Genomic DNA, 71,199 nt, shown 5'->3' with positions numbered 1-71,199 from the left:
GAAAACATTTCTCATCATGAGTCGTGGCTAGAAAATGTTGAAAGCCATTAACCAAAGAGGTGAGCCGAAGAGAGTTGAGTGCTGAGCCCGGGGACCCTTTGACACGTGGAGTTCAGGAAGGAGATCCAGTAATGGAGACTTGAGGGAATGGCCAGTGATTTAGGAGGAACATTAAGACAGAAGCAGAAAGACGAAGGCATTTCAAATCCCAGAGGAACCAGGAGCCTTGATTGCCGCTAGAGGTTGAATAAAATGGGGAAGTGTTTGCCACTGAGCTTGGTGACATGGAAGCCAATGGTGACAATGATAAGAGCTCTTTTAGTGGCATATTGGGGGACAAAAGCCTGGTTAGGCTGGGTTTAAGAGAGAAGAGAAAAGCAGAGAGGAAATATTTCAAGAAATTTAAAAAAAATACTGTAGTTGTAGATGGACACAATACCTTTATTTGTATGCGGTGCTGAGGATTGAACCCACTGCCTAACAGATGCCAGGCAGGCGCTCTACCACTGAGCTACAACCCCAGCCCTCAAGAAAATTTGCTATAAAGAGGAGAAATGGGTCAGTGCCTAAGGGGTGGGTGTGAGCTCGGAAGTCAGTGGTTTCTATGGCCAGGAGAAAACCCAGCAAACTGTCCCGTGGAAAAGGTTCTCATGAAAGGAGTTAGTGGTCACAGGAGGGAGCAGAGCACTTGGGCATTGAGAGGGGAGGCATTCAGGGCATTTGCCAGGGGCATTCAGCCTGTATCCAGAGAGCAGAACACACATGTGGCCGCAACTCTGGAGAAACAGTATATTTGGAAAGATAGAAGGTCTCTCCTGAGGGCTTCCATTTTCTCAGCAAGACTAGAAAGTATCATCAGCTGGCAGTGGAGGTGGGGAGTTTGGTCTCTGCTTACCTGCTCTGCAAAAAGCAATAGGCTCTCCCAGGGCTGCAGCCTGGGCTGGACACGCCCTTCCTCATGACCTGCTGCAGAAGCTTGTCAGATGCCCACAGGCTCTAACTGGTCTTGATGGGCAGCCAAGCATGGTACCCGTGTGCCTGTCAATCTTCCTCTGGGGCCCTTGATCTGTCACAAGCTCATCCACACTAAAAAATGAGGTCACCAAAAAGGGTCATTGCGGCTCCCAGCACAGTAAAGTCAGCCTGGTTGGAAGTGGACTCAGGGCAACTCCAAGATACTCCATCACCATGAGCGTCATCTTCCACAGGATTTAGGAAAGATGGTCTCAGGCGCGTGGGAACACAGCTCTAGGGAAATACAAAAGAACTTGTATGTATGTAAAAATTTAAGAACCAAAGGAGCAGGGCACAGTCGCAATCCAACACTTAAAATCCCAGATACTCAAGAGGTTGAGGCAGGAGGATCACAAGTTCAAGGCCAGCCTTGGCAACTTAGTGAGACCTTGTCTCAAAATAAAAAATAACAAGGGCTGAGGCTGTAACTTAGTGATAGAGTGCTCCTGGATTTAATCCTCAGTAGGAAAAACCAAACCAAACCAAACATCAAAGGAAATGCATCTAATAGTGGCTTTTTGTTACTAGCTTACCCTCCTTTGATGGAAATTTTTACAATTTTCACAGTGACTAATTTACTTTAGTGATAGAAATCTTGTGCAAACGCTTTCCCCACAAACACCAGGATTGGATCAGATTTTCATCTGCATCTCTGGAATCTGCAGATTTGCAGTTCCTCACTCTTAGCATGCCCCCCACCACCACCAACACCTGCCCTAGGCTATCTCAGAAAGGGAGATGGGGAGGAGGGTCAGGCCCAGCAATTCTTGCTTTTATTTGTTTTTATCTGTTTGCATGGGGAGGAAAACCCAGCCAAACCATAGGACCAGATTTCTAAGACTTGTTCCAACCTAAACATTCTGTGCTTTTGTGTTCCCCATAAATCGTTGAGATGATGGTGGCACAGTGATTTTATCTGGGCAAAGGTTTTCACAGAATGATACACACGATGGTACCTTAAATTCCTGGACGAAAAGAGTTTTGCCAGGTTCCCCACAAGAAGTGAGAAAGGGTCCATACGTGCCTGGGAAAGAGGGGTCACTCTGCAAAGTTCTGGAACAAAGTAAAATTGATCACATTTGCAATAAAAGGAGAGAGTCTGACTTGTCCAGTGACCCTAAATTGGGAGGTCCACTTCCTGAAAGAAGCTGAAGTTGGCTGCCTGTTCCCATGAGTCACATTCAAGGATCCTACCCCCCGCAGATCAGAAAGAATGAAGTAACGGCAGGAGTCTTGCCACTTGGCCTTTCTCAGGGCTCATAAAGCCTCCAGCATGGTAGGGAAAAGATGTCAGTTTTATTGAGTTTCTTTAAGGTCAAAGAACTTGTATTGTTCTGTTCCCTGGCAGCTGGTCCCAGCTGCCACCCTCTGGACACTCCCTGCCCTGTGCCTCCAGGAATGGGGTAGAGAACGGTGGGGGGGGGGGGGGGGGGATTGGAAGGGTTGGGGTAGGAATGTGGCGCTGCCGGGACCCAGCAGGCCCTGGGGCCGTTCCTGCTGAGTGAGACGCAGTAGGTTCTGATTGAGGGGGGCTTGGCAAGAAGACAGGCTGAGCTGCTGAGGGCCACCGAGCCCTTCCTTCCTCAGTTGTCCACTTAGCCCTGCTGAGTCAGACACTCCTGGATTTGGGGGATCTCAGCAGAGATGAGGTGATCCCCGACTTGTAATGATTGGACTTAATGATCTTTCGACTCTGGTTGAGAAATCAATAGGCACTCAGTAGAAGCTGCACTTTGAGATTTTGAATTTTGATCTTTTCCTGGGTCAGTGATATGAAGACGATGGTCTCTTCAAGCTGCCCAGCAGCCGCAGAGAGCCATGGGTCTGGGTCTGACGTGTAACAGGAGGGAACACAGCTGCTGTTACCAGTCTGATGCTCAGTAGATTAGGGACATGAGATGCAGTTTTGACTTAGAGTATTCGTTTTCCTTTGTGGGGCTGGGGATGGGATCCTGGGCATCGTGCATAGCTCTGCCACTGAGCAATTTGCTCCCCACCCCCAGCCTGTCATTTCCAATACTTAAATTTGTGATAGGATTATCTGGATGTAACCCCATTGCAGGTTGAGGGGCATCTGTAGTCTCATCAAGAATTTAAACCCTGGAAGGATCTACCTGAATGGATGACGGGTGGAGGGAGCTAGCTGGCCAGTTCTGTGCTGCAGTTCGTTTGATATTTGGCTCTTATGGTTGCATTGTTTTTTCCAAAAAAGCTGAACTCCAGCTGGGCTTGGTGGGGTACACCAAGGAAATCCCACTAGGATATCTGAGGCAGGAGGATGGCAAGTTCAAGGCCAGCTTGGGCAACTTAGTAAAACCCTGCCTCAAACTAAAAGAGGGGGTGTGTGGCTCGGCCATGGAGTGACGGAATTCAATCCCCAATACTGGGGGTGGAGAGGTATTTGAACCCCACCTTTCTAAAATTACCTAAATGTCTTAAGTTTCTGGCTCTTGAAATGTGAGACAAGTAGTGACAGTGGCCCTCCTTCCCAGCAGCAATCAGCTGAAGCTTGTAGTGGCTGCCCTTTATAGGAGATCAGAGGGCAGTTTCTCTCCTCCTAGTCCTTCGCAGGGGCATGGAGACTGGCCCCAGTCATGTCCCCGCTCCAGGGAAGGGCCGCCCCGGCCCCGCCCTCCCGCATCCCCTCTGCTTCCATTGCTAGCAGTAAACGTTCACTGAGCAGCTGTGGAGAAGCAGACCCTGCGCTAGGCACAGGACAGGAGGCCGATGAGGCAGAGGGAGCTTCCTGGGGCAGGTGACCGCAGAGGGAGAGGAAAGGTGGGGCAGAGTGGGTCCACCTAGACCAGCGGTGCTCACACTTAGGCACACACCACAGTGGCCTGAAGACAGTCGTGGGGTGGACCCCAGCCCCGTGCCTCTGCTGCCTGACTAGGAAGGAGACCTCAGGAACTTCTTACTCTTAGGTTGAAGGGAACCATTGGGAACCATTGCCGCCGGCCCTGCCGGCTGGCCTGCACGTGCTTTGGTGCCTGGGAAAGCAAGGCCAACGTCTGTGGCCATATACACTGTCCAGTCCTACTGCTGGGCTACTGCCCAGGTGATTGACATGCAAGTTAGCCAGTAATCAAGCCAGCGTGCTTACTCCAGGGATATCTGAGCCACCCTGTGACAGTCTGTCCAGAGGCAGCCCCGAGCTGGGGCAGGGCAGAAAAAAAACCGAGAAAGCAGTCCACAGTAGAGAAAGAAGGTGTTTTCATAGAAAACCCCAGGTATCTCACCAGGTGGAAGATGATGACATCGGTAGACTTGGGGTCATAGCGGGCATGGAAACAGGGGCACTTGCATGGACCGAGAGCGATCGATTGCCTTGACTTGTGTGGTTGACTGCTCCTCTTGCCTCTCTCTGCACATGGCAGAAGCTCCGGAGCAACAGGCTCGAGTGTGAATCCCAGCTAGTTAGGGACGTGGTTAACACATGATCTGGATTTCTCATGGCTAGAATGGAAGGAGTTAATGGAGTCACTGTGAAGACAATGGGATAATAGGAGGAGCCAGAGTTAGTGCAGGAAGTGGAGGCTCCCACATAGGTAGGACCGAGCCCTACACTGAACGTTCATCAGCTCATGGTCTCCCTAGAGGGGATGCAAGAGGAACTGGTGATGATGAACTAGTTGCAGTGAAAGTAAGGAGGTCAGCAGAGGATGTCAAGGGAACATTTGCAACTTCTAGAAAGATCCACTCATTACTGCAGCCCCGATTCATTCAATGGATAATTATATCCGTTGCACTTACTACGTGTTAAGGATGTGCAGATGGTGTTTCAGGAAGGGTTCAAGAGCCAAAGGCTGGGGTCTGAGGTCCTGGCTCTGCCTTCAATTGTAACAGACTCATAACAAGGAATGTGGCGTGAAGATCTTTACTGAGCCCCTCCTGTGTACCAGGCATTATGGTAATGCTTAATATTCACTCCGACCTACCAAATAACTATAGAGTTCTGCAAACAGTGATATCAGGACTTCTTGGTTAAGACTCCGGCAAAGCATTGACATTCTCTTACTAGGACTAATAACCATCACGGTGATGGATCTGTGTGTTGAACTCCTGAGAGGTACTTTATCGTCAGCATTACCACTTGACAATTTCATAATGTGTGATTGTGTTCTATCTGTGGCTGTAACTCACTTGGGCGTATTTATTACTTGGCAACAGTTCAGTACCTGGCTGTTGCATCATTGAAGAATGGCAGCGTGACTATTTCTAAGGATTTTTTTTTTTTTAATATTTGGCTAGGGTTTTGATGTATTGCCTCGGCTGGCTTTGAACTTGTAGGCTTCAACGATTCTCAGCCTCCAGAGTAGCTGGGATCACAGACTTGTACCACTGCCTGGTTCTAAGGTTTCATGATTAATTCATATAACATAATCTTATTTGAGTACTCAAAACCACTGTTGGAAGTGAATTGAGAGGATTTCCCCTTGTTAGGAGATAAATGGAATGACTCAAGGTGGAGAACTCAGGATCAGTACCACTTTATTTTTTTATTTTATTTTTTTTTGAGGTTATCTATCAGATATTTTAATTTGCACAAGGTTGAAACTACATGCTCTCTGAGGATACAGCAGAATACTAAGATAAGCCACTTTTTGGATGTTCACAAAGTGCCAGGTACTTTAGTAACAAGTTATATACCTATTTTTCTTTTCTAATGTTAGCAACTTTTGAGGTGAAGATTGCAAGTTTGAGAGGTTAAGCATAGCTTGTTAGCAGCAATCAGGTGTATCCAAACCAAGATTACCTGGTTAAGAAAATGGACTTTCTTTCCCCTTCCTCCTTATCTTCCCTTCAGCATTCATAGGATTAAAAAATGCTCATGTGTGTGTGTATGTGTGTGTGTGTACACAAGAAAGAACATCTCAAAATTGATTGCCAAGTGTATATTTTTTAAACACCCTGCTCTTGTACTTTCATCAATATCCAGTACCATTTTTTAAAGGCCAATTGATGAGTGAAAATGGACACTCATTGCTATTTTAGTTTCTATTCTCCAGTACTACTGTGGTCTTGTGGTTCTTCATGGTTTTGGCTTTTTTTTTTTAGACTTTTCATTCTTTTTTTAAATTTTTATTGTAAACAAATGGGAGACATGTTTCTGTTTGTACATGGAGTAATGGCATACCATTTGTGTAATCATACATTTACATAGGGTAATGGTGTTTGATTCATTGTTATTTTTCCTTTCCCCCCCACCCCTCCCACCCCTCTTTTCCCTCTATATAGTCCCTCCTTCCTCATTCTTGCCCCCCTCCTACCGCCCCATTATGTGTCATCCACTTATCAGTGAGATCATTCATCCTTTGGATTTTTGAGATTGGCTTATCTCACTTAGCATATTTTCCAATTTCATCCATTTGCCTGCAAATGCCATAATTTTATTCTTTATAGCTGAGTAATATTCCATTGTATATATATATACCACAGTTTCTTTATCCATTCATTAATTGACGGACATCTAGGTTGGTTCCACAATCTGGCTACTGTGAATTGACCAGCTATGAACATTGATGTGGCTGTATCTCTGTAGTATGCTGATTTTAAGTCCTTTGGGTATAGGCCAAGGAGTGGGATAGCTGGGTCAAATGGTGGTTCCATTCCAAGTTTTCTAAGGAATCTCCACACTGCTTTCCAGAGTGGCTGCACTAATTTGCATCCCCACCAGCAATGTATGAGTGTACCTTTTTCCCCACATCCTCTCCAACCCCTATTGTTGCTTGTATTCTTGATAATTGCCATTCTAATTGGGGTGAGATGGAATCTTAGGGTAGTTCAGTACCACTTTAAAAGCATTTATTTAGCCTGTAATTCCAGCAACTCAGGCTGCTGAGGCAGGAGGACTGCAGGATTGAGGCCAGCCTCAGAAACTAAGTGAGGCCCTAAGCAACTTAGTGGGATCGTGTCACAAAGATTAAAGGACTAGGGCTATTGTTCCGTGGTAAAGTGCCCCTGTACCCCAAAACATTTATTTAAAATTCTGATTATAAAAAGGAAAATATACTCTCAATATAGAATTAAAGTTTTGAGCATCTAAATTGGTTTCTGCCGGATGGAAGCCATGAGTGTTTGGCTGGTGTTTTCTCTAGTTGGTGACTTCACTAAGCCAGTGCTTCATTGGTATTACATCGAAGCATAAGATTTGCTGTTTCTTTTTTCTTTTTTTTTTTCATAGCAGGAATTCATTTATTGATTTTTTTTTTTTTTTTTTTTTTTTAAGATTTGCGGTTTCTGACTTAGGGTAGCAGTTTCCTAAGCTTCCAGCTATCGTAGACCCTGCCTCTTTTCTGCCTTGGTATTTTTCTGACTTTTCAGCATTTCTTACATTTTTCTTTGCCTTTTCCTTCTCTCTTTTTTTCTGTCAGTTGTACTTTATTTGTAAGCTCCCTTAAATCCATTGGAGCAGCGTACAATAGGGACTAGCCACCTGTTCCCCAGAGACCACCACTGAGTACACTATGGATGGCTTTCTAGTAACTGCATTTGTATACGGACCTAAGCAAGATTGACAAGTAGCCCATAATTGTCAGTCTGTGTTCGGTCCCTTTTGAATTTCTTCATTTGAACCTGATCCCTTGAACTCGCACTTTCATTTGACATTCTTGATTTCTGGCTGAATCGGGGGGGCAGGTTCCCCGTCAGGGGCCTGATGAAGCAATCCGAAGATGATCCTCAGGGCCCTGGGGTCCCGAGGGAAGCCCCTGGGGAACGATACCGTCCGGAGGCTTTGCCCCCGGGTTTTGGAAGCTGCCGTCTGGGGCAATTTATCATCCAGGCTGTGTCCCTGTCTTACAGTGGCTGTGGCCATGGGTCGCCTGGCCTCGGGGTGGGAAGCGGAACATGCAGGCCGAGGTGCAGCTGTCCGCTCCCCAGCCCAGCCGGGAGGGCCAGGTGGCCAGCTGCGGACCTGCTGCCACCCTCTTTCTGGCTGCAGTAATTGTGGAGGGAGTTTGAATAAATCCCAAGCAAGGCTGGGGCTTTTCCCATCCTGCTGAACCCTGGGTTTTCCCGGCCCAGGTGACTCAGAGGGTGTGGCTCGGAGCCCAGGAAGAGAAAGGAGACCCGGGGCCCCTGGGTGTCTCTCTCACTGCACGGCCGTCGCCCAAGAAGAGCGCTGCCACTCTCCTGGTGGCATCTCTGCCACGTCCTCTTTGTAAAAGCAACGCAGCCCCAGCGGGCGGCTGCAAGTGGCGGAGGAAGCACCAGAGTACCCAGGGCAGAGCACACGTGTGGAGGGCAGGGGCCACGCACCCAGAGTCCAAGGATCGGCAGCACGGCACCCCGTGCGGGCACGCAGGCAGCATCTGCAGCTGGGCAGCAGTGGCCCTGCACAGCCGGTGCCCTCGCCAGCCCTGGGCTCAGCCTTCGCCCCCAGTGGCTAGAGGAAGTGCTTGCGGCCCTGGGCTCAGGCCACTCATCTGTTCCCCCTTTGGCTAAGCAGGACCTACTGAGGCTCCAAAAGCCAGCAGCACTGGTTACCAGTCTCCCGCTCTTGCCCGCTGCTGGGTGCCCGCTCTCTGGTGCCCGCTCCCTGTCACTGGGGCAAGTGGGAGGGCAGGGATGTTTAGGGAGGCCAAATCTTGGGTTGCTGGACTTTCAGGAAGTAATGGATTCTAAGAAAGCAGCGTGAGTGGGGAGGGCCTGGTTTTGAGTCCAGGATGGCAAAAAACAAAACCAAACCACAACAAAAGGCCTGAGAGGATGCCGTTTTCATGGTAGGAAGTCTGAAAAAGTTCCAGTAGGGGGTGGTGGTGCACATCTGTAATCCCAGTGGCTCAGGAGGTCGAGACAGGAGGATGGTGAATTCGAGGCCAGCCTTAGCAACTTAGTGAGGCCCTGACTCTAAATAAAAAATAAACGGAGTTGGGATGTGGCTTAGTGCAAAAGCAGAAAAGTGGTATGCGAAAAGTCTGAAAAGGCTTCTGTTAGCCGGTGAAGGTGGCGAAGGAGGGCTTGGTTGAGGGGAGGGAGGAATCCAGGAGGAGCAGCCTCATGCTGGCCCAGGGTACACTCCCCGTAGCCAGCCTACCTCATCCAATCCTGTGGGCATCAGTGCACTTGGGGAATATTCCTTCCAGAAGGTTTGGGGACATGGACTCCCCAGTGTTCCACAAATGAACATAGTATGTTTGCAGATAGTCTATCATATATTCATGGAGCTCTTTATAGTTACCGAGTCTTTCCCTGACATTATCTTCCAAAATTTTCATCTCCAATTTAAGTTAGATAAGGTGAATCTGAATAAATCCGCTGCCCCCATTCAACAGGTGAGAAAACTGAGGCTCAGAGTACTTGGTTTGTCTTTGCTAATAAGAACTAAATGAATGAGTGTGAAATTGTCTTTTTTGTTATTTTTTGAAAATGGGGATGGAATCCAGGACTGCTTTACTACTAAGCTACATACCCAGCCCTTTTTAATTTTGAGGCCAGTTCTTGCTAGTTTGCTGTATAGCCTTGCTTAGTTGCCCAGGCTGGCCTCTATCTTGCAATCCTCCTGCCTCAGCCTCCCAAGTTTCTGGGATTGCAGTTGCGCACCACCATGACTGGCTTACATAATTTTCAGTCTCCATTTCTGATTTCAATATCTGTATGTGTGGATAAAATAGTAAGTCTTCACCCTCCATTATCCATGTTCAGGTTGGCATGTATCTTCTAATCTTTTTCCATTTATGTAGAACCTCTAACTATTCTCTACTTCCAGAGATATTCTACTGTCCTGTGGGTGGTTTGGTATAGACATTGTTTCCAAAGTAAAGCGGGAAATGTATTATTAGTCTTCTTAGTCTATTTTTTGTTGCTGATTACATAATACCACAGATGTGACCGGTTATGAAGAAGGGGTTTATTTTGTTTCAGGGTTCTGCTTGTTGCTGGCAAGAGTCCAGGGGTGGCACAGGGCATGGTGTGATTTTACATGATGAGAGACAGGAAGTACAAGAGAGATTTGGCAAGCTGACTTTATTGACCTGGAGATAACCCATTAACCATTAATCCATTAACTGCATGAATGGATTAATTCATGAGAACAGAGCCACTGGTTACCTCTGTAAGGTCCTGTGTGGTCTCTTCCTTGTACTGGGGATTTAACCCAGGGTCCTTAAGCACTGCACACATCCTCAGTCCTTAGTGTTGTATTTTGAGACAGGTCTAAGTTGCTGAGGCTGGCCTTCAACTTGCAACCCTCCTGCCTCAGCCTCCAGAGCAGCTAGGATCACAGGCGTGTGCCACTGTGACCGGCAGTCCCACCACTTAATATCTCATGATGGAGATCAAATTTCAATTTAATGAGTTTTGAAGGGGACAGACTATTCAAACTAAGCATTTACATTACAGCATGATAGTTCAGTATGAATAAGGTCGTGGATTTGAAAATTATTACGCATTCAGGTTGTTTCTAAATGCTTGCCACCAAAAGTATTGCCTTTGGCAACATCTAAATACAAAATACTCTTGGAAGCTCTGAAGAGGTAAGGCAGAGTAGAAGACCATTTTGAACTGCATTGTGTGCTTAGATAAATACGTACAAATACAACTTTAAAAAATTTTTCATAGCTTCAGTCCCACTGAGTTATAACTTCTTGATATTTTCCTCCCTCCCACCAAACCATTCAACTTCAAAAACCTTTGCATAGTGAAATATTCATTGAAAAAACATAGAATTAGCACAACATGTGGATTTGCCACCAAGGAAAAATCGTACCAAGAAGTTGGGTCAGGGGTCAGGGTCTCTGACATCGTTAGGCCCCATGATTGTATTCCCTCTCCCGAAGTGTCTTCCGGAGTGAGGCCTTCCTTTCTTCATGTTACTATTGAGTCCTGGATTTCTGGATGTGAAAATTTAGTTTGAGCTCCTTTTGGAATTTTATATAAAGGGAATCAGTGTGAACTGATGTGAAACAGTGGTTTCTTTGACTTTGGAGATATAGTCATTTAGTTCTGGGGAGTAAATAATTGCTCATTTTCATTGCCATATCTTATCTAGTCACTTTAACTAAAAAAATGATTTCATGACAGTATTTCATGCATTGACTATTTTCCCAGTTAATGGTACATTATGTTGCTGGAAAGAGACACTTGAGCTTGTGGGGAGGCTGTGCCTTCCAGCCATCCTTTTGGTGAACATAATATATATGACCAGGAGTGGATGCTTATGTCCCCTACTCTGCTTTCTTACTCTTTTATGGTCAATACACCTTTTATCTTGTATACGAAGCCTTTTCCTACCCTGAGTTCATCACTATTTGGTTATACTGTCTTCTGTAAGTTCGATTGTTTTGTCTTTTACTTTTAGACACATTTGTGTGTGTGGTGTGAGGCAGGGGTTCGTATTTCATTAGGATATCCACTTATTACAGATTATCTTCAATATTTCTGCAGTGTCACTGTTGTAAATCATGTGTCCATTATGTTGGTGGTACAGCCTGGGTTTTCTGTCTCTGAATTTGGGAGCTCAGAAAGGAAGTTTGACACCATATCAGTATTACAGGGCTACATGGTCATCCTGAGAGTTACATAGGCTAGGACAAGACTCTCAGTTGCCTCTAATCTCAATTTTCACATTAGTGATATCATTTAATCTATTAAATTACACTTTGTAGGACAGCAATAGGTACCAAAAAATATGAGAGCCGCTGGTGGTGGAACATGCCTGTAATCCCAGGGATTTAGGAGGCTGAGGCAGGAGGTCACAAGTTTGAGGCCATCTTCTGCAACTTAGGAAGGCCCTATAAAACTTAGTGAGACTATTGCAAAACAAACAAAAAAAGTAACTAAAATAAGTCTGTTTTTTGATAAAGTATTTTAGAAGGTTGAATAAAAACCTTATGTTCAAGGTATTCAATAAGCTGGACCCAGTGGCACATGCCTGTAATTCCAGCAACTAGGAGGTTGAGACAGGAAGAGCTCAACTTGGAGAACGGACTGGGCAATATAGTGAGACCGTCTCAAAATAAAAGTTGGAGGTGTAGCTCAAGGATAGAGTGCCAATGTCTTCAACCTAGGAAAAAAAGTTAGAAGATAAGAAAATATTTAACACTATATTCTACTAAAGGGAGAGTTTTTTTCTTTTTCTTTTTTGTAATGGGAATTTAATCCAGGAGTGCTAAACAACTGGGCCACATCCCCCAGTCCTTTTTATATTTTATTTTGAGACAAGGTCTCACCAAGTTGCTTAGGGTTTTACTAAGTTGCTAAGGCTAACTTTGAACCTGTGATCCTCCTACATGATCCTTCTAAGTCCTTGGGATTACAGGCATGAGCTACCACATCAGGCTATAAAGGGAGAGATTTCAGAGCGATGTTACACATATGTGCACACTTACCTTTCCTCCAACAGCACAAGAAGTGGCAAAGACTACATCTAAAACTAGAATCTTATACTATCCCTGGTTTTATAACTTGATCTACATGGATTTAGAAAAAAATCCTGGATCAAACCTGTGTTTTGCCTATTTGATTGGAATGTAAAGGGAAGACCTCTCTTTGCAAGCGATTTGGAAATGTTGGTCTCTGCACATTAGCTCCTTGTTCAGTGATGGAGAAGCAATGGAAAGGCACTGAGTTGGGCCCCACATCAAAGACCATAAACACCAGGGGAGGCTCACAGAATGAATGGCCAATTAAGGCCTGCTCCTGTGAACCCTGGGTTGGTGTTTCTGAGGTCTGCTAGATCCGTGTCTAGAAGTAGAGCTGAGCTCAAGGAACACACGAGGGCAGATTTCTGTCACTGGTGCTGCTTTAGAAGTGTCTCATTGGAAAGGTGCTAGCTGACCACTGAGTCCACCCGCTAGCGTCACCTCTTTAACAGAGCCAGCAGGCTGATTAGAGTCTTCCAATGCCCACTCCCCATGCAACATCAGCACTCACTGACAGTACCTCAGGCTGCGGTGACTGATCCCAAACTTCCAGATGAGTGAGGCTTCCCACCCACCCTGTCCCAACACCAGAGGTTTCCGTGGAAACCAGCATGATTGACCCCTACTGAGTCCTAACTGCCAAGCATGTTCTATCTATGTATAAGTACTCTCAGTGGGACCACCATTCCCATTTAACTGGAGAGCAAATGGAAGCAGGGCAAACAAGGGACTGAAGGGGGAATTTATTTCAGGCAGTTTGGTCCAGAAGTTACACTTCACCACCTGCACTTCAGCGGAGAGAGCCCAGCATTGCAGGTTCCTGGAGGGCCACTTCCGAGAGCTCTTGGTTTTGGAATGAAATCAGCATGTTCCCAAGGGGGTGCTTTGGCTACTAGTTATGGGCAACTAGCACACTGGCTGGTTATGTCCTGGGTCATTCTGGGTCATGTCCCCTAACTTCTATCCTAGCAAGGAAGGGAACTTCTCATAGCCCCAGGGAAGGTTTTTGTGTGCACGTTGAAGACTCCTGCACAAGTAACCCGGTAGCTGATGTGACAAGCACCAGGATGGGCTTCCCCGGGACAGGTCTTTCACAGCCAGGGTGTAGAAAGATGTATGCACACAGGAGACGACACCGGGCAGAACAGGACAAAGCCAGGCAAACCCAGGGCAAGCTCCCAGAAGGAGCGGTGGGAGCAGCCTCTTCCCCTCCCGCCGGCTGGCCAACCCCGCCTCAGTGCAGACCCAGGGCAGCGCGAGCAAGTGCCCAGCTGCAGGGTGAGGCTGCGGCAGGGGCACCTCCAACAAGCCTGGCTTTGTGGTGTCGAATTGGTCCCTGAGTTTCCTATTGGCTTTTATCTGTGTCTCCGCGTCTCTGGTCTCTCCCGCCCCAGGAGCGAGACGGGAAGACTCGGGGGGCAGGGAGTGCGGCGGGCGGGCTCGCCGGGACCTCGTGCGGCCAGTGCCGGGCGGGGCGCGGCACGCGGGGCGCCGACGGGGCGCGGGCCGTTCGGGCCGTTCGCAGGCCGGACCGTCTGAGGTTTCTCCCCAGTCCGCAGCCCGCAGCAGGCCGGCCGCCTGTCCTCCCTCCGCTCAGCGGGCGAGGTCACGATGGGCTCATTAAGCCGGCAGGTAGGCAGTGCCCCGGCGGCTGCAGGCGGTCCTGGAATGTGCGAGGGGCGTGATGACAGCGACTGCCGCCGGCCTCTTTGCGCAACACCTTCGCTATATATACCCGGCGCGCCGCTGCGCTCCACCTGGCTGCCTCCGTCAGTCCCTTACCTGCAAAGCCAGCGCTGGTGAGTACCGCCGGAGCCAGGGCGCCGGTTCCCTCCTCTCCCTTGCAAGAACCGTACTTAATTTCTTTAGGAAGCCCTTGGTGCTGACCTCGAGGAACGTGGCTGGCTTTGGGCTGCAGAAGAGAATGATCTTTAGGTATTTTCAAGCTTTTTCTTAGAAGTTTTCAAGTTTTTTCTTAGTGTACTGCTATTACGACAACTCCGATTGCTACACCTCACTATAGACGGTGTTAATCAGCTACACCAGGGAATTCAAAAAAGGTTCCGTGTCTGAAATCTTAGGAAGAACCAGGTAACTACCTTAGTGGGATGGCTGTGCTCACTTTTGGCTGGGTCTGTAACTAGCTGTGTGACTCAACAGATTCCTGTGAGCTCTTGGGGTGAAGTTTCCTTCCCTTCACAGGAAAATGGGACCATCTCCGGTTGCAATGTTTACGAATTTAGCCCTTTTAATCCCTGCATCTGAGTTTCCAGCCCTGAAAATTCTAGGATTGTGGTGGCTGCCGGGTGAAGGGATGCCCCAGGCTTGACTTCCTCGTGCTACAGTGCTTATTTGCAGAGTTAACTTATCTAAGGGGACGGAAGTCAGACCTAGTTTGTGTCCATTAGTAAAGGGCCTGTTCTTCAGCGTCTTGGGAGAACAGGGTCCACAATTAGTTTTAGAGACAGGAGGAGAGTTCGGGATGACTGACAGATGTGTACAGGGATGGTTGAGTTGGAGGAGAAGAGCATCTTCAAATCAGAAAGAAGGGCACCAGTTATGGAGTTAATTTCGGTTGCTGGCCAGATGCCTACCACAGGTAGCTGGCACTGTATGAGGACAGCTGGAATCTCTCCTTTCCCTTGGTGAGGTGCAAATGTCCCAAACATGTTTTTCTTGGAGGCAGCTTGTGGATGGTTGTCCCTGATTGCTTTGGGCCATGTTTGTCTTTTCTCCTCCTTCCCCTCCCATTCTGGCAGTTCTTTAACTTGTTCTGTGTTGGGTAGTCTTAAAAGTTGGGTCTCAGCATGGTCATTGTTTCAGATTGTTAAGTGGCTGTTTGAATCTTTTGTTTCATGCCAGCTGATAATAATCTTTTTTCTCTAGTTACTGTTGTCTTGTAAATGGGAAGCAAGAAGGGTACCTTTGTAAAAGTTTTGGATGCTCAACAAATTGCCTTCCCCTAAGCCCTTGCCAAATCATTCAACCATCTCATTGAAACTAGGGTGTCTGGATTACTAGATACAAAGTGGACATAAGAATAGGCGAAGTTCAATTTGTGAAGAAAACCGTCTCTCAGGATCAGAGTGACTTGGATTTCAGTACTGCTGTGAGCCATCTTCCACTGGGTTGTCCTCACTCCTGTCCCCATGTCCATTTTGGGGACAGGATGCGGATAGCAGCAGGGAACAGGACATACCAAGGAATGTTTTATCTCAGTGATTCAAAAATTCAAAAGTGCAAAAAGATTGTAATGTTTACAAATTTAGCCCTTTTAATCCTCCTAATACAAAGCAAAGTAATTGATATAGTTCCAGGTTAATTATACGATCTTACTAAACTATAAATATGAGCAGAATGTGCACTGTGAGGATATGGTTTGGTAACTGGGCCCACGTTTAAAGTGATAGAATAAATGTCTTCAAAGGAATCTGATTAGTGCCATTCGACAACAGTTTAAACTAAAATCACTATTCACCTGAGGCCATGAACACACATTGCTTCTTGACTCAGTGTCAAACATACCCTCCATTGCATGATCACCCTGTCCTTGGATTATTTTTTCCTTGTGATGACTAAGGGAAAGTAGCCATTATCCTCTTGCATTTTTGAAGTCTTGGTCATTCTTTTGAAGTATAAGAATTTCTGGGGTGTACTGAGAATGTGAACTACACGAATTTGAATTGCTTCTGAAGGTAGTATTTAAGCAATGAATTTCCCCGGGCTCAGTCTCCCCCTCTGTAGAGTAGTGGGAAAGATGGTGCTAAAGGGTAAATATTTATGTAAGGTGCGTGCGAGAGTGAGTGAGGTCATATTTGTGCATGGAACCCACAACACTAAACATTTGGCTGGTAACATTCTACCATGTCATCTTCCCTGTGCTTGTGGAGACCTTTGCCTAGTGGGAGAATGCGAGTCTGTCCTGGGCTCTGCAGGACCACTGTCCCTGGCTCCTTTCCCCAGTTCAGGTAGCCTTGGCTGCTGCTACTTGGAGCACAGGTGGCCCCAGACCGAGTCCTGGTTGGAAGGGCACAGACAATGCAAAGTGCGGGGTTGGGTGACTGCCAGGTGCCCTACATTTCCCTGCAAGTCCCAGAAGAACCCAGAAGTTGGCTCTGGTTGGCTTGTGAGAAAGAATCAGTTCTTCTTGGCATTGAGTATAAGTGTGGATCCAGGAAGGGGAACCAAGAGGGTTAGACAGTGGGGTAGGTGGGGCAGGGAGGCATGTGTGATCGCTGGGGACTGAGGCCCCCATTGCCCCCTCTTTCCTAGGCATCGCTAGCACCACGCTACCCAAATGGAGGGGGTTTCCCTTCCTCCTCTGCCACCCTAGATGGCAGGAATGTGCTGGAGTGTGGCTTTGGGAATGCAGGGAGGTGGCAGCTGCCTACAAGATGGGGATAGGCTAAGCGTTCAGAGGGGGCCAAGGGCTGCAGGGACCTCTGATAGTGCTAGAGCCTTCATGCCCAGCCAGCAGGGTCAGTGTCATGTCCCTGGGAATAGTGACCTCAGCTTCCTGCTGCATCCTCCGTCTGCCCCATTCACTACCACCTCTGTTTGGCCGAGACGCCCAGAAGACTTGGGATTTGCTGAGTCCAGGTCTCCGGTATGCCTGAGGCCTTTGTGGGACTGAGCAGCCTGTCATTATAGCATTCTTGGCTGGCATTTCTGCTGTCTGCATGACTGTGCAGGAGTGACCCCTTCAGATTCAGCCAGCTCTCCCAGAAACATGAGTCCTTGCTGAGCTGGTCCTGAGGTTCCTTGTGCCCTGGTGCTTGGCAGGGGCTGGAGGGCTCTTTCTCCCTTTGTCTCTAACTTTGGGGTCTATGGAAAGGTTGGCTTTGGATCCAACAGTCCTGGGTTCAGATCCTGACACCACCCCCAGGCAGCTGTGAGGCTTCAGGCACGTCGCTTAATTCTTTGTCCTTCCGTTTCATTGTCTGTACCCAGAAAGAACCCTTGTTAAGATTTCATGAGGTCACAAGCCACCTGAGGTACTCCCCCATCACAAGACAAAGGTTGGCACCTTCCTCACATGCTCTGGGTTCATTTATTGAGTAATGTTTACTGTGAGTTCACTACCGGGCTGAGCCTGGGAAAGGATGAACGGCAGAGTAGCACCCAGTAGAACTGAGATGATTCTCATTCATGATGGAGATCCGGGCCGTCACTGCCAGGATCTGCTCAGGCCTCACACTTGTTAATCAGTGGTCTCACTACAGCGCTGTGAGGGAGATGGTCATCCTATTACTGAGACAAAGAAACTGAGGTCTAGAAAGTCTCAGGGTACAGTGAGGGGCAGCCTCTGCAGAGCCAGTCCTCTTCCTCCCGGGTGCTTGTCTTTCTCTTATCGCTGCATGTCCAACACAATGGTCTCTACAGAGGTGGCAACTCCAGGGCCGCCAGGATCCCGGGATGATTGCCTGGTCCGGGCCCATTGCTCCAGGACCTCCCTCTGCTGCAGAGCCCTCGCCGCAGCCTCCACAGGCTGACTGCCTTGCTGCAGACACAGTGGGGCTCTGCTGACATGCAGGGCCAGGTGTTTGGGGCCTGTGTGGCTGAGCTGCAGCCGGGGGTGTCCTGCTGGCTAGCTGTTAGGTGTCCTTATGTCTCCGCTTCCTGGGTGCCGTGTGAGCTGTGGGGGTGCAGAGGGCCAGGAGGGAGGGGCCAGCAGTCCTGAGAGCTGGGCTCGGTCAGATGGATTCCTGGACATCTATCCCAGGGGAGGGTGCCAGGTGGGTGGACCTGCGACTCCTTCAGGGGGTAACCGTGTCTGGCATCGCGATCACCCAGAAAGTGATGGTGTGGGAGCCAGGGTCCAGAAGCTGAAGTACCGAGGGAGGGGTGTCGCTACTTCATCAGTGAAGTGTGTGGACAGGAAACCTGTAACAAACAGCTGGACTCAGAATGGGGAAGACGACTTCCAAGAAGGAGTGGAGACATTCAGCAGAAACGTGGCTTTGCTCTTTGCTGGCACTAAGAGTAAACCAGGCTCGGGAGGGGAACGAGGCCAACCTCGTGCGGGGATCCTGAGAACACTCCAGCTGGCTGGGTCATAGGCCATCCTGTCTTGTTTCCTTCTGCAAAGTGTGAGTTCCAGTGGGTGACTGTCCATGGCCTGTGTTAATATAGTAAATTATGTGGACGTCGGACCCTGGACATGGCTTTCTGTATTCACTAGAAACCTTTTTGTTCAGGCCTTCAAAGAAAATGATTCTGAACAGTCATGGAAGTCCAGTAACAAAACACAGTGTAGGCAAATAGACACCCTTCCTAGCCGACTTGACTGCTGGCAAGGATTGCCCCAGTGGGGTTGGTTGCTGCCACATCTGGGTTGCAGTCTCTTGAGTTGCTTCATCCACCAACTCTTGGCCAACCTAACTTGCACATGGTGATGAGGGACAACCACCTGTCGGTAGGATTCAGGCTGGAGGTGCTTCGTAGCCCTGGTCACCATGGGTTAAGTGCGATCCTCAGTGAACCTTGTAAGTTGACGCCTCCATTCAAAATCAACTGTCTGCTGTGTCCCTTCTACTTTGCCCTGGAACCTAAAGCATAAAAGATGGTTCCTGTCCTCTGAGGACTTTAACTGGGAAGCCAGTGTAAATGTGAATAAGGTGAGAAAAATGACTCTGGAGTTGAAGATGGTTAGAGGTGGAAACCAGTTGTGGTGGTGCACACCTGTAATCCCAGCAACTCAGGAGGCGGAGGCAGGAGCATGGCAGTTTGAGCCTAGCAGGGCAATTTTGTTTCCCCACATTTTTAATTGGTGCATTAGCTGTACATGGTGCTGGCATTAGTTTATATATTCACCGATGCACAGAGTGTAACAATATAGTTTGCCAATGTCATTCCCCAGTACCCCTCCACCAGCCCCACCTCCCATCCCCTGGTCCCTTTTCTCTACTGATCTCCCTTGGATTTTCATGAGCTCCCTCACCTCTTTCCGTTTTCCACTCTAGCCTCCACATATGAGAGAAAGCATAAGGCCCTGGACTTTCTTGCTTAACATAATGGTCTCTAGTTCCTTCCATTGTGCTGCAAAAATGACATACTTTTATTTTTCGTTATGCCTAGATGAAATTCCATGGTGTCTATATACCACATTTTCTTTATGCATTCATCTCTTGATGGACTCCTAGGCTGGGTCCCTAGTTGGCTACTGTGAACTCTGCTGCTATAACTTGGATATTCATAAGTATGGGCAGTTTAGTAAGACCCTCAGCAAGCTAGCGAGACCCTGTCTTAAAATAACAAAATAAAAATGGTGGGGAATGTAGCTCTGGGGTAAAGCACCCCTGAGCTCAATCCCCAGTATTTAAAAAAAGAAAAAAAAAAAAAGTAGAAGGTCACAGTAATTTTCAAATTTTATTCTTAGAGCCTCCAGGAGTACAGAGTCAGACCTCCAGGTCTGTGGGTAGCCCTGAAGAGCTTATTGCAAACATGGAGCATTAAGTTTCGTGTCCCATTTGCTAAGCTTTTAATTTATGTAAATCTTACGTTCTATGCCATACTTACAATATATCCATACTTAAGATAAATGATAAGCACACCAAGTTTATAATGTGTCAGACTCTGTCCTGGGGAATTAATCATCACAGGAATCCTTGACAAATATTTTCCTTGTCTAACATGTGTAGAAGCAGAGGCAAGGCTGACTATCTCAAGATGACACAGCAAAGCTTGCACTTGAACCCAGGGAATTGGGATCTCAGTCCAGTTTCTGAAACTCTGGAGCAATAGTTCTCAGTCCCTTTGGGGTATTTGACAATGTCTGGGGACATTTTTGGTTGTCTGAGGATAAGGGTTCTTCCTGATGTTTCATCAGTGAAGGGCCCTGATACATAGCCCTGATAAAATATCCCTCAGTTTCCTGGACATCTCCCCCATAAGAACTATCTGGCCCCAATTGTCAGTCCTGTCAAGATTAGGAAATAGCTTGCACCATATAGACATCATCTCAAATGCAAATCATCTACCAGTTAAACCCACTCACCATTCCCTTTCCCCAATTCCATGAGTGGAATCAGAGCCATAGGAAGACAAGTCATGCCAATGCGATGGCCCAGGGTGTTGTGGGCAGGGCCTGGCCTCACTGACAGCTGTGTTTAAGGACTGGCTCTCTCTCACCTGCTGGACAACTTGGTATGAGTTGCTTTTCTCTGGGCTCCTTTTGCAATGGTGTGATCTAGATGAAGATAATATGGCAGGCACCAGCATGGCACCTGGCAGTTCTTTGGAGCTCATTAAATGCTACTAGAAGTCAATTAAAAGATGTCACAGTGGTATGCGATGGAGTGCCAGATGAGTCACTTGGTAGCATGTGCTAGGAGCATGGAGAAGGCCAGATCTGGCTGGAGAGAGGAGGGAGGACCTGGCCTGAGTCCAAGTGGGTGGTTAGAGTTTCAGGGGGCCTTGAATGGCCTATCGCAGGCAGCAGGGCAGTGGCGGGATTCTTAGTGTTCAGGGTCCCACTTTTAAGAGAAATATGACTGGAGAAGGATTACTTGGAAGTGGTAAGCAACAGAATGTAGAGTCAGATTGACCCACATCATAGCTATGTGTTAGGGAGCCTCAGCTGTGGAGAGATCTGGGGCCCAAACCAGTCAACACGGGGACTTGCGAGGCCTGACCAGGGGTGTGATACCAGAACCAATATGGTACCAGACTGAGTGCTAGGAGGTGCTCCAGCGAGAACCCATAGGTCCTGGTGTTGGTGGGATTCAGGGTGGTTGGAGGTGACTGAGAATCTGGGAGGTTGAAGGCCGGAATCACAGACTCCAAAGTTCTGGGTGGGGACATGTGCAGGTCACCTGGGGGAGAGCTAGATTTAAGTGATGGCCACAGCCCATGCCCCACGAAGCCTGGAGGCCTCAGGTAGAAGGCAGGCCGAGCGCATGTGCGCAGTGTCTCAGGTGGGAGGTGCTGCTTGGAGATCGTGATGGCGGGCCCCTCTTGCCTCCCCGCTTCAGTCACAGTAAGTGGGACATTGATTCCTCCCGTGGAAGCATCTCCCCACCGGCCTCGTGTTGGGCCTTTGATCAGAACATCTCACACTCTGTTATTAACTCCTGAGGCACTCCTTCCTGCCATTCATCCACGTAGGTGTTTCCACATGATCCATGTCAGGCTGGGTCATGTAGTAATTGGAGGTAAACACTCTGGAGCCAGGAAAACTGAATCCGGGCAGTGACCTTGAGCCAAGCGGCCGCACTCCTGGGATCCGCAGTTTTTTCATCTCTACAAAGGAAATAATCCTAACCCCTCACAAGGTTGCTAAGGGGCGTGGCAAAGCAGTTCATTTAACACACACTGTTCTACGCCCTTTGTAGAATTACTCATTTAAAGCTTCCTAATGACCCAGTGTGGTAGGCGTTGTTATAAACCTCATTTACTTGTGGGAAACCGAGTCATAGGATGGTCAAGTGACTTGTCACAGGTGACAATGTCAAGGGAAGAACTGGAATTGGTTCTGGACCCTTGTGGCATAAAAAGTACCCAGCTTAGCACATGTTGGAAGTGGAGAATTTCAAAATTGCTAGTTTCTTCCCCAAAGGATCTATGGTTTTTTGTTGTTGTTGTTGTTGTTGTTGTTTTAAGTGCTGGGGATTGAACCTAGGGCTCATGCATGCTAGATAAGGACTTGACCACTGAGCTACCCCACAAACCCCAGAGTCAGCTGTCTCTGAAAAACAAGCAATATAGGTGTTGTAGAGCTGTGGCTTTTAAAAGACTTTGGAAATTTCTGGAAACTTAAATCATCACAATTCTACCACGTACTCCGAACTCCATGGAACATTTTTGGATCTCATTTACTTTGTGGAGATCATGCTGAAAATGGGACAAAAATGCCTTTCCCCCCACAATATGAAGCATTTTTCATTGTAACATTTTTTTTAATGACATGCTGTTACACTGAATGGATGTGCTGTAATTAGTACAATAATTTCCCTATTTTATTTTACAAACCCATAAAAGACAGAATGGTAAATGTCTTTTTGGTCTTTGTTGCATTCATCCTTTCATAAATTTTTTTGGCATTGTCCACCTGCCAGGTGGACCTCAGGCCCTGCAGACAGGTGAAGAACAAGACAAAAGCCCCTTCTGGGTAGTGCTTGGCACCCTGGTAGGCAGGAAATGTCCTGATTTAAGAAGAGGAAAAGAGACAGACCCAGGTTCTGGGAAGTCTTCTTGAAAGAAGTGATCAGAACAAGGCAGTTATTTCTAATTTTTCTGAGAGCAACGATTCCTTCGTCCTCAATTCCTAGAAGTGAAATGACGGGGTCAAAGATGCATGACGAGTGTGTGAGGCTCTAGAAACGTTTTACCAACTCCTCAGTGATTATCTCACAGTGTCTTCTCCAGCATAGTGTGTTATACCTGCAAAAGAACTTGTCCCTTAGTTGTCACTTTTTTTTTTTTTTTGCCTTGTTGGGGATTGAACCCAGGGCCTTGTGCTTGACAGGCAAGCACTCTACCAACTGAGCTATATCCCCAGCCAGTTGTCACTTTTAATTTGGTTTCTTGAGAAACCTAATGAGACTGGACTCTTTGTTTTCAGCAAGAATTGTAGCCATTTGTAGGTGCTTTCCTGTGAATTTTCCATTTCAGTTCTTGGGATTGTGTTGTCTAACGGGTTTCAAAGGACAAGACTACAAGGAATAGATGAATAGATTGCCAGACGTTTCCAGAGGCATGTAGCTGCAGGCATGAGGGAGGAAGTGGGTTCTGAGGAAGCCTCCACCCAAGGATAGGAAGTGTGGTTCTGAGGAAGGGGCCTTACCCAAGCAGCATGGCAGAGTGGTCATTGCTATGAAGAGGAACAGGTGCCATTAATCAGAAGGCGACTTGATGCCAGGCACTTTCCAAATCCTTATTCTCAGTAATGTCATATTACCATTAGCCTCATAAGTGTGTAAAGTTTTAAGATTTATCCCCATTTTACAGATGGGAAACTAATGCTATGGTCAGGGGCACAATCGGGCTTACCTAAACGCACACTTACTAGTGAGTAGCACGGTGGTAATTTAAGCCAGATCCGTGTGTTCCATGTGACAGAAGACCCAGGTAGAGGGAAAGCAGGTGGCGGTGTGTGTGGGGGTACTGACAATGCAGGCACATGAAGTCGTACGTGTTCGCTAAGTCCACTGGATGAGGTCATGTGCTCTCTTGTGGTCCCACTTGCCTCGATGCATGTGGCAGATGGGTGTCCATCTGACAGTCACCAGGATTCGGCATCTCAGGAGATGATGGTGGATGGATTGACTTTCCGCTTGTGATCAGTGCAAGAATCAACACCGGCTGTGACAAAGAAATTCAAGGGAGCAAAAGAAGCACAACTAATGGTCTAGATTTGAGGCTAAAATGGACATACTGTAGGAACTTGATGTAGTGACAGCATGGAGCATGGTGGAGAGAGGATATGGGGTTTAGAACAATCAGACATCTTTCCCTTCCCAGTAGAGGCTTCGACACTGACGGTTCTCCTTTCTCTGCCAGCTGCATGCGGCCTCTTTTCAATGGCTGCTCTTAAAGCTCTGTCTTCTGTCCCACAGACCATGGCTCCTTGGCCTGAGTTGGAAAATGCCCAGCCCAACCCCAATAAATACATCGAAGGGGCCTCAACTCATCAGTCCAAAGGCAAGGAGACGGGCAAAAGTAAGTGACCTCATCTGCCGCAGGTGGGCCCTTGCCAGGCCCTGAGAGCTGCGAGTCTGATGCTCATGGCCTCTGCTTCTTTGGGCAGATGACAGCACAGGTCCTGCACCCAAGATTGAACTTCTGCCCTCGTACTCCACTGCGACTCTGATAGAGGAGCCCACTGAGGTGGAAGACCCCTGGGACCTACCTGCACTCCAGGACACTGGGATCAAGTGGTCAGGTAAACAGGAGGCAGCAGAGGCTGGCAGGAGGAGACCTGCCTGTTCAGTGTTACCTCCTTCAAATCGCTCTTCCTCTTCATTGTTCCAATGCTCTTAGAACCAGGATCCTAAGGGCTGGAGATGTAACTCAGTGGGAGAGCACGTACCCAGCATGTGCAAGACCCTGAGTTTCCTTCCCAGCACTGGAAAAGAAATAAGTCAGAAAAACTGGAGTCCTGGCAGGGGAAGCCACCCTCATTTTGGAGATTAATGTCAAGGCACAATTGCTGATGATCTCTTACTTATTCTTTCAACCCGTGTGCCAGGCAGTAGGGCTATAACTAAGACAGATTGCTGTGCTCCTTATACTCCATCGTGTGCTCCCAGGTTCTGGGTGTGATTGGAGGTGTTATGGGTACAGGTGCTATGGATGGAGCCCCTCAGAGGGGTCCCTCACCTAAGCGGGGGCGTCAGGAAAAGCTTCCAGAAGACAGGAAGGGGACAGCTAGGACAGCTGGGGTGCAAGTAAATACCCCATTTCCAAGGTCAGGGTGTGAGGTCAGGCAGCCAGGGTGGGTGGAGAGGGAGGAGGGGAACGGTTGGGAGGAGGCAAGAACCAATTTGAGCACAGGAAACAGTGGTGAAGGATGCAGCATCCCTGGATATAGGGGCCCAAGCCCTCCTCAGATGGAGGCTGTGATTGCTCCCGAGCCGTCTCATTCTAGGAAATATTCTGTGGTGTTCTGAAGGTACTTTGGAGGGCCCTTATCTCTGACCCTGCACTTAGCAGGTGAGGAGTGCTCTTACTGCCTCCCCTGGACCCTGTGGTTCAGCTGCGTGGAGCCTGCTCTGGCTGGCTGTGCTCTAGGCCACTCAGTGAACCCTTCATCCACCCAGATGCAAATCCTTTAGAGACATGGTATTGGGGGGCGGGGGCAATGACATGTACCTCAGTGGGGACTGCTCAGAAAACTGCAGCAGCCTGCACACCCACTCCAGGCCTTGCAAGACAGAAGAGCCTGGCCGGAGGGGAGGTGGGAGCCGTGAGCCCCAGGGCTGCAGACACTGAAAGCTTTGTGCCTTCTTTCCCCTCCCGCTGCAGAGAGAGACACCAAAGGGAAGATCCTTTGCGTCTTCCAAGGGATTGGGAAATTCATTTTGCTCCTGGGATTCCTCTACTTGTTTGTGTGCTCCTTGGATGTCCTCAGCAGTGCCTTCCAGCTGGTTGGAGGTATGGATGAAAGGCGCAGGGCACTGAATTGGGTTTGGACAGTCACAGTTGAAGCTTCTCTAGCTGCAGCCTAGAGATGGCCAGGACTCGAACCGTCTCAGATCATCTTGGGAAGTCTATGCCTCCCATTGTATAGAGGAGAAAACTGAGGCCTTCACAGAGCTCGCACCTGGCCCAGGCAACTCCGGCCAGAAACCAGGATAACCAACCTATCACCCTCACCTTTGTTCACTAACCCCAGGCAGGAAGCTGTTTGACCTCAGGACTTATCTGAGGGATTCCCTGCTGTCTCTTGGCCTCTCTGCCCAGAGATTACAGAATAAGAAAGAATGCTCTTAGCCCAAAGCAACTACAAAAAAAATCCAAGCTGGGAAGGTTAGAGGGTCAGAGGTCCCCTGGCTGGGGGATCTGTAGCCACACACACGGCCGCACATCTCCCAGGCAAGTGGCCACGCAGCATGCGAGGAACCCGGAAATAAGGTCAAGAGGTGCTTGGCTACCTTTGCAATGAAGACCTGGTCTCCACGTTCCTTCTCAAAGCCCTTCCCGTTTAGAGGAGAGGATGGAGGCTCAGATCACTGACTGACTCTCAGGATCCGAGAGTCAGAGCCTGTAATTACCCCACTGGGACTCAGCCTCAGATCATCATGGTGGCACTAAGAACTATGAGATCCTGCACCTCTCAGTGTCCCTTTCAAGAGTCCATCTTAGTGGCTTGGGAAACTTGGCAGGGGGCTCTCATGGGGAAGCAGAAGGGGCAGACAGCCTACTGGGCTATTCTAGTCCCCCTGATCTGTGGCAGCTGTGACTTGGAGATAATCAGAAAGCAAGAAAGCTGATACTGTGAGGGGCTCCGTTCCTGCTTCCGATCGTCTCCAAGTCACATCCACTCTGTGGCCTGGGTCTTCATTATAAAATGGGTCAGGGAAGGGATGGAGGGTGGCAGAGCCACGCCCTCAAGGATGACTGCCAGCATTCCGTCGACCCCTGGAGCTGAGGCTGAGGCTGAGGCTGAGGCTGGAGCTGGGGGCTGGGCAGAGGAGGCCCACTGGGCCTGGCACACCATTGAGGTCAGGCTCATGATCAGAAGGTGAGGGAGCAAAAGGCCTGTTCAAGGAGCAGTTGAAGGGTGGGAGCCTGCAGAGACGGGGACATGGAACGAGGAGCTGATGGCAGATGGAGCGAGGTCAGAGGGGTGGAGGGAAGCACACAGACCGCCAGTGCCAGGTTTCCCACCCACCAGGGCGGTGCAGGGAAGAAGCAAGATCCCAAAGGGCCTGTGTTGGACGCTGGGCCCTCATGTGTTCATTGTGTCTTTCAGGAAAAGTGGCCGGGCAGTTCTTCAACAACAATTCTATCATGTCCAACCCTCTGGCGGGGCTGATGATCGGGGTGCTTGTGACCGTCATGGTGCAGAGTTCCAGCACCTCCTCCTCCATCATCGTCAGCATGGTGGCCTCCTCACGTGAGTCCCGACACCCTGTCCATCTGGAATTTACACTGAATATGTCTGAGCCCTGTCACCATTATCTCTCCAACCACGGTGTGTCGCACCTTGATCCCAGCAACTTTCTGTTTCCATGTGGATGGCTGGGTCCAAAAATAGACCTGATGCTTGGTCTCTGGTCTGAATTTTCTAGACATACAGTGTCCACTCCAGATACCATGTGTCTAATTTCATTTAACCTTAGTGGATTTAAAATATGAAATTCGATTGCTCTGTTCTGGTCACATCTCACGTACCCAGTGGCTGATGTTTCCGGCACCTACCATATTGAACATTTCCATCAATTGAGAAAGTTCCTTTGCACTGGGCCACTCAGTAGTAACCATGAAGGCATCTAATTACATTGGCTTTGGGACAACTGGACTTAGAGACCTTGTTCCAAACTTGCCGTGCTTGATATTTGCTCTGAAGTTGGGATTGACCTTCGGGCAGGTTGTGGGGGTGGGGTCACTTGGAAGTGTTTTTATTTTTTCAGCTCAAACCCGCATTTTAACCAAAATGAACCAGGATTTTTTTGTGGGGCATTTTAGAGGAAGATAACTGGGTCTCCAAGTGTTACGTTTTTCTATGTCAGAAGAGAGTGGTCCTATACTGACTTTGTTAGAGGAAGTGATCCTTCCAGGATTTGCCTGGTCAATACAGAGGAGTTTGATGTCCAGTGTGTGTCTGACTCCTTCTTAAATGAAAGCCCTAATGCCCTGTAAAACCGAGTCCATCCCCATGAGTCCTGGACTCATTTGCTCACTCTTCTATGTTCCTAACAGCTGAGTCACATCTGTGATAGTGAGGAGAAAAGACACCTTTGACTTGAGTCCATAGGAGGGTTTTGCCCTCTCTGTGGATGACCCAGGGTTAGGTGCAGGCATTTCGTTCAGATGTCTCTGGTGATCCGTCCTGGTTTTCATCAGAGGCACGGTCGTATGCGCGACTCCCAGAGGCTGAACAGCTGCTTTAGGAGACACCAGCATGAGTGAGCTCAGAACGCGGCCAGGCTGCCTTCTGAAACGCTAACGACTCCTTCCAACCTCCAGTGCTGACCGTGCGGGCGGCCATCCCCATCATCATGGGGGCCAACATCGGGACCTCCATTACCAACACCATCGTGGCGCTCATGCAGGCCGGAGACCGCAGTGAGTTCAGGAGGTAAGGGGCTCAACCAGCCTTGGCCATCAGGCCTGTCGTGCACCACGCCATAGGACCCACCCAGAGCCAGGAGTGCATGCCCGTCAGGCTCCTGCAGGTAGCCCGGGGAGTCCAGCGTGGGCTGAGGTCACATGCTCCCCAGTTGATCACACTTTGCTCCCTAGTCTGCATACCAGGACAATAATGGCATCTCTCCCCACCTGCTTATCTCAAGGATTAAACACAGCCATGCTGGCGAGTGTTGGGCAAGGTGCCCTGCACATGGCCAGGGCTCAGTCAACGCTAGCTCTCGCTGGAAGGCTGCTGCTGGGTGGGGAAGCTGAAAAGCAGCCAGTCAGGGTAGAATTTACTGTCTCACTTAGTCATAGATAATTACAACTTCCTAAAACTTCCATTTTTGGCCAGCTAGGCTGGGGCCACGTTTTCCCATTGTTCACTAGCATGTCAATCAAAGGCAAAATGTCATTTTTGTGGATGTGTAAGATCTGAAAATAGAGCAGGTTGAATACATAGGCAAAGGGAACCCTTTTCTTCCAAAAAGATTAATGTGAAAATTAAGTACATTTCCTGGCTTCACTTCCACCTGGCTATAGGCTTTACCAGAGCTCATTAAAATAGAGACACGGTTGCCTGTGTGTCTATGTGATTACCTTGTGGTCAAGCAGGTGACGTTACTGTAGGCTGATGGGGAGACAGCAAACGTCATCCCTTGTCTGTTGGTGAACTGGCAGTGAGTGGGTGTCATTGGGGTCCTTTATTTTCCCTGAGCCACTTCGTGTGGTCCCTGATGAAATGTCCTGATGGTCACAGTAATAATATACATTAAACTGGGCATTTTCTAATTTGATCTTCTCATGGAGCCAAGCAGGGTGTTCTATACCCTGTTTTATTTATGTTGAAGTTCAAGGAGGTGAAATACTTAATTGTGGAGCACAACTGGGATTCCATCCACTTTTACCTATTTAAGATATTGGTTTGTTTTCATTATTACAAGGGGAAGAATATTGACTTGCCTACTTATATGGATATCACGACATCATTGACTTAGCTTGCCCCCTCTGGGTAGATAAATATACTTTCAACATCTTTCTATCCTAGTGGTTTGGGTTATTTCCTTAGATTCCTAGAATAATTACTGTATCAAACATGAGGCTTATAAAACATTTTGCGAAAACCACTAGAAAATATTTGAATCACTTCTATCTTGTATTTGTTTTTTTTATGTGCTGGGGATTAAATTCAGGGTCTCCTGCATACTAGGCAAATATTCTACCTCTGAGCCACCCTCCAGCCCTGGAAACTGTCTTGAATCACTGAGAGGAGTAAGAATACCTTGGAAAACAGTAGCTAATAGGACAGATGAAAATTTGCACTTGCCCATGTTATATTTACCAGTGAGGTTAAGTGCCACCTCCCTATTTTATTAGCCACTTCTGTGTATGTTCCATGTTTCATTTGGTTTAGGGTGTATTCTGATGACTTTCATATCATTTTTAAGGAAATTTCTTAGCTGAAGGGAAAGTATAGAGCACTGTTTATGAATCTGGAGGTGGGATAGCGTTCAGGGAGAAGAAGGACCTCCTTGGATAGAGGCAAACAGTGGTATATATGAGCCTGGCCTCCTATGGAGACTCATCAGCCTCTCAAGATTCTTAAATGGTTAAGAATTCACTTGGGGTAGAGCACGTTGTTGCCTGCTGCTGGTCTAGACCTTTCTAAGAGAAGGTTGCTTTTGGTGTTGCCCTTCCAAAAGTGGGTCTTCATGCTATTCCTCCAAATGATGGTTGCTGAGAGAATGATTCCGGCCCTAACCTGCTGGCTGGCCTCCCAGGCCTCACCTGCCGTGCACACGTCGATGGGCGACACCTGGCAAGGCACCTCTGGACTGCCATCCTCCCGCTCCTTGACTAACGTGGGTGCTGGGCTCTCCCTCCCACAGGGCTTTTGCAGGGGCCACGGTCCATGACTTCTTCAACTGGCTGTCCGTGCTGGTGCTTTTGCCCCTGGAGGCTGCCACCCACTACCTGGAGATCCTGACCAACCTGGTGGTGGACACCTTCCACTTCAAGAATGGAGAAGATGCCCCGGCACTTCTGAAAGTCATAACAGATCCCTTCACAAAGCTCATTATTCAGGTACCACTGTCAGGGATAAGAGCCTCCTATTCCCACGCCCGCGGCACTTGGCCTGCAGAGATGAGGGTTCATGAACACCGCTCAGTAGTGCCTCTGAAAAGAGACGAGGGAGGCAGGGCTTTAGGACTTGGGAGCACCAGGCCTTTAACAACGCTTGACTCAACAGTGCGTCTTTGGGATGGCAGTAGTGAGTGCTTTTAAGTGGGGACTTTGTCCCCACTACTGTCTCTTACATGGACCCCTGATAAATCGTTATCCTACTCTAAGGTAAAGAGAAAGGTTACTGCCCTCTCACCCAGGGGCCATCTAGTCTCTGGTCCACTGGTCTCTGGTGTCTGTCGTCCATGTTATTGAAATGAATGAGGGTTTGTGGATGTTGCTCTTGGGGAGAGCGCCAGCTGGGACCATGAGCCTTTGCTCCTATCTTCTGGTTTTCCCTGGCATCCAGTCAGGAAATATCTACAGCTTGCTTCCTACATACCAGTGCCCTTGCCCATTAGCAAAAGCATCCATTCATCTAGTGAGCCCTTGCTAATATCTGGATGCCTGCCTGCACCCTGACCATGCTTCCAAGGGCTCACAGTTGAGTTCCTGTCCCCCAAACCCTCTCACAGCAACACCTGCATCTGTCTCCTCAGTTCCAAGGACAAGCTGACCATCTTCTCTATTTATTGCATTCCTCAGCTGGACAAAAATGTCATCCACCAAATTGCAATGAATAACGAATTGGCCCAAAACAAGAGTCTGGTCAAGATTTGGTGCAAAACTTCTACAAACACGGTAAGTTTCTAGGAGTATTACCGGGTGGGCGAATCCTGGCATCCTTGAAGGTGGCAAAGAAAAGGGGGAAGAAAAAATGGAGATGCCTAGAAGATCAAAATGGCCTGCAAGGTTCCTTTTTGAATCAAGTCTGGGAAATTATGGATGGACTTAGGGCCCCCACAGAGCCACAGATACGTTATCCCAGTTCTGTTAGGTCTTTTGGAAGAGGCTGGTCTGGCTGCCTCTCTGCCCAGTTTTGGAGAGGCCCGTGGAACCAGTGTGTCCCACTGTACAGACCTGGCAGCAGGTGGCATCTCCCACTTTCCAGACTCTTCCAGAGGATTCCTCCCCAGAAGGCCCACTGCTTCTTGTCCTTCTGCATCAGGGAGTCTGCAGCTCACCCTTGCTTCCAGGACATAAGTGTTTGGTTTTTGTGGGGCAGTAAAGATCAGAACCGAGTGTAAAAAATGAGACCTTCTAAATGGTGAAGATTCATTTCATTTGTCCTGGTTGTTCCAAGAGCCTTTTATTTAAGATGACAAGCCAGGCCTGCAAAGGTGAAGGGCATCATGACGGAGCCATAGCACCTACAAGTGTGGTGCCCACTCCCTGCCCTGCTCACCTTTCCAAGCATTTCCCACCAAAAGTGCTTGCCTAAACATGTGTGTCTCTTAGACTCAGATGAATGTCACCGTTCCCTCTCCTGCGAACTGCACTTCCCCTTCGCTCTGTTGGACGGATGGCATCTACACCTGGACCATCAAGAATGTGACCTACAAGGAGAACATTGCCAAGTGTGAGTGGATCCGCAAACCAGCCACTGGGACAGGCTGTGGGGTGGGAGTAAGGAGGCTCCTGAGGAGCCCAGGAAGGGGAAGAAAGGGCAGTGCATGCTCTAGCACCAGACCTACATCAGACAGGGAGGAGTGAGTCGCACAGCAGAGGAGCCCCGGCGTAGGGGCTAAGGGACAGGCCCAGGGTCCCATGCGAAGGGGCAGAATGAGGATCTGAAGCCTGATGTGGGACCCACACAGCACAGATATACCTGCGAGTCCCTTCTGCACAGCTGGCCCTACGCAAGACACTGGGCCTGCCCGATGCTTTTAATACCTGCGAGTTTTTTAATGTTGCCGCTTGTGATCTGATCTGTTCCAACTCATATCCTTAGTTCTGATTTTTCCTTAGGGACCTTCTTATATATCACTTTCCCCCTTGACAGCTGACATTAATTCTGAGCAGAATACCTGGATGCTCCAGATGTGATTATATCACAGAATTAAGTGAAACGTCAATGTTCTGATTGCTACACATCCATATGACATAACTGTGGTTTGCTGAAATTAATATGGGGACATGCTGTGACACTGCAAAACAACAACTCTACAGGAGCAATACCTCCAAACACTGTGCTGTATCACAAGTTTTAAAAAAAAAAACAAAAACAAAAAAAAAAAAACATGCAGGGATTTAGAGGAGGAAGGAATGGGCTGCAGACCTGGATCTGCCCCCAACTGGATGTGATTTTTTTTTTTTTTTTTTTTTAACTTCTTGGCCCCTCACTTCATTTTCAGCCTCAGAACGTCCGACTGTCCAGAACATTGTCTCAGGGCTACACCCTGCTGCAGAGGAGGCTGGGAAGGACTGCCTTTCTTCCCCAGCTGCCATGTGTGTCCCCGAGATTCTGTTACTGTGAGGGAGAAGGATGTGGAACAAAGGAATCCGAGCCACCTGGCCCTGCCCGCTCTGACGCGGCTCTCCGTGTCTCCCTAGGCCAGCACATCTTCGTGAATTTCAACCTCCCGGATCTCGCCGTGGGCATCATCCTGCTGATTGTCTCCCTGCTGTTTCTCTGCGGCTGCCTGATCATGATCGTCAAGCTCCTGGGCTCCGTGCTCAAGGGGCGGGTGGCGGTTGTCATCAAGAAAACCCTCAACACTGGTAGGTGCCCCGCCGCTCACCCTGGCCCATCCAGGGATGTGGTGGTGTGGCCGCCCCTGGGGGCTCCTTGGATTTCCATCCTGTGATGGCTTGGGCACGGAGTCTCTCTCGGATCTCATCAGAGGCAGAGGTTAAGGTGGGAATTCTCCTTCATGTCCTGGTGGGTCTGGGGCAGGTACATATTTCCATCACCAGCCAGCAAGGGCCTGAGAAGACCCAGCTCACATCCAGAGCCCCCAGGTAGGACTTCCCTCTGGCAGATTCCATATGCTGAGGCCTTCCCTGGGCCTATCAGGAGCCCTTGGGGAAAGGGTACCAGGAACCCACGTTTGTATTTACTTCTCTTCACTCCTGAAAGGATTCTGGATAAAGAGCCCAGCATCCTGAGGCAGCCAGTGAAACTCACTGGCCAAGAGGAGGTCTGCCTAGTAAGGGGTTCCAGCCAATGAGAGCTCACCAGGCTGACATCACCGCCCCTGAAGCCTCACGGAGGGAGGTCTGCCTCCCCTTGTTGCACTAAGTGTGAACTGTGTGACCTGCTGGCCAGGCAGGCAGGGCCTGATCTGGGGCAGGTGGGGCAGAGGGCTGGGTTCTTAGGGTCATGCCCAGCAGCTGCATTTTCTCCACACTGTTAGGTGGAAAGAGGTGGAAGGTGTGCCATTTTGGACACCAGCGAGAATGTGCTGACCTCCATGTGGGCTGGTGCTTTGGGAAGGATGGCTGTTATGGGGGTGCTTGAGTTTTCCATGGAGACGCCAGTGCATCTTGTTTTTATCTTTACACCTATACCCCTGATTCACCTGACTGCAGGGTCAAAGAGCAGGGGGGAAGCAGGGGCCTAAACGTCCACTTGGCAGCCCCAGCCCCCATGGGAGGTGGCCTCTGCCTCCAGCACACTCTGTCCTGGGATCCTAAGGAAATGCCCATAGAGATCCCGCCCAGTTTTGGCCAGAGAGTCGTGATGTCCTTGTCTTTGTCTTGCAGATTTCCCCTTCCCCTTTGCCTGGGTGACCGGCTACCTGGCCATCCTCGTGGGGGCGGGCATGACCTTCATTGTGCAGAGCAGCTCCGTGTTCACATCTGCCATGACCCCGCTGATCGGTGAGTATCTCCCTGGCCTCTGTCTCAGGCCACCCTGACCATTTCCAGTCATCCCCAGGGCCTGATGTCATGAACTCTGTTTCGCCAGGTCTCGGGGTGATAACCATTGAGAGGGCGTATCCGCTCACGCTGGGCTCCAACATCGGCACCACCACCACCGCCATCCTGGCCGCCTTAGCCAGCCCGGGCAACACTCTCAAGAGTTCCCTCCAGGTGGGGACATGCTTCAAGGGCCGGGTCCCTGGGGTTGTTTTATTTTGTTTTTTTGAGACAGGGTCTTAGTAAGTTACTGAGGCTGGCCTCGAACTTGAGATCCTCCTGCGTCAGCCTCACGAGTCACTGGGATTCTGGGCACGCACCACCACACCTCCCCTCCTCACCTGTCCACCTCCTGTGTTCCAGATCGCCCTGTGCCACTTTTTCTTCAACATCTCCGGCATCTTGCTGTGGTACCCGATCCCATTCACCCGCCTGCCCATCCGCCTGGCGAAGGGGCTGGGCAACATCTCCGCCAAGTACCGCTGGTTTGCTGTGTTCTACCTGATCTTCTTCTTCTTCCTGACCCCGCTGACAGTGTTCGGCCTCTCACTGGCTGGCTGGCCGGTGCTGGTGGGCGTGGGGGTGCCCATCGTCCTCCTGCTGCTGCTGGTGGTCTGCCTCCGTCTGCTGCAGTCCCGCTGCCCGCGCATCCTGCCCACAAAGCTCCGCAACTGGAACTTCCTGCCCTTGTGGATGCATTCCCTGAAGCCCTGGGACAACCTCATCTCCCTGGCCACCAGCTGCTTCCAGCAGCGCTGCTGTTGCTGCTGCCGCGTGTGCTGCCGGGTGTGCTGCCTGATGTGTGGCTGTGGCAAGTGCTGCCGCTGCAGCAAATGCTGCGAGGACCTGGAGGAGGTGCAGGAGGGGCAGGGTGTTCCCATCAAGGCCCCTGAGGCCTTTGACAACATAGCCATGAGCACAGAGGCCCCGCATGAGGTCAAGGCCCAGGCAGATGCCCCGGGCACCAAGGCCATCTCCAACAGCACGGCCTTCTAGGGACGGCCAGAGGTTGGGGAAGACCTCAGGTCCCGCGTGCTCCACCCTTCCTGCTTCTGCGTGCCTTTTGCTTACTCGGGGGGATTTGCTCCCTACTAGGGAACAGTTGACGTCACTCCTAGCTCTCCTGCCCCTTCCTTAGGATGTCAGCTTGCAGGACAGTTTTATGTCAGCTCCTGCACCTTTGGTCCCTCCTCCCAGAAGGCACAGGGCAACAGTAAAGGAGACGTGGACAACGAAGCTGAGTAGACAGGTGACCACAGCCACTCCTGCACACAGGTGCAGTAGGATCTGTTCTTCAGAAAGAAAAGGCCCCCAGGAGGGATTTATGGAAGGTTCTCGAAGGTGCCTATGTGACGGTGTGTATATACATGTGTACAAAGCTGTCCTCGATCGAGATGAAGCCCGGGTACAACTTTCTTAGCAAAGACCCACCTCCCCCATGAGCTCCTGCTCACAGGCATCCCTGCCTAGAGCAGCCCTGCTGAGGGCACAGAGCGATTGTTCGGAGACTTGAAGACCATGCGTGTGGGCTTCCCGCTTCTCAGCGCTCCCCACCCCCGCCGGGAGTGCTTTACCTGGGCAGGTGTGGATGGTCCAGGCAGTTTACCTGCAGTGTCCTTGTCAAGTTTCCAGGATGTGAGCCACACCTGAGCTACAGAGAGAGGGTCAGGATACGTTTGGCTCACAGAAAGAGGGGGAGAGAGAGACAGATTTGGGGAGATCTTGGTCTGCCAGATATCCTCGGGCTAACTAGAAGTCAAATTGATCGAAGCCATTGAGGCTGCATTGATGCTACTTTCTTGACCAGATAGAATTAGTTAGTGTTGGAGCTCTTTGAATAGAAGATGCAAGCCCACTAAGCTCCCCGCCTCAAGTGCCAGGAATCGCCTGCTCTTGGGACAGGTCTGTTTGCCTCCACTTCCTCAAGTCATTGTATAACTTCCTGGGCCAGAGGTCAACTTCCCTCCACCCTCTCACCCACACGTGCACCCACTGGAGTCTCTTCAAACGTTTTCCTTTGTTTTCCGGCCCTCCTCTCGCCACACCTACAAAGCCCCAAACTTCTTGGAGGAAGCTGGGTGCAGCTAGACTGCCCTGGGGGCTGTGATTGTGTGGCTGAGGGTTACGAGGTGCACTCCATGTCCCAGGTGCCTTCTCTCTGCCTCCCAGAGCCCCCTGCTTTATCTCCACCCCTGCTGCTCACCTGGACTGTCGCTCACCTGGACTGTCGTAATACTCCCCCAGCAGGTGAGAGCTTCAGCCTCATCTGGGACTGAGGAGGAGTCTGTGTAGCTATGCTCCAAGACCCTGTCCTCCCCATCCCAGCCTCCCTATCTTGACAGGTTGGGGTACCAAGCTGAGTCCTCTCTGACCTTCCCCCATGTAGATAACGATTCCCCAAAAGAGCCATTCTCTATATTTATAGTCACACAACTGTACAGCATTTTTCATAAGTTATATAGTGAACAGTCTATGATTTGTGTTTTATAGTGTCTCATTTGGAAATGAGGCAGGATTCTAAGATGTAAAGCACAAAAGACCATCTTTGTATATTTTGTAATTCTGCCTTCAAACCCGCCTCTGTGGCCATGCCACCACGCACACTGTAAATATGTAAGTTAAACCTGGGCAGTGGCCGTGGCTATCTTTGCACTCTGATTTTTAAAAATGGAATCCTTGTACCTGAGTTGATTGTATTTTTCTGTTTTTTTTTTTTTTACTGGTTATGGGAGGGGAGAATTAAAGGATGATCAAACCCAGGAGTGTGTGGTATTTCAATCACAAAGAAATAAGTGCCTCCTTGGGTGTTTCCTGAAGCTGGGAGGTGACCCTTGTCTAACCCTAACCACCCGCCACCAGGGCAGCTGCATAGTTTGTGGGGGCCTCTTGTAAACATTCAGGGGGAGACCTATGGAACACAAAGCTTTCCCTTTGTGGTGTCTTCCTTGATGTGCAAGGGAGACTGGCTATGGAGTGACATGCTAAAACAAATTCAGACTTAAGGTGGTAGTATGAGCGTCACCATTCATCATTGTACTGTGCAATGGCAGGTTTGAATGCAAACGTAAAGAGCTTTTGTGTGATCACTGAAGTTGCATAACTCACGGGGCAAAGGTGGTTCATGCCAATGCTCCTGGTGGAGGCTGAGGCTGGAGGATTGCAAGTTTGAGGATAGCCTCAGCAACTTAGCAAAACCCTGTTTCAAAATTTAAAAAAGGTCTGGGGATGTAACTGGCAGAGTTTTTCAGGGTTTGAGCCCCAGTAAGATAAAAATTAAAAAAAGAAATTGCATGACTTGTACTTTATAGCTTGGCCATGCATTTTGTTCCCACCAGAATGGAGTGGATGCCCTCAAAGCTGGCACGTGTTGGCTTCACCTCTCCCTGCACACATCCACCAACACTCTGCCATTCTGATGAGTAAGGAACAGTTGAAAGGAACTAGGGGCCACTTTTCTATCAGTCATCCTTTGTAGCCAAAATGGTTGGCTAATGATGGGGGCAGGGACATGAGTGAGAAAGACGAAAGGTCCCTTGGGTGTGTTTCCTATGTCACCAGTGTCTTCTTGGCTTATTTGGAGAGTTCTGCTCTGGATTAAAGTGTGGCCTTCTCATGGCCTCAGTCCCACCTCCACCCACAGTGCCCGGCCACCCCACTGAGTCAATAGTATTAAGAGTAGTGTTTGGCGCTGGGACTCCAACTCGGGCGTTCACACGGGCTCTGCATTGAGCTACGCCCCAGCCCAGGAGCTGGGTTTACATAAGAAAAGTGTGTGGGAAGAATATAAACCGGGAGCCCCTCTTTTTAGGCTGGCGGAGGCATTTGCTTAGGACCAGGTCAGTACTGTAGGGGAGGCTGGACCACTTTGAGACCTGGGGCCACTCCTGACTCTTGCTAACTTTCTCAGTGTCAATTTCCTCATCTGGAACATGGGACTGCAACACTTGGCTTGCTATGAATATCAAAACGAGGATAATCAGCCCTCTCTGTCCTAAAGGCAGGGCAAAGCAGGGGCACGGATTGTTTCTAGGACTGTCACTTGCCCCTTGCAGATGCGCATAGTCCCTATGCAAAGAGCCTAGTGTGTGCATGAACAAATGTGGAAAAACAACCCCACCATTATGTGTAATTATAATACACCAATAAAAATGTGGAAAAACCAGCAGAAAAGTGTTGCCGCCCGCAGCGACAATCCCGCGGGAATTTATCGGAAGCGGACTGGGAATGAACTACTATTTCTGAGCTGCTTCCTTGCTTGCTTTTAGAGGAAGAGAGGCTTTGCTAAGAGGAAGAGAGGCTTTGAGAGGAAGAGAGGTTTTGCTTAGAGGAAGAGAGACTTCGCTTAATTTTAGAGGTGCTACGCTTTCAGAGGAGCTATTTCTTAGAGGTCTGCTGATTCTTCTCAAAGGTGCATCCTGCATCCTGCGTACTAAAGGTGCATGCTAGAGGTGCATGCTAGAGGCATGTCCTAGAGGTGCATGCTATCAGAGGTGCTTTCTATCAGAGGTGCTTCTTAGTGGTGCGTCCCGCGTACTGCGTCCTTCATTCTGCGATCTAGAGGTGTGTGTTCAGTCCGGCGTTCTCCGATCTCCTCACAGGTGAAGAGAATGTCTTATATACACTAAGGCAGCCAATCAGCTTAGGATTAAGTAGCATGGTTGGAGCATGCACTATGGTAATTAAGAATGAGGAACATCTGTTGACCACTAGCGCAGAGGAGACATCAACCGATCAGGCAAAGGTAGATCACGCCATGTTAACACTAATTAACCCAACGCCAGCCGCCATCTTAGAGCTGCTTAAACATGTCTCTACAGAAAAGCATTTTTTCATATCAAATTATCACATCATACTCCATAAATATGTACGGTTAATAAAGTTTAAAAATAAAGAGGCTATATATAACCTGGACGTATCCCTCCCTGTATCTTAAATCATTGCTAGGTTACTTATCATACCTCATGCCATTAAACGCCATGTAAATTGTTGCTATACTCTATTGTTTAGGTAATAACGACAAAACAATTCTGTACATGTTCAATCAAATAGTTTTGATCTCTTTGAGTCTGGTTGACTCTATGATGCAGGTGATTGCATGGTCAATAGCCCACAGCCATGGAGGCTGACTACGACCGACGTATACGTACGTTGCCCTGGCTGAGCTGCTTGCTGAAAGTGCTTGGCCTTGTGTTGGGTCTCACAACGCAGAGGCTCCTGGGCCTCGCAATGACAGTACAGGATAATACCCCCTCTTGTTTGCTTTCTTCTTCTTTCCTTCGAGTCCTTCCAAAGTGAAATGCCAAGAAATCTGCTATCAACCCAAAGAACAGACTGGCAGTGGTGTCAGACTTGGGATTAGGATGGGCAGAAGTGTCATGTGACCTGGGGCCATTGTGAGGACTGGGCTGAGAGGCCACAGGGGGACAGGACACAAAGAACGCTCAGCACCCGTCCCAGCCAATGGCACTGGAGGTTTGGTCTATATTTACTTTGTTTTGTTTTGATACTGGGGATTGAACCCAAAGACACTTTGCCACTGAGCTACATCACCAGCCCTTTTTATTTTTTATTTTACACAGGCCTTTGCTAAGTTGCTGAGACTGGCCTTGGACTTGTGATCCTCCTGCCTCAGCCTCCCAAGTGGCTGGGATTATAGGCGTGAGCCACTGTGCCTGGCTGGATGTTGTTTAAGGGATTTTAAATTGATTTTTCCAAGGCTGGAAATCAGAGCGCACTGCCACCTGCCTCCTCCAGCCTGGCTCCCAGGGGCCATCCTTTTCAGCTCTTTCAGTGGTTTCTTCTGGCATTTTGTTCCATTTTTATATAAGAGCTTTTCCCCATGTATCCATTGCCCTGTTTTTTTGGTAGATGAGATTTAGTTCTCATTTCCTCTTCCCACTACCAACTGCCCATTCTCCAAACCAGTAGCCAATATTTCACTATCGTTGTCAATGTCAATTTGGTAACTGTAGCTCGTGCACCATTATTTCCTTTCTTCAATTATCTCCATCAGTCTGTCATGTGCTTATCAATAGCTCCCCCCAAATGTTCATGAAACGTATGATGACCTTTTTTCTCCTTTTCTCATTTCTCTCTTCATTTCTTTTCTTCTCCCCTGTCGTCTTGTCCTGGAGTGAACTGATGGTCCTCTCAGCCTTTTGAGCAACCATTGTTTTCAGCTGTGTGCCACTCTTCCAGACTGGATCCTGTTTACTTGATTTCATATTTGATTTTATTTCTTAATTCTCTCATTTGTTTTGAGTGCCCAAGAAAGGATACTCAGGAAATAAGACTTTCTGAGTACATGTGTATGTGGAAATGTGTTTGATCTTCCCACTCAACTGGTTATTTGAAAGCCACTGCCTTGATCTGTGGAAGGCATTGCTCATCTGTCTTCTGGAATCTTAGTGAAAAGAGTGAGGAAGGCCAGCGGACAGCTAGCCCCATCATCAGACTTGTGAATAAGGCCACTGTGGAACAACTAGCACCTTCCTGCCAGGTGAGACCCCCAGGACAACCCAACAAAGCCCATCCCAAATTGCTGACCTGAGGAAAGGACTAACATGGTGATTTCATTTAGGGCACTATGTTTGGGGGATACCTGTTACACAGCACAAGATAACTGATATAGCACTCAATTCTTTGGAGTGTGGACTTTGGCTAAAATCTGCAGCATTTCCTACACCTCACTGCCTATCCCTGTCCTTTCTTTGGCTCCTTTGGTTTAGTTCCTTCACAGAATGAGTCTCTTCTCTCCCACATGGAAGGGCAGAGCAGATCTATAGTTCCTCCAGGGTCTGTTATTTAATCATTAGCTTTGGCATAATGTCACTGGTGTGTCATATTAGCAGGATAAATCCTCCTCCTCGGGCACGGGCTGACATGTGGCCTGTGAGCGCTGTGTAAATTATACTGTGTGAAATGAAAGCAAGGCTTCTCACTTGGCCCACTTTACTTACCGGGATCTTTACTTACTGGGACTTGCCTTTAGTGAGAGGCTGTGCTTTTGCAATTTTTGCCTCTTTGGAGTCTTAGGAATAACATTCTTCTCTTTTAGAATCTGTGGAAAAATAAGACATAGAAGATAGACTGATGAAGATGAAAATATCCATTTTATGACTAAGAAGCTGGTTGTAAGATGTGGCTTTTAGATTTGTGGGGAAGGCAGAGGGTTAGTAATATTTTGCTCTTAAGTTAAACCACAGATGACCAGCCCGGCGAGGCCTGCAGGTCGGCCATTTCTCAGGCTGAGCACACTGGTTTCACATAAGATTGGAGGTCCAACTGCGAGGGCTGTGGAGGCTTCAGTGTCCTCACCCTCGCGGGGAATGCAGGGGAGCCATCTGGACAGACGGCCCCGTGCATCTCCTCATTGACTCGTGACACCTGAAGAGAGAGGAGTTTCTTTTTTTTTTTTTTTTTTTTTTTGATAGTGTCTTGCCGTTTTGCCCAGCCTGGTCTTGAACTCCTGGGTTCAAGAAATCCTCCTGCCTCAGCCTCCCAAGTAGCTGGGAGTGCAGGGACACACCCCCCATATCCAGTGAGATAGAAGTCATTCATCCCACCTAAGAGATAAAGAAGCAGCAGTTCTGAGAATTCAGTCAACAGTCCCAGCCCAGCCGACAGGATCAGGACTGAGAGCCCGGCGTGCTGACCACTGAACTGTGCTGCCTGGGGCTGGCGGGCAGGTACAGAGGTCACGGGCAGGTACAGAGGTCACGGACAGGTACAGAGGTCACGGGCAGGTACAGAGGTCACGAGCAGGTACAGAGGTCACGGACAGGTACAGAGGTCACGGACAGGTACAGAGGTCATGGGCAGGTGGACACCTGGGCATTGACATGTGAAGGCTCTGGCAGGAAGAAGCTTAGGAGGCAGTGGGGAGCAGTCCAGCAAGGCCAGTGAGCGTGGACTCGAGTCTTAACCAACACAACAAACACACACCATCTCTGTGTCAGCCTCCGACGCCAGCCCCTCGTCCTCGCCGGTCCTGGCTCCTCACCACTGATGCAGTGTGTGAGGGGCACGGCACAGTCAAGGCAATAGGAAAACAGAATGTAAAATATCTCCTTAATATGTCTTATAGTCAGCTACATGGTAAAATGATAATATTTTGGACAAATTGGGATAAATAAAATATATTAATTAGAATTATTTTTACTCATTTCTTTTTTTTGGGGGTGTGGGGGGAGTACCAGGGATTGAACTCAGGAAACTTGACCACTGAGTCACATCCTCAGCCCTATTTTCTATTTTACTTAGAAACAGGGTCTCACTGATTTGCTTAGCCTCGCTTTTTGCTGAGGCTGGGTTTGAACTCTTGATCCTTCTGCCTCAGCCTCCCGAGCCGCTGGGATTACAGGCATGTGCCACCATTCCCGGCTATTTTTACTCGTATATTTTTACCTTTTTAGTATGTTTACTAGAAAATCTAAACCATGTATATCAAATATCAGTGCTGTCCAACAGAAGTATATCCATGGGGGTTGGAATCTCGGGCTCACAGGCTACTTCTGTTGGACAGCAGTGATAAGCAAGAGCTGAATGATATAATCAGTGAGACTAAACATGAAATAAAGCTTTCCTACTACTCACAGGTTTTGTTTTCTTCAAACATGAAATAAAGGTTTCCTGGTAGTCAAAGTTCGCTCTGAAGTGTCATTCAAGAAAGCGCCTTTACTCTCTAACCAATTTTAAAAACACAGCTAGGAGCCTGATGTGGTGGCACACGCAGGCAATCCCTACAGCTCCAAGGGCTGAGGCAAGAGATTGCAAGTTCAAACCAGTCTCAGTAATTTAGTGAGGCCCTAACCAATTTAAAGAGATGGTCTCAAAATAAGAAATAAAAAGGGGATGTGGCTCATTGGTTAAACACCCCTGGGTGCAGTCCCTGGAGAAAAACAAAAGAAAACAAAACAAAAACACAACTAGAATCAACAAAATTCTAGTCCTATGAAAATAGAGGAACTCACTCCTAAATAACTTGTTAAAGATGAGGTCAATATAGCAACTCTGACAAAGCTGTAATTAGAGGCAAATTCAAAGTAGCCAAAGCTTTCATCGGGAAATGAGTGGGAGAGAAAGTGGCTGAATTAAACAAGAAGTTCTAACAAAGCATCTCAAAAGAAATCCTGAAAAGGAATATGCAAAGACAGAAAAGAAAATTTGAATTAGAAAATAGAAGAGATAGATTAAAAACAAAACAGCTATAAAATATATAACATGTCACTTGTATGATTAAAATTGCCTATGTAAAAGTAACCCACATTTGTGGGATATTTCCTGTGTACCAGAATTAAGCTATGCACTTTACCTGCTCCCGTTCACCTCCCAGGCTCATCATGAAATATTAAGTATTATTACGGCTATTGTTCACTTTCTGCATTTCAGGAAGACAGGCTCAGAGAAGTTGAACTAACATGCTAAACTAAGCTCATCACAGAGGTAGGTGCTAAATAAGAACTGGAACTCATATCCTCTGGATTTCAGATCTTGCTGTTTAAAATCGTTACACTGTACAGAGGAGTAGCTAAAACTACAAAGAAATTTAAAAATTCCATGTGCCACTCTGTGTTCATACATTTGGAAATCTTTATGAAGAATATAAATCTCCAGTAAAATGTAAATAATCAAACACGAGCCAAGACATGGATAACCTAAACAAAGCAATAATCTTGAAAGATAAGTGGGTGATTGCATCTGGGAAATAAAGGGGGGTGGTTAGTGATTCCAAGGGGAAATTATTTTGAAAATGACTTTCAAGGAATAGAAAAGTCCTATGATAAAGGACTGTTCCAGAACAAGGGAAATAGAAAGCTGTGGGTGCCCTCACTATTGAGTTAACAGAATGAACTCAAATACACAGTTTCAAACAGAAGTATAGATAATGTTCACTTACAAATATAGAAAAAAGAAGCTTTAAACAAAACTTCCATGAATAAGCCCACTTGAATATAACATGTCAAATGGAGTTATGTCAGAAAAGTTAGGGCAGATTTACTCTGACAAACATAAAATCACAGAAGTCTCTATGCTCTTGATATTTTAAAAAATTTCATGGATTCTAATATCCATTTCTAATTTATTTTAGAAAGCATTTTAAAAAATACTTTTAAAAGCAGTTTTAGGTCTACAGAAAAATTGAGGGAGGGTTGTCATGGCCACAGGCCAGTCGTGCCAGGGCAGTGGGGTAGACTGCAGAATGGCAAAGAAAGTGCCCGTAAGCATCCTGGGAGACATCCTGAAAGGCTCACAAGAGAGAGATCCGGGGCTGCTCGGGAAGGAATTCAGGGGCCACGGCAACAGATCGCTCCTGCATCCCCCATGGCCCTTCATGGGGCCTGCCTCCTCTTCCTCATGGCATCTTATCCATTGGTGGCCAGCTGGACAAGTAACAGGTGTCCCCTCCAGAGTGCCCTCTGTTCTGTGCCTGTCCCCATTCAGAGAGGGGCTTTATGTCAGGCTGCAGACGCAGTGACATCATGGGCCTTGCGTGGTTTGCTTGTCTGACCAGCAGCCCAAGGACCACCCGTCCTGCTGAACATGTAAGGGAGAAGTTTTCTCCAGATAACGCTAACTCGCCCGGTTCCCAGAGTGCAGGAGAGAAGCCGGCGTCCTTCAGGGGAAAGTGCATCTGGACTTTCTGGCTCAGGTTGTTCTCAATTTCCCCTGACGAAGCTGGGTTTTGGGAAATGGAATGGGGTCATTCAGGGACATGGGGTTTTACTCCCCCTTTTTCTTTAGGGATGAGACAAGGGTATACCTTTCCCATATATTCCCTGCTCCCCCCTAGAGAGCCTCGCCCCTTGCCAACAGTCCCGTCAGAGTGGTGCATTTGAGATAGTAGAGGAGCCTAAGCCGACAGGCCACTCCTTACAGTCCAAACGCCATGGTTTACATTAGGGTCCCTCCTAGTGTACAAATCTGTGGATTTGGACCAATTTATAATGACAAAGCCAGCAGCATAACTTTGGACAGACTATTTCCACCCTGCCCCCCAATCCTCTGTACTCCACCTCATCATGTCTCCCTTCCAATGTAGAATGTTTTTATACCTCTGATGGTATTAGTAGAAATATTTAAAAAGCTCTATTTAATTAGAGAAAAATAAGTGCTTATTATAAATGATTTCCTTAGGAAGAAAAAGGAACTCACCCAAATACTTCATGTGATTTGAACAGTCTCACCCTAAATAAGAATATAGGCAGTTCAGTAAAAGTTGATATTCTACCTAATTTGATCACTCAAGTAAACTCATGGTATTGCTGTTACCAAATTTGTCAACAAGAAAATTAACTTGATAGTTTTCTTTAATATTATGTTCATCTATGATTTCCATAATCTTTTTGATAACATGAAACCTTAAAACTTAAACCAGGTTAAATCAAATAGTGGATAGTTATTAAATATCTAGATCATTTTCAAATAAGATGAACTACTGAAATGTTCAATGCTGAACATGCTTAAGCTCAGGTATTTTGGGCCTCTTATTAAAGAGGGGCTAGAGATGATTATTCTACTGGTAAAAGTGCCATTGCTATTTAAAAACTATGAGATCATGCTATTTCACTAGATATTAAGGTTATCAAGAATTAAGAATTTTAATTAATGTGTAGAATTAAACTACTAGAGATAATAAGGATAAAAGGAAACAACTGTATATGAACTCCTCATGGATATGTAAAATGTATAAAGACATATTTTAATATGAAAAAATATATGTGTGGTATTTGTTTTCATTGAAGGAAAAAGAAAATAATTTTGGTTTAAGGTTCATGACCTATTGTTCCAGAATAAAAAAGAAGAAAAACACTGAGATAAAAACTGAACATGTAGAGAAAGTTGTAGATCTGTGAAAGAGGAGTTTTATGTGTGGCCAAATTACCAAGATTAAATAGATTTTAATTATAAGTTTAAAATTTAAAAAAAAACTTTCCACATTTTTTTTGGTGCATTGTAATTGAACATTGTAATTTTTGTTACATATTCATAGGTGTACACAGTTTAACAATTCGGACAACATCACTTCCCAGCATCCCCTTCTTTCCCCCCTCCCCTCTTTATTCCCTTTACTCTACTGAGCTCCCTTTGATTTTCAGGAGATCGGCTCCCATTTGTGTTTTCCTTTTTCCGCTCTAGCTTCTACATATGAGAGAAAACACAGAACCCTTAACCTTCTGAGTTTGACTGATTTCGCTTAACATTATAGTCTCTAGCTCCATCTGTTCTCCTGCAATAAAATAAGCTCTTTGCTAGATGTGGTGGAGCACACGTGTAATCCCAGCAGTTGGGGAGGCTGAGGTAGGAGGATCTCAAGTTCAAAGGCAGCCTCAGCAATTTAGTGAGGCCCTAAGCGACTTAGAAAGACCCTATCTCAAAGTAAAATATAAAAAGGGAGGGGGATGTGACTTTGTGGTTAAGCACCCCTAGGTTCAATGCATAGCACCAATAAATAAATAAGTAAATATACTCTTTAATGTACTGATGAAAATTAAAATTGTATATTTTCCCTGTTAAAAGGACAAAGTTTTCTTAAAGTATTGGTCTGCTTTTGTTTAATAAAGTTTTTTTTTTAAACTTGCCTTTTAAGTAATTCACCTAGGAAACAAAGATCTTGTGTTTTATTAACACAATTTCTCATGCTAGAGGTTTTCTTTTATTAGGCCTTTGATTATTTAAGAAAAACGATTATTTTCAATATTAAAAGAACTAAGTTTTCTTTTTATGACTATGTAACTTCCTGTGTTTCTTTTTCAAATCTTTAGTCACTTTGGCCTTCACAGTGATCTGTGGTCCTATTTAAGCTAGTGTGGGAAGCCCAAATTCTAAATTAAGTCTTTTTGACACTGGAAGCTTCTAGAAGGGTCCCTGAAATATCTCAAAAGAATTTATTTTCTCTCCTTAAAAGCAGAGAAACGTTAAGCTCCTTAGGCTTATTGGATCTGGCAAATTGCATGGAAGCCATTGTCAAATAACAAATGATGCCCAATCTTCTCTAAGCCCTATTTGTTATTGACATGAATATTCCAGAAATTGCATGGAATTCCTGGAAGTCTGAAGCAGCTGGTATGAGGTCAGGAGCCATCCTTGCAGTCAGATCGCTGCCTGCCACAAAAACAACCACGTTTCCTTGTCAGTTGCATCATGATAAACTCATCAGATGTCCAGCCGCACCCTTGGGTTTGAATCTTTTGTCATCCACAAATTGCTATTATTGTGTTTTGAGGCTTTTCTGAAAGCTTTTGAAAACAACTATGATACAAAATTGCAAGATATTCATATAAAAAGACTCTGACAACTTTATTTTTGTAGTGCTGGGGATGGAATCCAGGGCCCCGCATATGCAGAAGCAAGCACTTTGCCACCGAGCCTCAGTCTCAGCCCAATAACACCTAAGGTCTTATTATTGTCAGATTGCATAAGAATTTCGAGAACTTTAATGGAAAACTGATGAATTCATAAAACTGCTGACCGAATATCAAACAGCACAAAAATGAATTATGTCAGACTGAATTAACTGATTAGAATAATTATACTTTTTATAGCTTCTTGTTCGAAACATTGGTGACTCTTCGGTGTCTTGTTTTCTAGATTTAAGGAAATGTTTTTTCTTTTCTCTTGAACCATCTTTAACGTACAGCAATTCTACAAAATTGTAAACAAATGGGAATTTTTTTCCCTCCCTGACCACTCCAGAATTTAGAAACTCATATTCTTCTCTGCAATATGAGTATCTGCAGAGGTTCAATAAGAATGTTTTCCTTATAACTGGATGCTATTGGGCAAGTCCTGAGCATGACTCTTTAGTCTAGAGAAGTTTTTAAAAGCTTAATCTGAGATTTTTCATTATTGGATAGTTTTAAAAAGCTGAAGTTGGCTGATAATGAAGTCAGTAAAGCTCCCTGGATCTTATCAAAGCACTCACTAAAATATATGTTAAAATATACATAGAATTACTGATTTTATTTTGCGTCAATAATCAGGTCAAGTTTAACATGATTGGACTGTGATTTTGTTTGGTAAAATGGCAGTGGCCACAGAAAAGACATTGTATTTTAATAGAAAACTATAGTGTGTCCATTATCAAATTCTAGTACTATTAATGTTCTTTAATGACTTGTTATCTTTATTATTTTTCTGTAAACTGGATTGAATCCTCACATTTTCTAAAACTGCCCTGTGGAGAGCAGACGGGCCTTCTCTCAGTAGCTCTATCCTGTGTGGAACAGCAGCTCTGAGGCTGCACTTGCTCTGAGCTACTCCATTTTGAGTCCAAGTGCCAAGGAAGAAAGACTTGGTAACTTGTCAGGGCAGAGAGATAACCACCAGAGGTTGGACATACAGACTTATTGAAAAGTGTTTGCACAGCACAAGCATAAGGCACAAACTGATAAGTAAACTAGTAGTACAATAAAAAACGCCCTCTGTGAACTTATCAAATTAAATCAGAAGCACATGGACACATAGATGTACCAAGCCCATATCAGAGAAACCAGGCCCAGGAACTTATCAAACACCCCAGACTCCTCACCTGAGATACATAAAAGGAATGTCACCTAAGACAGTGGCATAGCGGCACACATAGACCCGCCATCTTATCAGACCACCCTGGGACTGTGTCATGAGGTCGGCAGGCGACAGGCTTCAAGCTCTTCCCCAGGGCTTTAGCTCTACTTGATCTCCCTGTTGATATGGCTCACTTTGAAACCCCTGTCTTCTGGATCTTTGCCTTGAACAGCTCTGCTGCTTCTTAACCTTCGCTGACCACTGGCCGCGACTCTTTCATGTTTGCATCTGTTCTCTGCCTTTGCTCTCAGTACTTCCTCTGGAAACCCTGTGGCTGCCTTAGCCTTTCCAGAGCCTTCCCCTTACTCTATAGAGAGAGTAGTGAAGCTCGAGTGTGACTTGAAGGTTATAGAGATAAGTAATTAAAGGATATAGAGTAAGTAATTAAGATTAAAGTGGAATAAAAGAACCTGTGATTGACATGCTCCCAATATCAAGTGAACCATGAGTGCTCAGTAAGTTAAAGTAAATGAATGTGACGTAGCTTGTGAATTTACCATTATTCAATAAATGGTAAACATATCTGGTCTGTGTTAATGGCAAAGCTCACTCAGGACAAGTCCTTTTTCTAAGTCATGCAAGCCGAAACTTAATGGTTTTGAGCTTTAAAAAAAAAAATGACCACAACAGATCATGTGTGGACAACTTTCGAGACAGCTGCTCACATGTCACGCACAGAGTTCACCAGAGCACCAGTGACAGAACCAGAGCCAGCCAAACTGCAGAGCAGAAGAATTCATCTGTCACACCTGTCCTCATTCTTCCAGCCCAAGATTCTTCAAACTCATAACCTCCAGTCTAGAAATTTTCTCATCTTGCTGCCCTAGACTCAAAACTATCTTAATTAGCTCAATGTTAATTTTTGTATTTCTTGTATTTTCATAGGCTACCTGGAATACCCCTCAAGAAATAAAGTTTAAAATGAACACTTTGGTTCAATAAGTACCCAAAGGGAAATTCTTGTTACCTGAACAGCTTAATAAGGAGTCGCTTATGCTCTGATTTGTAGAAGATGCTGTTCCTCTGTTAGTACCTTCGAAAGCGTTGCCCACAATTTGAAGGACATTAACAAGCTAGTACAAATCTTTCATCAACAGGTGCTGTTGCCTCCACTGATTTACTCAGTTGACTAAATCTTGGTTCCTGGGATTCTCTGCTATGGGGAATTTTCCAGTCTCTGGCCCTTATTCTTCTTATGGTTGTATCGACCTACACCGCAAGCTGTGTCCTTTTAGAGGATTTGAGGCGTCCCCGGTGCTGCTCACTCATCTGATGATTGCCATCAGGAGTAGACATTTGGAGAACTAAGCAACCCCACTACTCAAGCTCATGGTAGTTGTGCAAGTTCCAAGAATGCCAACTATGCATGTGACTTCACGTCCAAGGCACCTGGGGAAGACCACATCATCCACTGTTGGTGAGAAAATATTCTGACTCCATTTCAGTGACCATGTTCATAGTGGGAACGGAGAGAGAAGTGACATTGTTTGAATGCATCCTCAGTTAGCTGAGAAAGTAAGCAGAAAGGGGGATTTTGTTAAAGTAAATTAAAATAAAGAGCAGGTCTGAAGAAACTCTGAGCCGACATAGCAGTTTAGGCTTCTTAAGTGACCTAACTTGCTTGATTTGCACAGGTAAGTGAAACTTCACCTGAGCTATTTCTTCTATTTATTTACTTATTTTGGTGCTAGGGATGGAATCTAGGGCCTCAGGCATGCTAAGGACCCACTCCATTGCTGATCTACACCCTCAGTCCCCTGATTATTTCTTAAAAATACCTACAGTAAACAAAAGCTGAACTTAAGCCCCACCAATCAGGAGTAGCCAACAAACGTGTAATTATATAACTAGGGACCGTCCGAAGGGATAGACCAAATAGGGCAAGTGTATAACTGGAACCAATCAGATGCTTCCCATGAAGCCTCCCTCTGCGTTTTTCTATGGAGCCCCTGAACCCTTCTGGCCTGGAGCTGCCAACTCGTGGAAGGTGCTGCTTAAAATCACGCTAACGTCTCCCCATGCCTCAGTTTACCTTTTCAGCAGTCCGGAGCTGAATTTGATCCTCATCTTTTCAGAACACTGGAGTTCAAATTCCTCAGTGAGTCAAGCGGAAACTCAGTGGTGATTAGATGGCTGTAAAGGACACCAAGAGCAAGCTTCCCTGTGATAAAGTTTCTCTGACTGTTAAAGTCCTCAACCCCAGATAGCATGCACCTGGTCTCCTGGGGCCCTGGGCCTTCTCAGAGAGTGACAGCTCTCCTCACGGAGGGTGTGGTCCCTGCTCCCGACGAGAATGAATTTTTTTCTGGCCAATTTTATCTTTTATTTCTGCTTTCCTAGGTATGAATTTTGGCCTAAAAATTCACAGGGAGAGGGAGAGGTAGGGTGTGTGTGGCTGTGTGTGGTTGTGGGTACGTGTGTGTATACCCAGGTGTTGCTATATTGTCCAGAAGTTTCCTTAAGATTCACCCTCTATTTAAATAACAGGAACGCCGTTCCCCTCCTCTCAGTTTCTGAGGATTTCTCAAAGTGTTTGTACACACTGTGACTGGTCGGTCACCTCTCACTCAGATTGCAGTGTCTCCTGCCCATAACCCTGGTCTTCAGATTACTACTTAACGCACGTGGTTCCACTCTGCCTATTCCTGTAGGCCCTGGAAGAATCAAGATCAAGCTGCTTAAAGTTACAGGCTTTCCTAAACCTTGACAATGTCACAGGACAGGCAAGAAAACCTGAATCTCAACTCTCCATCTCTGCTGGCTCCATGGGTCACCTGAGTCCCTTCCAGCCTAACTTCTTTCTCCGCCTACTTCCATGGTGCTGGGCCAGCTGCTTCCTTCAGAGCTCAGCCTTGTTTCCATTTCGCCTTCTGCTGGCCTTGGGACCTGGAAACTCACAATGTCCTCAGAGAAGTTCCAAATCAGTTAAGGCCGTGGCTGGCCACAGAGGGCATGGTGGCCCTTTACTATGCAGCCTGGTTGAACCCTTTCTTCAGAACTGCAGGCGTCCTGGCCAGACCTTGGCATGAGCACTGGAATGATGTTTTTCCCCACAAAATGCTGGTCCCCATCCCTTCCCTCCCCAAGGATGACTCCTGAAGGCCACCTGCGCTAGCCTGTTCTCAAGTTGGCAGGACCGGTTGACATGTGGGACCCCAGGTCACATCTGAGATTCAGTGGGTGAACCTAGAATCTGCATTGGTGGAGAATGCTCCCAGGGACCCTGCTGCAGGAGATGCTCAGCCCTGCCTGTGAGGACTCCACGCCCAGCAGGGGACAAAAAGCAAGGCCTCTGCAATGAGGGTTGCCAGGCCTTCTCCTCCTCCCTCTTCTTTTTTCTCTCTTGTTGTTCTTCCTGCCTTCTCTCTGCCTTTACTGCTCCTCCAGCTCAGACTTCTTCTCCTCCTTTTTGTTATAATGGAACCAACACCTTAACAGTCATTTGTTAAGAGGTGAAGTTACACATTTTAAATTGCATCTGTATAGTTTTGTCCTCCTCCCATGTTTTTCACCATGAACTAATTTTTCATTAGTAGGAAAATATAATCAAGAATATAAATCCTCAAATGACTGAACTACACCCCCAGCCCTTTCAAAACAATTTTTATTTTGAGACAGGGTCTCAGTATGTTGCCCAGACTGGCTTCTAACTTGAGATCCTCCTGCATCACCTCCCAAGTAGTTGAGATTACAGGTGTGCATCATTGCACTTGGCCAGTCCCTCCATCTCTCTCTCCCTGCTTCAGTTTGAGATGCAGCTGTTTGCATGCAGGTACTTTCATTATGTGTGTCGCTTTTACCAAAGGCCAAATGGATAGGGTCACCTGATTTGAGGTTTGAACCTCCAAAATGTGAGATAACCTTTTCTCTTTTTAAGGTTAGTTACCTCCAGTATTTCATTGTAGTAGCAAAGCTGACTAATACACTCTACTCCATAGTTCTATTAACTTAAACAAATTTCACTTCACGATCCTTAGTTCTCTATCTAAAAAATGTGAACAAAATTTCTATTTCAGAGTTGCTATAAAAATTAAATGAGATTTCCCCAAACCTCAGGTATTAAGATCTCTCTTTTCAAATGTTTGCCTACCTCACCTGCGACCTCTACAATTAATTTATGAACATTGGGGCCTTTGTTTCATATTTAGCAACAGTATTTGTGAAGTCATGAGACTGACGCGCAAGTCCTTTTTTACCCTAATAAGCATTAGATCAAACGTGTAATGATTCGATTTTTAAAGGTGATTTGGGTCCCACCTGTGAACATCTCATGTGCCTCTAAGAGTGTAAATAAAGGACTGAGGTCCATGGGGAAGCACCCGCACAGCACCTGGGGCCGGTAAGGCTTCAGGACTTGTAATTTTGTTGATTGTGAGACGTAAGCACAGGGGAGGTGAGAGACCCTGCATGCCGTAAGAGGGGCGAGGGAGGAAGAAAGACTTCCCAGAGGCAGCGACAGGCGAGGACAGCCCTGGAGCTGGAGATGTCACCAGGCACATAAAAGGCATTTGGGATCAGAGGAAGGAAGGGGAAGGTGCTTTCCTAGAAACAGGAGCAGTGGCCAGGAGGTGAGAGAGCAGACCCTTAGCATTCAAGGAATTGCCCAGGGGCAGGGTGCGAGGAGCCAGGAGGCCAGGAGCCGAGATAAAGAAGAGCGTGCACGCTCTCCAGGGAGTTTGGACTTGATCCTAATGGACGTGGTTCAGCGCAGGAATTTTAGACCCTGGAGTCAACACATTCCAGTCTGCAGCCTAAGAATATCTCAGGAGAGTTAACCCAGAGTGACTCAGGACAGTGCACAGGCTGTTCCAAGGTAGACAGATTGAGCTGTTTTAAAACTACGACTTTACTTTTTTTTTTTTTTTCCATACTGGAAGATTGGACCTGGGTGTGCTCTATCACCGAGCTACACTCAGCCCTTTTTATTCTGAGACAGGGTCTAAGTTGCTGAGGCTGGCCTCGAACTTCAGATCCTCCTGCCTCAGCCTCCCGAGTCACTGAGATTACAGGTGTGCGCCACTGCACTCAGCATTAAAATATCTCTTGTGCTTCTCATTCTTGTCCCTTTGTGTTTCACCCATGTTCTTTGACGGGGACTTTCTAACAAATCAGCAACGTGGAGTTTCAATTTATTTATGCAGAAGTGAGTGCTTTGTTTCTGGCATCAGCCTCTGTTGTCCAAGGCACTGTGGGTGTTCCACTGTCGTCCCCCACCTGGTGGTGAGAACCACAAGTGGAAGTCATCTGAGATTCTTCCAAGCTCTGCCCTTTTCCATACTGGTACTGAGCCAGCCTTGTCCCTGCTCAGCAGCCTGCTGCTCCCACAGCTCACACCCTCATCGCCTCTCCCCTCAGTGCTCCAGGAGGGTCTCCAAAGCAGCGTCAGCCCTGGGACACCTGGATTCCCAGACTCAGTAACTATGGGATCCTCAGCAAACCTGTTAATCTTACTAACTCTCAGTTTTCTCATCTATCAAATGGGTACAATACAATAACATGTCTCTTTTCATAGGACTGTGGTGGGGTTATGTCAGGTAGGGCTATGGTTTGGATCTGGGCTCTCGCGCAAGGACATGTTGGTCCCAGTGGAGCAGTGCTCAAAGGTGGGACTCTTGGGAAATGCTTGCATCACGAGGGCTCTGACCTCATCTATGGATTAAGCAATGGATGGATCAATAATCTGCTGACATTACTGGAGGTGGTGGAAACCGTAGGAGGCGAGGCCTGGTTGAGGAAGAGGTCACGGGGGCATCTCAGGGAGGGGTATATCTTGTCCCTGGCCCCTCGTGCCCCCCCTTCCTGGCCACCTTGGGCTGAGGAGCTCGGCTCTGCCATGATGTTCTGCCTCAACTCCAGCCCAAGCAGTGGAACTGGCTGACATGGACTGAAGCCACTGAGACTATGAGCTAAGCGAATATTTTCCTCCTAAGCTCTTTTTCTCCGGTATTTCACTAACAGTGATGCAAAACTGACTGACAGATCCTGTAAGGGCCCTTAGGCTGCGTGGCACAAAGCAGAAGCTCAGTAAAGCCTTGGTATTAACAGTGTGACCTCAGCCGCGTTCTGCTAATTATCGCTGCCCAACACCCAAGCTTGGAGAGCAAGCAACAATGGTCACTTATAATCACTCAGAGTTCTGCGAGTTGATTGGAAGCCCAGTTCCCCCAGTCTCTCCAGCAGTTGCAGGCAAAAGGTGGCCGGGGTCGGAGTGGAGTCACTTCAAGACTTGCTGCTCGCATGCCTGGAGCAGATGTTGGCTGCCGGGAGGCTGGGACTCCGCGCAGGCTGTTATGGAGAATGCCTGCACACGGCCTCTCCTGATGGCCTGCACGCCTTCATCACCTGGCGCCTGGTTTCACTAGGAAACACCCCAGATAAGAGAGTCCGGTGGAAGCTGTGACACCTTTTTTGACCTTCGCCTCAGAAGTCACAAAGCCACGCTTGCTAGTCATTAGTAGTTGATCACTAAAGCCAGTCCTTATTCAAGGGGCAGGAAATAGCCTCCATCTCTCCTTGTGAGAGGTCGAACCACTTGCAAACATGTTCTGAGGCCACCCAAGTTCACTCTCTGGTTACAGGTTATTTACATTCTTCCCACATGCAAAGTACGCTCCCGTGCTTTCAATACCTCCGTAAGACTCTTGACCACAGGATCAGGCTCAGTCTCACAGTCCAAGATCTCGTCAACCACATCAAGTCCAAGTGCAGATAAATCTCACAGGGTGTGATTTCTCAGGTACGTGTCCCCAGATACCATTCCTCTCAGTCTCAATCCTGTGAGCTAAAGAAACATGGAATCTGCCCCGTACACACCCAGCATTGGGCGGGGACACTGGCACACATCTCAGACCCTCACATTCACAAGAAGGGAAATAGGTGGCAGTCATGGATCTGCGGCCGTCTGAAGCTCAGCCAGTCACGCAGAGCGGTTGTGATGAGCACTCAGTCCTGTCACGTGGGCGCCTAAGCGTGCTCCAGCTCCTGTTCGAGTCTTCTGAATTACTTTCCCTTCTCTGTAAAACAGAGCCCAGTGGTGCAGCTGAGTATCCTTTCTCCCTAAACAAACTGGAAGGCCCACAGTTCTCTTTCATTTCGCCTTGCCTCTGCCCTTTTGATTCAAGCTGGCCGTGCTTCCGCCAATACAACCCTCTCAAAAAACTTTGTGGTTTTCTGCCACGTGCGATGGCACGGTGACTGTAATCTAGCAGCTTGGGAGGCTGAGGCAGGAGGATCTCGAGTACAAAGCCAGCCTCAGCAAAAGCAAGGTTCTAAGCAACTCCGCAAGATCCTGTCTCTAGATAAAATACAAAACAGGACTGGGGATGTGGTTTAGTGGTCGAGTGCCCTGAGTTTCATCCCAGTACCTCCCTCCCTGGCAAAAAGAAACAAAAATCTTGTGGTTTTCTTATTAATTTTATTATGGCCCACTCAATTAGATAAAACCATGGCAATAAATCTTCTAGTGCTTAGCCTTTCTCTACCCTGAGTTCCCTGTAAGTCTGCTAAGGGACAATTTCCTTAAGATTTCATTGATTGTTCAATGGAACAGATCTGAGGAGAATGTTCTTAAATTCCTTACAGAGAGCTGTATCTGTTTGAAAGATTCCATAAGGGTAAGTTTATCTGAGATCTAACTTAAGGATCTTACAGTCACATCCTTGACTTTTTCATTAGATCATCTTTTTCTGACTGGGCTCTGGATTTGACACTTGCTCAAAGTTAACTCTTAATTTTGGAATTGGTTGCTGTCTGGAGGCTGGGAATAACAAATAGTTTCATTTTCAAACCCAGAAATTCTGGCTCCTTTATATTAATACTTCATTGTTCATCTCTTCCCCTTCTCTCTTCTTTATTCTAGGACAGACAAGGTAGCACCTTCAACATTCTGTCTGGAAATGCCCTTAGCTAGATCATCTTTCCACCAGGTACACTTCTCCACGTTACCACACGTAACTGTGCTGCTAAACTTTCCCCGGCATAACAGGGTTTGCTTTCTTTCCAGCTTCTGGCTGCATTTTCCTGAGTTGCAGTAGGACCTCACTCACAATAACCCTTTAGGCTTCTACTCTTAGTCTCAATGTCCTTCCAGCTTCTGCCGGCTGTCCCATCTCAATGCCAGTGCCACATATTTTAGGTTTATTCAGGTACACTCCCTTACTACACATCAAAATCTGTTTCTTTTCCTATAGCTGTGTGAACAACTGCCTCAGCCTTAATGATGGACAAGAGCAGTAATCTTTATTATTTCTCCCAGTTGGAGAGGCTGACTGATGTTATTAGTTTGCTAGCGCTGCTATAACAAAGTACTACAAACTAGGTGACTTAGAAATCACAGAAATGTATTGTCTCCCAGTTTCTAGAGTCAGAAATTAAGATAGTGGCAGACCACGCTCCCCCTGAGACCCTCCCTTACCTCTTTCTAGCTGCTGGTGGTATGACAGCAATCTTTGGTGTTCCTTGGCTTGCAGAGGCACTGGGCCAGTCTCCATCTTCACAAGGCAGTCTCCATGTGTGTCTTCTAATTGACCAAATTTCTGCCACTTCTGTCTGTGTCCACATTTTCTCCTTTTTTTTAAGGACAGTAGTCATAATGGGCTTTAAGGCTTGCCTAAAGGGCGCCATTTTAACTCGATCGCCTCTGTAAGTGCAAGGATCTCTAAAATCAGTCATGGGGCGTCTTTAAACGAGCAACACGCTTCCACCCTTGACAACCTGCTGTGCTAAGGGGGTTCTCACTGTCTCCACAATTGCTGCCACACGCTGCTTTGGGGCCGGCGTCATCTCTAGGCTTCCTTCCCTGTATGGCTGATTTTTGATTCTGGGCGTTGGCTGGGGCTCAGTGGGGCTGTCAACCAGAATACTTACAATATGTCCCTCCATGGTGCGGACATCCTCAGAGCAAGGCCACCGGAGGGAGGAAGGAGACTCCACCTCTTGAGGGGACGAGTGTGGGTAAATCTGCAGACATATGTTTCAATCACACTTCCATCCTAACCCTTTCCCTGTGCTGCCAACAGTGTGGTTTTTTACTTTAAATGCAAATCCAATTGTGACATTCTCTTGCTTGAAACTCTTTAATAGTGTCCCATTTCCAGTGAGATAGAGGCCATGCCCTTGAACGTGACCTTTGAGGCTTCTGCTTTCCTCTCTACCTAGGACCATGGAGACACCAGGGAGCCTGCAGGGTGGGGCATCCTCAGGTGCTGGAAGCAATGACTCGTGATTGCTATTTGAGAAAAGCAGCTTTCTAGATCAATACCAAACGAAATTGAAGCAGGCACATGCAGTCACCCAAAATAGAGAGTGCCTTCCGGGCCAAAAGACTTGGCTGTAAAATCAAGTGTAAGAGTCCCTGCAGCCAAAGAGAGGCTGTGCTTATCAGAAGTGGAGCTGATCAGACACAGGGGCCAGTGGCCAGCCCCAGTCCTGGGTGGTCAGGAGCCAGGGAGTCCTGGCTTAAGGGCCTGGCCTGCTGATTCTGGAATTTCTGCTGCAGAGTTTAAATACTGGAATCCCCGAACCCACTAAGACTAACTTCCCACTTCCAAGACACATCTAACCGCGCTGTGATTACGACCTGGCTGCCAGGTAGCTTATTTTGGGAGAGCACATGCTGGCGACACGGTTGAGGGATTTCCTAGCACAGCTCCACATCTCTCAACACGTAGATCAACTGAACTTCCCACGTCAGTCTCCGGCCTTCTCAATCGCGCTGCTGGGAGTCCGTGGGATCTGCTCTCCAGGGTCTTATTGGACAGCAGCAGATGTCTGGGACCATGTGACTTAGGAGCCACAAGGGTGGGGCTCAGGTGAGACCAGAGGGGCACAGACACTGAGGAGGTGCTCACTCATCTCTTTTGTGCGGCGATGCTTCTCTTGCGGCACCCCAATCTCAATCATGGTGTGCGCCTCAAAGCTAATGCACGTCTGGGGGTCAACTTCATCTGACTGAGACTCACTCCCTAGTGTTGGAGGTGAGGATGCGATCTGCTTGGATTTCCCCTAGTCGGAGTGGTCCAGCTGGGGATAAAGAGCAAGCGCTAGTGCATCCTCCTGGGTGCCCTTGGCCGAGGATAGGTGGGAGCGGGAGAGCCCAGGGAAGATTCGGTCTACGGGGTCTCCGGAGAGGACTTGGACGTCTACTGATTGTGAAGTATCAGGGTCCTGAGTTCCCAAGCACCCAGGGGTAGGGAGCTGCGGCCGATCCCAGGCAGACAGAGGCCGGCTAAGGGCTGGCACTAGGATGTGTCTCTCCACTTTTCTCCCACTCGACCTCTAGTGAGGGAGAAACCCCTTCCACTCAGCTGCTCACCCATTGGTCGGGCCGCCGGTCCTGAGCTCCGAAGGTGCTTGCTGATTGGAGGAGGTAAACTGAGTCCATGCCTTGGTCAGCTCCAAATTCTGATTACACAGGGAGCGCACTGGCAGGGGGCTGGGATTCTGGGGTGGCAGAGGGCAGGGACCAGGCATCATCCTATCAGAGGGGAGTCAGGCGGACTCCTCTGTGTTCCGCTCATGGCGGAATGATGGGAAAGGGGATCCACGTGGGATGATGGAACTATTCGGGTGGCTGTGTGGCACTGGGAATATACTAAATGCTACTGAACTTTTCACTTGAAAGTAGAGGTCACTTCTCAATAGGGCTGAGCGACCCAGGGGACACAGGAGATGAGAGAGGGAAGTAGAGGACAGAGAGAGGTCTCAGCCATCTTGTGCATCTGTCCCGGCCGATATTTTAGAACTCCTTTCAAATCAGCGGGTTAATGTAGCAAAACAGGACCACATCAGGCTGGTCCCAGTCTGGTACTTGGGGTTAATGTATCATGAAAGGAATGAAGTGTGAGGATGAGGCCAATTAGGAAGTCAGCCGTGGAAGGCATGCCAGTCGGCAGGGTTTGCACCCCATGGGGCTCTTCGTTCGCCCTGCTGTCCTCCCTGCTTTCCCTTTCCTCCCGGCCCTGCTTTAACCCAGAGGGAATGCATGCCGTGGGGGAGACTTACAAGTGGCAGAAAAAGCCAAATGTGGGTTTGAATTCTGGATCTGCCACTGACCATCTGTGAGAAACAGGTCAAGTTGTTTAACATCTGTGAGCCTCAGTTTGCCCAACTGCAAAATGGGTACTGTATACTCACCCAGGAGGTGAAAGGTTAAATGGGTTAGTGGCTGCACAGCATCAGGCAGGTCGTAGAGCTGCTGTTGCCAGTCACAGCCAGTGAGTTTAGTCAGTCTTTTTTTTTTTTTTTTTTTTTTTTTTTTTTTTCAAATGAAGGGCTAATGATTTTTGTGTGTGTGTGTGTGTGTGTGTGTGTGTGTGTGTGTGTGTCAGAAATTGAACCCAGGGGCATTTAATCCCTAAGCCACATCCCCAGCCTTCTTTTACATTTACTTAGACACAGGGTCTTGCTCAGTTGCTTAGGGCCTCACTAAATTACTGAGGCTGATTTTGAACTTGAGATCCTCCTGCCTCAGCCTCCACAGCCGCTGGTATTACAGGCATGTGCCACCCTGCCTGGCTAGGGCTAATGATTTTTATGATCTTAATAGGAATGAGGGAGGAAGTGATCGCATCAGGACTTGTTGAAAAGCTTTCTAAGTGGCTTCTTTGGCGAGAATTAGTAAATGATGGCAGATGACATAGGGAGCCTTTGCCTGTGTGCTACCTGTTCCCGGTCCTTCACAGAGACTGACTCATCATTCCCTCCAGCTCTGTGAGGTGGATCCACTGTCTTCTTGATTTTGTAAATGAGGAGAGACACCAAGGTCACTTAGAGTGCATGTTTGCCTCTTTCTCTTTCTTGGAATGTTCCTTTGTTTGCTTGTTTGTTAAAGGGTGGTTTTGTTCCTCTTCTGACTTCCTAAAAAATAATGTGCTGAAGTGAAATTCCCATAACATGGAATTAAATATTTTATTTATTTATTTATTTATTTTTTTTTCGGTGCTGGGGATCGAACCCAGGGCTTTGTGCTTGCAAGGCAAGCATGCTAGAAACTGAGCTATCTCCCCAGCCCCTGGAATTAAATATTTTAAAACAAACAGTTCAGCAGCATTTAGTATATTCACAGTGCCATGCAGCCACCACTTCCAGTCCCCAAACACACCCATAATTCCAAAGTGGATCCCTACCTAGTGCGCAGTTTCCGTCGCAGTTTCTCCCTATCATGCTCCCCCTCCTCAGACCCCGGCGACGGCCAGTCTGCTGTGTTCCTGTGGATTTATCTATTCAGGGTATTGCATACCAATGGAATCATGTCACATGTGACTTTGCTCCTGTCTTTTAGGTTCCTCCACATCCCTGCATGCATTAATACTGCACTGTGTGTGAAGCATGACTTATTTATCCAGTCATGGGTCAATGACATTAGGCTCTTGTGAGTCATGCTCTGTGAACATGTGTGTGCGTGTAGTTTTTTACCTGTTCTCAATTTTTATTTTATTTTATTTTTTTGGTACTGGGTACTGAACCTGGGGGTGCTTTACCACTGATGTCCATTCCCAGTACTTTTAATTTTGATCCAGTTTACTAATTTGCTGAGGCTGGCCTTGAACCTTCCATCCCCCTGTCTCAACCTCCTGATTTGCTGGATCACAGGTGTGCCTCACCCCACCTGGTCCCCATGTGATTTCGATCTTTCTGGAATGGACATGAAGACAAGTGAAGAAACGTCAGTCATTCCAAGCCTTGGAGGAGGAACAAGGAGAGAGGCCAGGATAGGTGACTCAGCATGCCAAAGAGAGGGAAGGAAACTTCAGCATCTGCAGCCCTTCTGTAAGGCAGAGGATGCTCTGTTTATGATTTTATCAAAAGTAAGTTGAGTGGCTCTTTTAAATGACTTATTTATAAAGCTCAGTGGGAACAGCAAATGGTACAAAAACCAAGTGGCAACATCTAGAGTCTGGTGGAGCTCAGTGCCAGGGACGAACCCACACAGAGCTCACCTTCCTCTAGGGAAGCAAACGACTTCCGGTCATTGAGTGATTTGCCTCCTCTGTTTATTTTTCTAAAACTCCTGAATGTGAAAACATTGTCCAGGTTGGTAATTTTAGTATAAATGTTTCTGGTTTTCAAAACATATTCACAGTCTATTGTGAATAGACTATTCAGTCTATTGTGAACCTGAAATAAGATTCCTCTCTAATTCAAAGTGATCAGTGACCTTGAAATAGTAAATAATACACTTGAGAGCAGCTCCATGCTTATAATGTGCAAACCACACCAAACTTGCTGCTGGATTACGAGAAAAGTATAACTGTTTTCTAAGCATTTTCTACTGGATGCAAAACCTTGTTTTCTCATTTAATCCTTGCAAGTGCCTGTGAAAAAGTTTTTTTTGATTAGGTATTCTTATCCCTATGTTACAGATATGGAAACTGAGACACAAAAAGTTAAGTCTCTTGCTCAAGGCAGAGTTCTAAGAAGTATAAGAGCCAGGATCTGAGCCAAGACTGTGTGGTTTTCAAGTGTACACATCATCTTTTAGAGTTGAAATATCAGTAGAAACACAGGTGAGTTCAATTATTTTTTTATTTTAATTTATTTTTATTGTAAACAAATGGGATACATGTTGTTTCTGTTTGTACATGGAGTAACAGCATACCATTTGCGTAATCATGCATTTACATAGGGTAATGATGTTTGATTCATTCTGTTTTTTTTTCCTTCCCCCCACCCCTCCCCCCCCTCTTTTCCCTGTATGGGTGGTGAGTTCAATTATAACAAACAACATGAAAACAGACCCCCCAAATGACCCAACTAATTCAAACAAGGATTCTCTCACCTATGTATATTTAAACTAATTAAACTGAATAGTGTATGGGTCTCGGATGAATTTGAACGAAACTAATATCATTTCACTATTTGTTATTTAGTTAGCTAGTTAGGTAGATTTAAATTGTACAAGATGGGTTTTTGTTGTTGTTGTTCTTTTCTGGGGGGTACTGAGGATAAACCCAGGGGTGCTTAACCACTAAGCCAAATCCCCAGCCCTTTTTATGTTGAGACGGGGCCCTAAATTACTGAAGCTGGTTTTGAACTTGTGATCCTCTTGCTTCAGCCTCCCCAGCTGCTGGGATTACAGGTGTGTTGCCACTGCATCGCGCCCCAAGATGACATTTTGATATTTGTCTACATGGTGAAACCATTAGTCTAGGTAAGCAAATAACATACCCTACCCTCCATGATTGCCTGTTTGTGTAGAGACACCTAAAACCACACTCTGAACCAGTTTTTCAACAGACAATGCGACCTTGCTAGCTCCTGGTGTCGCTGGCTCTACCACTGACTTCAGAGCAGTCTCATTTTCTCCTCCCCCAGGAGGTTCCCAGGGTGGGCTCCAGGGTGGAGGGGGCAGTTTTTAGGGGGCAGAGGGCTCTGGGTTGCCCTTCCCTCCAGGCAGCTTCCCGAGTGAGACAAGAGAAGAGGGAGTTTCTGCTTGCTGAGAATCCAAGGCCAGCCACCTGCTGTGTCCTAGAATGTCACTTCACCCCTGGAGGCCAGAGAGGAGGAGAAGCCGGCTGGAAATCCAAGTCTTGAGGGAGAGGTCTGCCAGGCCAGCCTGAGCCCCCTACGACGCCAGCCTCCTACATTCCATTCCTAGGCACCCACCTCCCCAGGGCTGAGGATTTATCCCAAGGGAATTAGTATGGACACAGCGAGGAGTTGATTGCAAGTTTTCCCCCTTCAGATTGATTGTAATAACCAAAGATCAGAGACAGCATGAAGATCCGTCATGAGGGGATTAAATAAATAAAATGGAAAAAAATCCATATAATGAAATAAAATTCAGTCATTAAAAAGATAAAGGAAAGGCGATTTTTTTTCAGCATTGAAAGTTGTTTGGAAATAAAATTCAGTCATTAAAAAAGATAAAGGAAAGGTGATTTTTTTTCAGCATTGAAAGTTGTTCTGTTAAGTGAAAAGAACAAAGTTCAAAATATTACAAGCGAGTCAGTTGTCTGTTAACCCTTTCTCGAACCCACCTCAAAAGCCTGGAAGCCCCAGCTACGGGGGATTAGGGAGATTTTTGTTCTTTCCTGTTCTCGCTAGATTTCCCTGTAATCTACATGTTATTTTTGTAAATGGTGTAAAATTAAAAAAAAAAATATAAAGAGTCAGAGTTTCCTCGTGTTTGAGGAAGATAAAATGAGAGGGCTTCAACAGAGTTTGCTTCCAGGGATGAGTCTGATTTTAAATGTATGTCAAGGCCATCGCCCTGATCCACCTGGATAGCTGAGCACAGATCAGGCTGTGGCTCCGAGTCTCTGCAGAGCCCTCTCCCCATTCCTCAGGACCACCACCTCTCGTGGCATCAGGACCCCATGACTGGGCAACTTGCCAGGCCGGTCCTGGACTGCCCAACACGTGGGGGAAGGTCCTAGCGCCCTGCTCAGGGCTCCGGTGTTGGGGTCTTCCATGTAATTAGCTATGGCTAAGTCCTGACCATCCTCAAGGTCCCTCCGTAGCCAGAAGGGAGTTCTCTCTCCTCAGTTACCTCTTCAGACGGCGGGGCTCTGACAATGCTTACAAGACATTCATAAAGAAGAGACACTTTCATGCTTCATTTGTGTTCATACTTGGCCTTAGTTAGGGGTCATTAAACCTCCTATTCCTGAAAGTGCATGGAGGAGACTCTGCTAGCTCTTGAAGATGTGGGGACCACAACCAGCCAGCTGGGGTTTGGAGGCAGGCAGCGCTGGCTTACATCACACTCTACATCCAGCCTGCAGATAACCTTGGGCCAGCTACTCATTTCTTTGGAACTCTGTTCCTGCATTTTAAAAGCAGAAAAAAATAATCCCCACTTCACAGGGTTGCTGTGAGCCTTAAGTAGGACTTAAAAGTACACGTTCCTATTTGTGTCACAGATTACATGGTCTTTAGGTGTCTATCCCCCTGCTGACTTCTCTCCAGAGGTCCCCTGGTGGGGGAGTGTGTGGTGTTTCAGGATCTTTTAAAAAACATTCTGCAAAGGCAGACTAATGAGGCTTCCACCCCAGCTCTGATGTCTACCAATTAGATGCCCTTGGGCAAGATCAATATCTTCTCGGTGCCTCCGTTTCTCATCTATAAAATGGGAATGGTAATAAGACCACTTAGTAGAAGAGTTTTGAGTTAGAACACGCACAATCCTTAGATTAGTGCCTGGCTCTAAAAGTGGTAGCCATTTATACCAGTCTCCTCCTCCATGAAAATGGAATTCAATATCTAAAATAATCAAACTATAAATTCACCTAATTTTAAAATTATTTTGGAAGAACTAGGCAACAAGTAGGATGAATTTGGAGGAGAACAAAGAAGTGCAATTTGCCTTGCCAGACAAATATATCAAAATGCCATCAGAGCAGAGAAGACCTAGGAAAGCAGAGATAGCCCAAGCCACAAAATAAAATACAAGTATGACCATTTAGATGAGAAAAACTACCATGAGCATAGGTAAAAGACCAAGGAACCATCTGGGAAAAAATGAACACTTCACATTACAGACAGATCTAGTTTCATTAATAAACAACTTTTGCAAATTAATGAAGTACCAATAATTGGTGATGTGAACAAGCAGACCTCAGAGAAGTATGCACAAGTGGTCTTAAAAATCTAAGTTAGATTTTTGTGGCTTAAGTTCAGCTTCACTAATAGTAACAGAAACTCAAATTAAAACCACACTGAGATTCCATTTTCCACCTATGAGTTTATAAAAATCCAGAAGTTTGATTGATGGCAGTGTCCATGGTAAAGGAAATAAACTCATGGTCAAAAACAAGGTTACTTAGTTTGTAATAGCATAAGGTGGGAATCTGCAAAATATTTACCAGCAAGGAAGTGGTTAAATATGAATTCAGTACTTTTATATTATGGAGTATTATGGAGCTGTTGAAAAAACACAAAAACTCAAGTTTGATGTGGACTAATCTCCAGGATACATAGTAAAGGAGAAAAAAACCCTCGAGATACGTACAGTGTTTACAGTATGCTAATAGTTTGGTTAGAAAAGTAAAACTATTTATTTATATTTTCCTTCTGTGTGCATAAGAAAATTCTTGAAGGATACTAAGATAGGTACAGTGTTTAGAGCTGACATTTGGGTTTAAAAGTAAAAACGTTTATTTATATTTTGTGTCTTATGATAAAATAATTATCTATGAATAAGATAATTCTGGAAGGATACCAAGGGCACCTGGGTGACTGTTGGGCACTTGGTGTGTGCTCTTTTGTACCTCCTGAATTTTGAGCTATATGCATATATTGTCTTTCAAAGGAAAGGAGTAATATACTTAAACTTAGCAAATTGCATTGAAATTAAAAATTTCAATACCATAAAAGATGTTATTAAAAGGTAAGAAGATTAATAACATACTGGGAGAATATATTTCCAACATATAACTGAGAAAGATGAGCACCCAGGGTTCCAAATCAATAAGAAAAACCCCGCATGAGGTCAAGGCCCAGGCAGATGCCCCGGGCACCAAGGCCATCTCCAACAGCACGGCCTTCTAGGGACGGCCAGAGGTTGGGGAAGACCTCAGGTCCCGCGTGCTCCACCCTTCCTGCTTCTGCGTGCCTTTTGCTTACTCGGGGGGATTTGCTCCCTACTAGGGAACAGTTGACGTCACTCCTAGCTCTCCTGCCCCTTCCTTAGGATGTCAGCTTGCAGGACAGTTTTATGTCAGCTCCTGCACCTTTGGTCCCTCCTCCCAGAAGGCACAGGGCAACAGTAAAGGAGACGTGGACAACGAAGCTGAGTAGACAGGTGACCACAGCCACTCCTGCACACAGGTGCAGTAGGATCTGTTCTTCAGAAAGAAAAGGCCCCCAGGAGGGATTTATGGAAGGTTCTCGAAGGTGCCTATGTGACGGTGTGTATATACATGTGTACAAAGCTGTCCTCGATCGAGATGAAGCCCGGGTACAACTTTCTTAGCAAAGACCCACCTCCCCCATGAGCTCCTGCTCACAGCATCCCTGCCTAGAGCAGCCCTGCTGAGGGCACAGAGCGATTGTTCGGAGACTTGAAGACCATGCGTGTGGGCTTCCCGCTTCTCAGCGCTCCCCACCCCCGCCGGGAGTGCTTTACCTGGGCAGGTGTGGATGGTCCAGGCAGTTTACCTGCAGTGTCCTTGTCAAGTTTCCAGGATGTGAGCCACACCTGAGCTACAGAGAGAGGGTCAGGATACGTTTGGCTCACAGAAAGAGGGGAGAGAGAGACAGATTTGGGGAGATCTTGGTCTGCCAGATATCCTCGGGCTAACTAGAAGTCAAATTGATCGAAGCCATTGAGGCTGCATTGATGCTACTTTCTTGACCAGATAGAATTAGTTAGTGTTGGAGCTCTTTGAATAGAAGATGCAAGCCCACTAAGCTCCCCGCCTCAAGTGCCAGGAATCGCCTGCTCTTGGGACAGGTCTGTTTGCCTCCACTTCCTCAAGTCATTGTATAACTTCCTGGGCCAGAGGTCAACTTCCCTCCACCCTCTCACCCACACGTGCACCCACTGGAGTCTCTTCAAACGTTTTCCTTTGTTTTCCGGCCCTCCTCTCGCCACACCTACAAAGCCCCAAACTTCTTGGAGGAAGCTGGGTGCAGCTAGACTGCCCTGGGGGCTGTGATTGTGTGGCTGAGGGTTACGAGGTGCACTCCATGTCCCAGGTGCCTTCTCTCTGCCTCCCAGAGCCCCCTGCTTTATCTCCACCCCTGCTGCTCACCTGGACTGTCGCTCACCTGGACTGTCGTAATACTCCCCCAGCAGGTGAGAGCTTCAGCCTCATCTGGGACTGAGGAGGAGTCTGTGTAGCTATGCTCCAAGACCCTGTCCTCCCCATCCCAGCCTCCCTATCTTGACAGGTTGGGGTACCAAGCTGAGTCCTCTCTGACCTTCCCCCATGTAGATAACGATTCCCCAAAAGAGCCATTCTCTATATTTATAGTCACACAACTGTACAGCATTTTTCATAAGTTATATAGTGAACAGTCTATGATTTGTGTTTTATAGTGTCTCATTTGGAAATGAGGCAGGATTCTAAGATGTAAAGCACAAAAGACCATCTTTGTATATTTTGTAATTCTGCCTTCAAACCCGCCTCTGTGGCCATGCCACCACGCACACTGTAAATATGTAAGTTAAACCTGGGCAGTGGCCGTGGCTATCTTTGCACTCTGATTTTTAAAAATGGAATCCTTGTACCTGAGTTGATTGTATTTTTTTTTTTTTTTTTTACTGGTTATGGGAGGGGAGAATTAAAGGATGATCAAACCCAGGAGTGTGTGGTATTTCAATCACAAGAAATAAGTGCCTCCTTGGGTGTTTCCTGAAGCTGGGAGGTGACCCTTGTCTAACCCTAACCACCCGCCACCAGGGCAGCTGCATAGTTTGTGGGGGCCTCTTGTAAACATTCAGGGGGAGACCTATGGAACACAAAGCTTTCCCTTTGTGGTGTCTTCCTTGATGTGCAAGGGAGACTGGCTATGGAGTGACATGCTAAAACAAATTCAGACTTAAGGTGGTAGTATGAGCGTCACCATTCATCATTGTACTGTGCAATGGCAGGTTTGAATGCAAACGTAAAGAGCTTTTGTGTGATCACTGAAGTTGCATAACTCACGGGGCAAAGGTGGTTCATGCCAATGCTCCTGGTGGAGGCTGAGGCTGGAGGATTGCAAGTTTGAGGATAGCCTCAGCAACTTAGCAAAACCCTGTTTCAAATTTAAAAAGGTCTGGGATGTAACTGGCAGAGTTTTTCAGGGTTTGAGCCCCAGTAAGATAAAATTAAAAAAAGAAATTGCATGACTTGTACTTTATAGCTTGGCCATGCATTTTGTTCCCACCAGAATGGAGTGGATGCCCTCAAAGCTGGCACGTGTTGGCTTCACCTCTCCCTGCACACATCCACCAACACTCTGCCATTCTGATGAGTAAGGAACAGTTGAAAGGAACTAGGGGCCACTTTTCTATCAGTCATCCTTTGTAGCCAAAATGGTTGGCTAATGATGGGGGCAGGGACATGAGTGAGAAAGACGAAAGGTCCCTTGGGTGTGTTTCCTATGTCACCAGTGTCTTCTTGGCTTATTTGGAGAGTTCTGCTCTGGATTAAAGTGTGGCCTTCTCATGGCCTCAGTCCCACCTCCACCCACAGTGCCCGGCCACCCCACTGAGTCAATAGTATTAAGAGTAGTGTTTGGCGCTGGGACTCCAACTCGGGCGTTCACACGGGCTCTGCATTGAGCTACGCCCCAGCCCAGGAGCTGGGTTTACATAAGAAAAGTGTGTGGGAAGAATATAACACCGGGAGCCCCTCTTTTTAGGCTGGCGGAGGCATTTGCTTAGGACCAGGTCAGTACTGTAGGGGAGGCTGGACCACTTTGAGACCTGGGGCCACTCCTGACTCTTGCTAACTTTCTCAGTGTCAATTTCCTCATCTGGACATGGGACTGCAACACTTGGCTTGCTATGAATATCAAAACGAGGATAATCAGCCCTCTCTGTCCTAAAGGCAGGGCAAAGCAGGGGCACGGATTGTTTCTAGGACTGTCACTTGCCCCTTGCAGATGCGCATAGTCCCTATGCAAAGAGCCTAGTGTGTGCATGAACAAATGTGGAAAAACAACCCCACCATTATGTGTAATTATAATACACCAATAAAAATGTGGAAAAACCAGCAGAAAAGTGTTGCCGCCCGCAGCGACAATCCCGCGGGAATTTATCGGAAGCGGACTGGGAATGAACTACTATTTCTGAGCTGCTTCCTTGCTTGCTTTTAGAGGAAGAGAGGCTTTGCTAAGAGGAAGAGAGGCTTTGAGAGGAAGAGAGGTTTTGCTTAGAGGAGAGAGACTTCGCTTAATTTTAGAGGTGCTACGCTTTCAGAGGAGCTATTTCTTAGAGGTCTGCTGATTCTTCTCAAAGGTGCATCCTGCAATCCTGCGTACTAAAGGTGCATGCTAGAGGTGCATGCTAGAGGCATGTCCTAGAGGTGCATGCTATCAGAGGTGCTTTCTATCAGAGGTGCTTCTTAGTGGTGCGTCCCGCGTACTGCGTCCTTCATTCTGCGATCTAGAGGTGTGTGTTCAGTCCGGCGTTCTCCGATCTCCTCACAGGTGAAGAGAATGTCTTATATACACTAAGGCAGCCAATCAGCTTAGGATTAAGTAGCATGGTTGGAGCATGCACTATGGTAATTAAGAATGAGGAACATCTGTTGACCACTAGCGCAGAGGAGACATCAAACCGATCAGGCAAAGGTAGATCACGCCATGTTAACACTAATTAACCCAACGCCAGCCGCCATCTTAGAGCTGCTTAAACATGTCTCTACAGAAAAGCATTTTTTCATATCAAATTATCACATCATACTCCATAAATATGTACGGTTAATAAAGTTTAAAAATAAAGAGGCTATATATAACCTGGACGTATTCCCTCCCTGTATCTTAAATCATTGCTAGGTTACTTATCATACCTCATGCCATTAAACGCCATGTAAATTGTTGCTATACTCTATTGTTTAGGTAATAACGACAAAACAATTCTGTACATGTTCAATCAAATAGTTTTGATCTCTTTGAGTCTGGTTGACTCTATGATGCAGGTGATTGCCATGGTCAATAGCCCACAGCCATGGAGGCTGACTACGACCGACGTATACGTACGTTGCCCTGGCTGAGCTGCTTGCTGAAAGTGCTTGGCCTTGTGTTGGTCTCACAACGCAGAGGCTCCTGGGCCTCGCAATGACAGTACAGGATAATACCCCCTCTTGTTTGCTTTCTTCTTCTTTCCTTCGAGTCCTTCCAAAGTGAAATGCCAAGAAATCTGCTATCAACCCAAAGAACAGACTGGCAGGGTGTCAGGACTTGGGATTAGGATGGGCAGAAGTGTCATGTGCCCTGGGGCCATTGTGAGGACTGGGCTGAGAGGCCACAGGGGGACAGGACACAAAGAACGCTCAGCACCCGTCCAGCCAATGGCACTGGAGGTTTGGTCTATATTTACTTTGTTTTGTTTTGATACTGGGGATTGAACCCAAAGACACTTTGCCACTGAGCTACATCACCAGCCCTTTTTATTTTTTATTTTACACAGCCTTTGCTAAGTTGCTGAGACTGGCCTTGGACTTGTGATCCTCCTGCCCTCTCAGCCTCCCAAGTGGCTGGGATTATAGGCGTGAGCCACTGTGCCTGGCTGGATGTTGTTTAAGGGATTTTAAATGATTTTTCCAAGGCTGGAAATCAGAGCGCACTGCCACCTGCCTCCTCCAGCCTGGCTCCCAGGGGCCATCCTTTTCAGCTCTTTCAGTGGTTTCTTCTGGCATTTTGTTCCATTTTTATATAAGAGCTTTTTCCCCATGTATCCATTGCCCTGTTTTTTTGGTAGATGAGATTTAGTTCTCATTTCCTCTTCCCACTACCAACGCCATTCTCCAAACCAGTAGCCAATATTTCACTATCGTTGTCAATGTCAATTTGGTAAACTGTAGCTCGTGCACCATTATTCCTTTCTTCAATTATCTCCATCAGTCTGTCATGTGCTTATCAATAGCTCCCCCCAAATGTTCATGAA

At 47.1% G+C, this 71,199-nt stretch overlaps 1 protein-coding gene and 1 long non-coding RNA gene across 2 annotated transcripts; one reads left to right on the top strand and one right to left on the bottom strand.

Annotated features, from left to right (window-relative positions):
• The first annotated feature begins 14,022 nt into the window (after nt 1–14,022).
• SLC34A2 (solute carrier family 34 member 2) lies at nt 14,023–37,313 on the top strand. Its single transcript, XM_079153480.1, has 13 exons — nt 14,023–14,176; nt 23,933–24,035; nt 24,124–24,258; nt 25,341–25,469; nt 26,791–26,934; nt 28,008–28,119; nt 30,059–30,254; nt 30,939–31,034; nt 31,692–31,812; nt 32,787–32,954; nt 33,939–34,055; nt 34,144–34,268; nt 34,458–37,313. The coding sequence occupies exons 2-13, from the start codon at nt 23,936–23,938 to the stop codon at nt 35,088–35,090; spliced, it is 2,076 nt and encodes a 691-aa protein (XP_079009606.1). The 5' UTR covers nt 14,023–14,176; nt 23,933–23,935; the 3' UTR covers nt 35,091–37,313.
• LOC306669476 lies at nt 36,066–68,354 on the bottom strand. Its single transcript, XR_013766128.1, has 2 exons — nt 67,371–68,354; nt 36,066–36,297 (listed from the first exon to the last, which is right to left on the bottom strand). It is a non-coding gene; the product is annotated as an uncharacterized lncRNA (long non-coding RNA).
• Nucleotides 68,355–71,199: the final 2,845 nt, after the last annotated feature.

The sequence above is a fragment of the Sciurus vulgaris genome, assembly GCF_902686455.1.
Source record: "Sciurus vulgaris genome assembly, chromosome: 9".
Classification (NCBI taxonomy): domain Eukaryota; kingdom Metazoa; phylum Chordata; class Mammalia; order Rodentia; family Sciuridae; genus Sciurus; species Sciurus vulgaris.
This window is presented reverse-complemented; position numbering and strand designations above follow the sequence as displayed.

Excerpts from the sequence above, each read along its gene's own strand:
- SLC34A2 (XM_079153480.1), top strand. The coding sequence starts at position 23,936 with ATGGCTCCTTGGCCTGAGTTGGAAAATGCCCAGCCCAACCCCAATAAA. Across the intron at positions 28,120-30,058 it reads GACCGCAGTGAGTTCAGGAG|GGCTTTTGCAGGGGCCACGG; the intron begins GTAAGGGGCTCA and ends TCCCTCCCACAG. Across the intron at positions 34,056-34,143 it reads TGCCATGACCCCGCTGATCG|GTCTCGGGGTGATAACCATT; the intron begins GTGAGTATCTCC and ends CTGTTTCGCCAG.